At 51.8% G+C, this 70,165-nt stretch overlaps 1 protein-coding gene across 5 annotated transcripts; it reads left to right on the top strand.

Moving 5' to 3' along the window:
- The first annotated feature begins 12,278 nt into the window (after window positions 1–12,278).
- Kcnh2 (potassium voltage-gated channel subfamily H member 2) lies at window positions 12,279–44,346 on the top strand. Of its 5 annotated transcripts, none has more exons than XM_006235867.5 (15): window positions 12,284–12,472; window positions 15,393–15,623; window positions 30,919–31,083; window positions 31,850–32,299; window positions 32,835–33,046; window positions 37,320–37,748; window positions 38,200–38,587; window positions 38,929–39,128; window positions 39,486–39,738; window positions 40,666–40,859; window positions 41,113–41,212; window positions 41,727–42,005; window positions 42,102–42,288; window positions 42,503–42,680; window positions 43,806–44,346. In XM_006235867.5, the coding sequence occupies exons 2-15, from the start codon at window positions 15,494–15,496 to the stop codon at window positions 43,953–43,955; spliced, it is 3,315 nt and encodes a 1,104-aa protein (XP_006235929.3). In that variant the 5' UTR covers window positions 12,284–12,472; window positions 15,393–15,493; the 3' UTR covers window positions 43,956–44,346.
- Window positions 44,347–70,165: the final 25,819 nt, after the last annotated feature.

Raw genomic sequence — 70,165 nt, forward strand, 5'->3', positions numbered from 1 at the left:
ATTCTCATCTCAATTTCCTGAAACCCCCACACCCCATGACTCAAGTGGGGGGATACAAAGGGGCAGGAAGCTGCCATCCAAGGCCTCCACCTCCAATCCTGTCAAATGACGCATGTTTCCCTGGGGCAGCAGGTCAGTGGACCTAGCCACCAGGGCAGAGGCAGATGGCCTACAGGGGAGAGTTTGGGGGTGGGGGAGTGGACACTGAGTGTGGGCTAGGCAAAACTACAATTCCCAGAATGCAGGGAGATACATACCAGCACATTTTGGGCACCTTAGGCAGACATGCATGTTGGAGTTTGTAGTTCTATACTACCTACATCTGATAGAAAGCTAGGAGCTAGGTATTTGGGTGTACAGGAGTGGGAGTTTGAGACCTCAGAGGCCCAAGAAAGAAACTATAAGGAAAAACAAACAAAACAAAACCCCCAGAAACTTAAGAGACAGGGAGAGGCAAGACTGGGAGAGGCAGACAGGCAGACAAACAAACATGTGGATTTGTGTTGGCTGGACTCTTGAGAAGCAGGGGAGGATAAGATTGGGGTGGGCCTGGGTGGGGGGCTGGCAGGAATAGCCGGACAGAATGGGCTGTGCTGATCTTTGGGGTCACTAAGAAGGTGGGGTCCACTAGTTTGAGGCAGGGCAGGTAGAGGTGAAGGGGCCTCACAAATAGGGGGAAGCCGGCCCTTGGATGTGAGTGCTCTGGGCTCCCTGGATGACTGGTGGGGGCTGGGAACAGACAGTCAGCAGGTGACTCCTACACTAGTTTTCTTTCAGGCCTTGAGACCCCTGCCTGTACCTACTGACTTGCACTGTCAGAGAGGCAGGAGACGGGATCTAGCCCCTACTGCTGGATATTTCATCTTCACAGAACCTTGGATAGACTAGCTCTGCCTGGCTATTAAGTCCAGCTAAAACTTGACTCTGACAACCAAGGACTCTTTCTGTGAAGGGAACTGTGACTGGTCTCAGTGTCAAGATTCTCACCAGAATCATACACTGACACCTCTGGGTGCACCCCTGGCCTTAGCCTTGATGTAGGTCTTCCAACCCCCAGGTCTCCCCACCACATCTTTCCTACTGCTGCAAGGTTCTTCTCAAGGTCTCCCTTATACTTTGTCTTCACTTGGAACCTTTAGATAAAGTTTGGGAGGGCCAAGGCCGCTCTAACATGCTGGCCTATCCGTTCTTCCCAGTTTATTGCTCTCAAGACAAATTGGTTTTCTCAAACACTCCCAGGTTTTTGTGCCTCCAGGTCTTGTCCCTCATCGTCGATTTTCCTCTCAGACCAGAGAAAATCTTCCCAACTCTTCCTGGGCCAACCATGGCCTCAGAGATGCCATCCCATGTCTCTTAGAGAGCAGGTACCTCTTGCTGCAGGGAAGGTGGCTGACGTATTGCCTGTGGAATCTGCCTGGTGTTCAGTCCAAGGCTCGGTGTTTCCCCAGAAGCTTTGGACAGAAGCCTGGGAAGGTATGTGGATTTGTTCTGGGTTCCCTGATGGGCAGGCTGAGCTGCTCTGGACTCATGGTATCTGAGACCTTGTCAACTTCCCTGACTTTCCTACATGTTAGGCTTGTATCTTGTTCTAGATCCTTTCTCTGCCTCTGTTGCTTCTTTTCCTGGTCTCTCAGGTATTGCAGTAATTCTCTTAAACTTTTAGCGCCCTGCCATCTGCTTCCTAGAAATCCTGACCATTACACAGCCACGGGGGAGGGAGGGGGGCTTTGCCTTCTGTGGTGTCTCTCATATGCTCCATGGGGTTCTTTGTTAGCCTGACCCAGGCCTTGGGAACACCTCTTTCCTTGGAATTGTAAATTTTGTTTGTTTGCTTATATTTCATGTGTAAGAGTGTCTGCACATATATATTTGTGCACCCCATATGTGCTTACCTAGAGGAAGCTAGAGGAGTGCCTTGAGTCATCTAGATCTGGCTGTGAGCTACTATGTAGGTGCTGAGAACTGATCCTTGGTCCTCTGTAACAAGCACTTTAAACTACCGAGCCACCTCTCCAGCCCTCAGCTTGTGGACTCTAGGAAGCTCGCTCTGTGTGAGAGTCCCTTCTGTTCCTTGGGATCCTGGCTGGATTTGGACCCCCTCTGCAGAATAAGTCCTTCTGATTTCAGTTTTGCTGCAAACGTGTGTAGCCACCAGGCACCCAGGGCTGTGTTTGGAAGCCAAGGGGAGAAGCTCTCAGGATCGGTGGCATGGCAGGGGTAGCATGGCTGGGTGAAGGGGCAGGTTTAAGAGGGAGAGCTTTTCAGCCACAAGAATAGATGTGGTGTAAATAGTTTCTGTTTGGGGCAGACATACCGGGATGGGGAAAAAGAAAAATACATCCCCCAAAAGTCAGAGGCTGGACCCGATTCTCCCATCCCTAGGGTGAGGCTTGTCCCTCTCTCCCTGGCTATTGTCTGCCATTTGCCTGCAGCCCTGTGGTACCTAATGCTGCTTATCTGGGCAACTCTATCGTATTTACTTAGTACACGCACTTTAAGGAGTATTATCTGAAGATTTTCAAGGTTTTAGGGGTGCGTTTCCTTGAAAGGAAACTCCAGATTTAAGCTGTAGGGTCTCAGATTGGATGGGGCGCTCCCGGTGAGCCAGCCCCTCCATCCCTGTTGGTGGCAGTGGTGGGGGGAAGGTTGACTTCCATCATCATTGGTCCTGGAAGACAGGGCGAGGCCTTCATGGATGGGCCCTTCCTGGGAGGGCAAGGTCTCTGGCCTCCTGTAGTTCCTGGCCCCCTCCCCGCCCCAGACTCCAATCTTGCATTTTAGCTTGGATCAGATGTTTGTGCGAGTCTGGGAGGGGAGTGGTTGCTCTGATCTTGGGGTGTCTATGTTGGGAAAAGAAGGCCCCAGGTCTAGGGTGTGTGTGTAGAGGGGCTCTAGGGGGTAAGGAGGATGGTGGGTGGCAGGAGCAGAAGGCTCTGACTACTTCTAGCCCAACCCCAAGTTGTTCAGTGTGAGCTGGAAGTGCCCCACCCTCCCCACTATGAGCAACTTCCTTCCTGCTTGCTGGCAAGGACTGGGTGGGGAGCAGAGGGAAAAGGAGGGAAGGGAGGAGGGTCGGCCAGCCTGAAGGCCTCTCTCATACTCAGGATATAACTCACGCTGTGTGTGGTGGGGGGAAGTCTGCTCTGCTTTGAGATTTCACGGTGGGGCTGGGCGGTCAGGACGACTTTGGGGTAAGAGCCAAGGAGATGCAGGTGCTGATTGCAGGCAAGGAAGGGGTTTTTGCTGGTTTGAAAAGGGCCGCGTTGTTGGCCTTGGGCGCCCTCTAGCTGCCTTTGCGATTCCTGAGATAGCCACATGAGGGAAGCAGAGAGCCAAAGAGAAATAATCTGTGCCTGTAAAATTTGGGGTTGGACTTCAAACAGCCAGTGACAGACCAGACAACTGCCTTGGGTCTCTGATTTAATGGTGTGTCCACAATGGCCTTCTGAAATGACTCACTTGGCCAAAGCTCCTTCTGGTGATTCTTGTCTGTAGCCCATTCTCAGAGGAAAGGAGCAAGGGTTCCTCTGAGGATAAATCTCTCCCTGCCCTCCTTCTTGCACAAACCCTTACAGAGCCTGGTAAGCCAGGAGCACGGGGAGTCATGTATATGCCACAGCTAGGAGCGTGGAGCATCAGACACCATGACTCCTGTAAGGGAAGGCAGTTTCTGCAGCCCAGGGAGCCAGGGAATAGACCCTCAGAACTATCCCTATCCTACTAGTAGGCTCCCTAGGGCAGAGCCCGGTGAGTTTTTTGTTCCCACCCAATGTGCTCTGGAGCCATATCTGTCTGTTGGCTCTCAGCCTCATGGGAAAGTCTTGTGGCACAGAGTCTCTTGGAACCCTCTGTGTCTGTCCTGGCAGTAGCCACTAGCCCGGGGGCTCCTGGGATCTGTTTTCTAGAGTCAATACTTACCTTTAGAAGGGCTCCACCATCACGCCCTAATCATTGCCCAAAGAACCTGCTCTCTTCCTTTCTTTTGGGGGACAGAGTTTACTTTGTAGCTACAGGTTAGCTACAGCACAGGCTAGCCTTGAACTTGAGATCTTTCTGCCTCAGTTTCCAGAGTGCTGTGGTTACAGGCCTGGGCCAGGAGTCCCAGCTAAGATTCCACACTAGGAACCATGATCTCAGAACAAAAATTTGGTGGTGATGAAAGACAAAAGTGTTTGTGTGTGCAAAAGTGTGTGTGTATGTATATATGTGTGTGTGTGTGTGCGTATGTGTGTGTATGTATGTGTGTGGGGGGGGGAGAGAGAGAGAAAGAGAGAGAGGCTATAATATATATGCAAGCACATATGTGTGCCCAAGACCAGTGAGTATATCCTTGGGCTCTCCAAAACTTATTTCGACCAAAATCCATTGCTGAGGATGTGAATGTGTATTTTTACTATCCACAGGGACCTGAATATGCTCTTCATTCCTGGTACCTGGTATGTGAATGAGCGTTTAGGGCCAGGTTGAGATCTCCTGAGTGGCGACAGTCAGGATCTCTATCTCAGGCCTTGGGGACCCCCGCTCTATCACTTGCCCGTGCAAGGCTCCGGGATGTCTCTGAGCAAGACAGATTTCAGAGACCTGTTCAACAGTCTGCATTTTCTCCCTCACTTTCTTTCCCCCAGTCCCTCAGGCTGGCCCAGTTTCCTGGTGTGGTTGCTGTGGTGCTGGGTCCCTTGGGAACCAGGGTTTTAAGCATCAAGTACGCCAAGCATGGAAATTCTGTAGCAACCAGCCCTGGAGATCAGGTGGGGGGTAGGGTGCATCCTGGGCTTTCTGGGTGCCCACAGGAGGGGCCAAATCCTCTCTCCGTACTAAGGAGACAGGAGCATTACTTAGAGGCCCTGCAGGTGTGAAGGCAGGGGCATTGTGACTACAGGCACAAATGAATTCTGGTCATCCTGAAGTTGCTGTCTCTCAGCTTTTAGGGTAAAGGTGTATGTTGGCACATGGTGTTGATAGGGGAGGTGTATGTTGGCACATGGTGTTGATAGGGGAGGTGTATGTTGGCACATGGTGTTGATAGGGGAGGTGTATGTTGGCACATGGTGTTGAAGGTTCCAGTCCATGTTAGTTGGTTGCTGCTTTATGCTGGCGTCCAGACAGCAAATCACAGATGTGGTGGAACAGAGCTGCTCACTTCCTGGGTGGCTGAGAAACAAGGTGCTGTGGGACTTCCATCCTGCCCTCCCAGGTAGACTCCCAGTTATGTGGCCCTGATGTCTTTGCAGCTGATAGGCTTAGGTCTTCCTCGGATCCCCATGTTGAGCATGGGCTTCCCAAACCCAGACTGTTCTGGCCCCTTTTGTAGAGGAATCGGAAGTAAATGGGATTATGCCTCCGGGATTCAGAAGGTGGAGTGCCTTGGGCTCTTTCCTTTTCAGGGTAAGAAAAACTCCACATTGTGGTGTGGACTTTCCATAGCCACTGACCCTGTGCACTGGTGATTTCCTCTTTTCTTTTCCAAAAGGAAATAGAGATGGAGTCCTGATCCCAGTTCCAGTCCCACCAGGTGACCTCTCCTCACAGGGCATTAGTATTTGGCTCCCACAGTATTCTCTCCATGTATGAATATCTTTTCTTCCTAATTGACTGCAACTCTTCGAGGTCAGGGGATGGATTGCAGACCTCATGTTTCAACAGGCGACTTGCCTAATACAGTATACACATGCAAAGTTATGGGTGGGCTGGTGGGACGACTCAGCAGGTAAAGGTGCTTGCTGCCAAGCTTGGTCTGATTCCTGATATAAATACTCTGGGTCTGATTCCTGGGACCCACATGGTAAAGCAAAGGACTTCTACAGGTTGTTTTCTAAGCTCTACATGTGGGCTCTAACATGCAAATCCTCACACTGATAAGTAAATGAATGTAATGTAATTTGGGGGAAGTGATAGGTAATTGTAAGTCAGGAGAGGACAGGGTCAGAGGTTATCAAATTGGATCTTAAATCTCTTCTGTGGCTATTAGCATTTGGTGCTTAGAGACCCATGAGGAAAGCATGGTTCTCTTCAGGACACAGAAGCAGGGGTGGGTTAGTCTTCTTCATTCTCCTCCCACCCCAGACTGGCTCTGAGTTTTGCCCAATTTCAGACACCTCTGAAGTGACCATCTCTGTAGCTCATATTCCTATTCTCACCTCCTCTCTTCTCTCCTCGAATTCCCTAGTTTTTGTAGCTCTTGATGTACGTGGTGTGTAAGCCGCACCCGGCCCTATTGTGGTGGTTGGATCACTTGATTTCTTAGGTCCAGGAGACCCAGCTCCACTTCTAACTTGTATACTCTCCAGGAAGTCTTTGGAATTTTGTGTTCCTGACACCTAGAATAAAAAAGTGTTTACTTCCTGCTCTGATGTGCAGCCCCCAGCCCCCAGTGGAATCCAGAGAATCTCATACATTAAATCTAGGGCAGAGGCACATTGTTCTATGGTGTTGGTTGAGGTGGATGAGAGGTATGAAAGCCTGGGTGCGTGAGACTTGGGTTTTTCAGCGCTCATGGGAAACTAGGTCTTACTGTGTCCTTGGCTGCCTGGTGGAGCCACTGTATAATTCCAGAAGGATTTTCAGTGGCTTGGGAAAGCTGTTGAGTTCACAGCGTCCAGAAGAGGGCCCTCATCTTGATTACCTGGGCTGCCCTTCTGGCTGCCTGCAGAGCCCGGCAGGAAGGGCTTTCAGCACCTTGGACAGAGACAGAGTTCCAGTTGAGCGAGGCTCTGCGCTGCCAAGAGGGCTGTCTACGACTGTTTCCCTGGCAGGGCAGTTCGAGCATGGTGCGTTCCTTATTATTTTTCAGTCCTTTAAGGTCATTTCAACATAAACCCAAAGTCAGTGCCAAAGTAGCAGTTGTATGACAAACAAATTAAAAGCCCTGCTCTTGATGCACACCCATAATGTACACTTGGGAGGCTGAGGCAGGAGGCTAGAGTGGGATACACAGTGAGACCTGACTCAAAGAACGACCAAACCAAACCAAGCACCTAATCTCTCAAACAAATTACCAGACCAAAGCAGACAACAAAAACCAACCTATTTTCTGGAAGGAATACATTCAAATGCAGTCTCCAGGCAAATGTCCAGCCTCTGTTTCATGAGAGCTCCCATCCACCGTTGGCCCAGTCAACCACCTTCACGTGGTCATCCTAGCTTTAGTTCAGGAACCCACTGAGTCCTGGAGCACTCTTGGAGCCCCTTCTGTGTGGGGGAAGCCCCAGTCCCTAATTCAAAGGGACAGATGGCTGACAGGTTCTAAGCCAGAGGAACCACGCTAGCAGCTCCACTTTCTCGTTTGGAACAAGAATACATTGGTGAGAAGACCCACACCTGAGTCCGAATGGCATCTGGCTTTATGAGGCTGTTAACCATCTGCGTGCCTGGGAGGATCCTTACCAACTGGCACAGCCCAGCTTTCACAGGAAGCCCTTTTGTCTGCCCACCCATGCATGCAGAGCACTCTCTGCTTTGAGCTTCTTTTCATGTAGATGTAGCCAGATGTACCAAATTCCTTCATGACATCTATTTTCTTGTTAGATGAGCCATCTGACAAACCCTAGAGGCTTCTCATCTACCTTTTCCCCGTCTATATTTAGTTTTTAAAAAAGATTTGTTTTATTTATATGGGTACATTGTAGCTGTCTTCAGACACACCAGAAGAGGGCATCGGATCCCATTACACACAGTTGTGAGCCACCATGTGGTTGCTGGGAATTGAACTCAGGACCTCTGGAAGAGCAGTCAGTGCGATTAACCACTGAGCCATCTCTCCAACCCTCTATATTTACTTTTGATCTGAAACAACTATGTCAAATGGTTCATGAGGCTGTCTGTGGAGTAGCCACCGGCTTCAGGGTCACACAGGACAAAGAAGCAGAGGTCAAAGGTGCAGTGAGGTGGTTCCCAAGCGAAATGAAGGGTGGTTTGGGAGTGGGGATGGCAGGATGCTTGTAGGTTTAAAGTCATCTAGGACTATACGAATCAAATGAACTACTCACTGCCAGAATTGGAAAGGGCCCCAGAGATCAGCTTGTTTGATCTCATTTTACAGGTAAGGAAAGTGAGATTTAGTGATGCTTCTAAAGTTACACAACAAATGGGCTTCTTGGCCACACTTCTGACCTGTCCTAAGTTTCTCCCTTGGACTATTGTACAGCTTCACTTGGTAGATTATGTTTTCCCAAGGTGGTCATGCTAATATGTCCCATTGCATACGCCTTCCTTCCTACAGGGCAGTGACATTTTCATTGAGAACTGGGGTAAAACTGAGGCCATGGCTCCATGTTGATGGGCCATGCTGATGGCAGGAGTTGTTGGTGTGACTTTCAAAAATTAGTCATTACAGCTCCTTCACTTCTGTCAAGATCCTTTTTTTTTTTTTTTTTTTTTTTTTTTGAGACATCTGTCCTTGTAACCCAGCAGCTATGTTGTGAGGGAGTGGTAGCCATGTGGAAAGGCTTCATGGGATATCTGACCTCAGCCTGACCTGAGGTCCCGATGATATCCAGCTCTACCATCAGACATGGCTTCCTTCTGGTCCTGGTCTGAAGTGTGCATGTGGAAGTCACCTGCTCCTGGCTGAACCTGTAGGTTCATAGCAAAACAAATGCTAACATTGGTTTGAGGATGGTCTCGAGGTAGCAGCAGTTAGGAAAGCTTCCTTGTGGTCTACCTTAGTTTCTTCAAACTGCTCTACATGTTTCATTAATTCAGCAAACCTTTATTGGCTATGCAAGTGCATGCATTTCAGCTGCTACTACAGTTCTTTCGGTGGGTGCAGACTAAAGAGCAACTTTGAACGCTGCAAATGGCTTTACCTCCATACTTCTTAGTTCCTAGGTCTGATCCTCTCTGATCCAGTCTCCATACCTCAGCTCATGTCCCTGCCATGGGCAGCACATCTTCCCTGCCCACTTCAGCTTTCAAGGATCTGCGCCAAAGCCTCCTCCCCTCCTCACTCTCCTCCAGTAGAAATGAACCTGCACCTCGTACTCCCACAGCACTCATTGCAGACTACAGTTCAGTCTGCCCAAGATACCACTAGACTGTGAATCCCTGGAGGAGAGAGACTGGCTCACACTGCTGTTCCCCAACCCCCCAGCATCTGGCACGAGGCAAGGAACATAGGAGGTCCCCAGGAAATAGTCACTGGCATGGCTGGTGGCAGTAGAATCGGCAGCCAGCCTCTGGCACTTTGCCCACCTTCTGTGCCACAGAGTCAGGAGAGTAAGGGTAAGAATCAGGTCCGTAGGAAAAGACCTTGGAATGGGCTGGGACATGACAGAGTCAGGAGCTCTGGCTTCTTGTTAGCTTTAAGTGTCCTTGATTAACCTCCCCCCTTCTCGCTCACTTTTCTTCCTTTCAATGGGTCCTAAGTACCTGTTCCTGGGGAGGGGTGCATATTGCCCCTTGCTTGTCTCCTCCAACTCCCGTTCCTATCCAAGCCCACCACGATTCTGAAAACCCAGCTGTACAGAAAAAGTTCCTTTAAGTCCCCAAATTCGTCTGCTGTTGAAATTGGGGATGGGGTGAGGTGCTGTTGCTGTCCTCCCTCCCCACCCCCGGGGTTTCCAAAGCGTCCATCCTCCATCAGCGTCTCTCAGTTCCTGCTTGCCAGTCTCCCGTCCCACTGACTCTCCCGGGTCTGGTTCTGGCTGTGTCTCTGCCAGCCTGGTCCTTGGGGGACTCCAGCAAGGGTATCTTCCATTTCTTTTATTCTCGTGGAAGTCTTCCTCTCCCACAGGCTGAACAGGAGCAGAGTGGGGTGGGTAGAATGTTTTCTGCAGACTTTTCTCCCTAAACTGTCTTGGGAGCTCGGTAGAGCCTACATGTGTCTCACTCTAAATACAGCCTCTCCCTTCCCTCAGTCACAGGCAGGGTAGGGGAGAGCTCTTCCCAGGAATGACCCTTGAGGCCTGTTGTGGGGGTGGGGCTGCGTGTGGTTGCTCTGGGCTTTAGGTTTGTCTGCATTTGGAAGAGGGAGGTTGAGGCAAGACAGACCAGAAGGCCTTCTCTATAAGGTGGTCTCTTAATGTCTGGTACCAGAACCACAGAAATGCCCTGAGGAGAGCTTGTCTGTAGGCCTACCTTCAGGATCCCCCTGAGCTTCCTGGTAAGTTAGAGTCTGAAGTTGGCTTTGACATACATGCGTTGCTTGGTAGTGGTTGTGTGTATGCAGGGGGGGGGGAGAGAGAGAGAAAAAGAGAGAGAGAGAGAGAGAGCGCACACTTGGCTACACACTTGGCTTCCTTTAGTCTGAGGAAGCAAGCAGCTCTCCTAGGAGAGTTACTCTGTATCTGGTTTCCCCTCTCACTGGCAAGATAAAGGGCCTCGGTGACCTTGTGTTTTCCCTTTGGGATAATAAGACCGAAGGCTTCCTCAGCAAGTGGCTCCCAGTGGTAAGGACTGCTGGCCAGTCAGAGGAGGAGTCCCCTCCTTCTGGGACCTGTCTTTCCTGAAGCCTTGGTCTAGAAGGGTCCATAGAGGCTTCTTCCTTTGGGTTTTCCTTTCCATGCCCACTCTTGCTTTTTCTCACTGTCAGTCCCCAGGCTTGGAAAGGAGGACTTTCCACTCAAACGGGCCAGGTGTGGGGGGTGAGAGCCATGACAGTCATGAACCCAGAGGCGTTGACGCCTCTCAGGCCAAGTTACAAGTTGGGGAAGGCCCTCGGCATCGTGTGTGTGTGTGTGTGTGTGTGTGTGTGTGTGTGTGTGTGTGTGTGTGTGTGTGTAAGACGCTGTTGGTGGAAAGGGTCTGAGGGATGACTGTGCACGCAGGAGTCTCTGGACTTTTTTAGCATCAGCTGGTGGAGCCACCTCCTTCTCTCCCACCGGCTGCCTCCCTGAGTCACTGCCCACCCACTAGCAAATAAAAAAGAGTGTCATCTCCTGGCCAGTGGCCCTGTTTGGCCTTAGTGTTTTCAGGTTTTTGCTCCTGGAGGGAAGGTGAAAATCTGGCTAGGGGGTGGTCTCATGGCGACCTTTCTTGTACCGGCCTCCCTCTTTAAAGCCGGCTTCCTTCTTCATCCTTTGTTCGTCCGTTTCCCCCCCTCCACTCCCCCATCCCATGACGGTTCCTTCTGGTGGCAAGACCCAGCCCCTTGCTGCAAGGACAGAGGCAGCTGCAAGCTCTCAGGAGCCCCCACATGGCCCCATCCATCTAGACAGGCCTCTGATCCGGGTTGCAGGCAGGGGAGGGGATTCAAGGCCGCCTCAACTCCAGCTGCCGGCTCCTCCCCACAGCAGGCCTGCTCAGCTGTCAACACTCGCCTCGCGGCCTTGCCCTGCCCCAGGCGTTGCTTAGCTGCTCAAATCAAGGACACCTCCGCCGGCCGAAGCCCCCTACTCAGGCCCCAACAGGCGGTGGGCAGGCGGCTGGTGGACACCCTGCCTGCCCTGGAGCATCCTCAGACCTCCTTGCCTAAATAAGGGAGCTGCAACTGGAGCGAGCCAGCTGGCAGGGGAGGGGCCTGAGGCTAGGCCAGGGTTTTCTGAGGGGCTGGGCCGCCCAGGCCGCCCTGCCTCAAGGCCCCAAGCCCTCCGATTGGGTCTATGAGTTTGATCCTGCACTATAGAGGGAGGGAAGGCCTCCAGCCCACGGGGATCCCCTGGCTGGGACCTCGCACCCAAGGAAGGACCTTTCTTTGCTCTCACAGCTAAAAGGCCGCAACTCTTGTCAGTGTCGGTCTCTGTACATGTCCTCCAGGAAGAGATTCGAATAACCTCTAAGAGGTTATAACCGCCTGGAGACAGGGGCTATTGGGGAGGGCGTGCCTCTCTTTCGGTTCACCCATCCTTGTCTCACATTTTTACAGTACATTTCCAGTTCTTTACATTTCCTGGCTCTCCCCTGGTCCTGGGGCGGCTCATCTCAGAGCCTAGGCCTCACTCAACCCGGTCACCCACGGCAGATTCTGACAGCAAGCTGTGTGTACTCAGCCTGTCCTAGGCGCAGTAGGGAAGCAAGGGATAAAGGGTTGGTCCTGTCCCATCAAATCGGGGTTCTCAGTCCTGAGTATGGGAGGGGGCGGTATCTCTATGCCCCTCTCCCTGGTCACCTCCATACCGACCGCCGCACCTGTCCTCGCCGTTCCCCCACTTAAAGGTCCCTTCCCCCTCTCGGCGGAGCGCGAGTCCCGGGGGCTCGGGAGCCGAGCGAGGGGCTGGGACCCGGGGAGCGCTCGGCGCGGCTCAGCCAATGAGAAGGGCGGGCGCTCGGGGTGGCGGGGAGAGGGCGGTGCTGTCGGCGCGCGGCGACAGGAGGGGGCCGGGAGGCGGGGGCCGGAGCCGGAGGGGCGCGCGCCGCATTAACCCTTCAGCCGCCGGACCAAGCCGCAGGCACTGCCCGAGCCGCGGGCGCTGGAGCGGCTGTCGGCGCGGCGGCGGGCAGGCGAAAGCCCGGAGCCCGGCGCTCGAGCAGGCGGAGAGCGGCGCAGGGACGAGGTGCAGCGGGGCCCGTGGCACCACCAGCCCGGGTCGACAGACAGGTGTGCCGGCGCCGCAGCTCCAGCAGCTTCAGGCCCGGCCCGGGGTCCGGCGCCGGCAGCCGCTAAGCGGAGCGGGAATCCCGCGCCCTCAGTCCAGTTCCGGCCCCGCCCGCACTCAGCTTGGCCGCGGGGTGCGGAGACCACGGCCCGGCCAGGCCACCCGAAGCCTAGTGCTGGGCCGGGCCGGGCCAGGGTGGGTGGGGGCCCGCCCGGCCCGCCCATGGGCTCAGGATGCCGGTGCGGAGGGGCCACGTCGCGCCGCAGAACACCTTCCTCGACACCATCATCCGCAAGTTTGAGGGCCAGAGTGAGTGGGGGAGGGGGCAAGGCGGGGAGGGGGTTTGGGGGCTGGGTCCAGTCAGGCTGAGTGTGGATGGGGGGCGTGCCCGGGCCGTGTGCAGTGCAAAATGTGAGTCAGTAGGGGCTGGTGGGCCCTGAGACTTACACCAGGAGCCGAGGGGACAAGGCTTGGTGCCAGGGGATCACTGGCATAGGACCAAGGGGCCTAGTGTTGCAGCTAGGGGTCGGAGAGTGTGTGTGACACCTGGAGTATGCAGGGAAGGGAGGTGGGATGAGATACGTAGGTGTTTCCAACTCTAAATGTCCCGAGTTTATGGCATTGTGTGTGCTCCCACAGGACGGTCTATGACCCAAGCTGCTGGTCCCTAAAAGTACACTGCATGATCCAGTCTTGGCTGTGTTGTATGTGACAGACTGAAGCCAAGGGTGTAGGATCAGTGACCAGATCTGCTCTTGAGCCTGTGACAAGTATATGGCCAAATCCCTATGTCACTCATGAATTTTGAGTCTGCACGGACAGTGGAGAGGGTTCTCCAGCAGGTCCCCAGATTGTGGGTCGGGTGCTGAGAGGGCGCTGCATACCTGAAGCTGGCTATGGAGCTCCAGTGTGGTGGGTTTTCCTGCTGCGGATGCTACCCCAAACCCCACTGGGTTTGGGCCATTACAGCTCCCCTTATTCGGACCTGGCACGAGAGACTTCCAGAAATGTGTCCTAGGCTAGGTGAATGTTTGGTGTTGGTGTGCCTGCCTCAAGGATTCGTGTGTGTACCACAGAGGGTGTGACTGCAAAGGGCCCCTGGAGCGGGAGAGTGACATTCCTTGCCAGTGACCCTGTGCACACAGGACAATGTGTGCTCTACTGTGGTTGGAGGGAGGGGTCAGTTGGATGGGCAGCATTGTCCCTAGACAGAGAACAGGGTGATCCTGAGGGGGTGGGGAGGGCTAAGGGCAGGGGGCAGGCCCTCAGGCTTTCTTTTCCTACCTTCGGTAGGCACAGCAGAATCTGAGAAGATCTTGGACTCAGTCCTAGAGGCTTGGCTTCTGGCCCCACCTCTGCCACTGACTGCCAGATGACCTTGAGTGACTCTTCCTACTCTAAGCCTCAGTTTCCACATTTTTGAATCTGGTGATAAACCACAGGGCTTTTGAGGTCTCCTCAGGATCTGTATTCTAGGATTTCAGTCACGGGTGAGGTAGAGTAGGGCTTGACTTCAAAGGAACTTGTCTGCTCTCCTCGTCTGGGAGTGGGGAGAAGGGGTCACTTTTCTCCTGTGGGTGGTTGGTACTCAGCCATCCACCGCTGAGTCGGGTGGGGGGCAGAGTTAGAAGTTCTTTTCATAGGGCAAGCTCTGACCTAGAGTTGATGCTTGCCTGGGAGTTCCAAAAGGCCTTGGGAACTGACCTAAAGATGACCCAACTCTCAAAAGTAACTTCCTGGAGGGCAGGGGAAAGATGGCAGAAGGTGGTAGGCTCCCTGATGCAGCCAGCCGTCTGGGGTTTGCAGGACTACACAGGGCTGCAGCCCGAAGACTGCATAGCGAGGAGGGAAGGAGATGTTCAACTTCAATCACACACCCCAGCATTAAAGGCCCAAATGGACAGAGTTTCTGTTTATAGAAGGCACCTATCCCTCGAACATCTCACTCAGGCACAATGAGATGCCCTGAGGCTGCCCTGACTTGTCTGGCCTTTAGCTCAAGTGTGGGATGGGCGAGCCATGTTTAGCTGAGGTGGGTCTATTGGACTCGCTTTGATGGGGTCACAGAGGAAGGCTCTGTATCCCTAGAGGTGGTAATCTTTCCCAGGTTTGGTTTCCGCAAGTGGGCCAGTGTCTTGGGCTGCCCTCTGGGCTCTGGGGAGTTCCAGGGTGTGAAGCTGCAGGTAGTTTTCCTTGCTCTGTATGACCTTGGACGTGTGCCTGTGACCCTCAGCTGTCCTTCTGCCAGACAATATTCAAAAGCTGGATTCACTATGAATGAACTGCTCAACAGGGCCGTTGAGATGAACTTCTCTTGAACCTCAGTTTCTTCATCCATAAAATGACCACACTAACAGTTACCTTGCTGGGTTGTCCAGGTCTGCAAGTTCACTCCTTCATCCGCTGGTTTACCTACTCCTCAGCTTCTGCCTGCCTGCGGATAAGGTGCAGAAGTCATAGTAGGCCCTGACCAGAGGAATCTAACGGTATTTGAGGGACTAATTTTCTAGGAAGAGTTCCTTATCAAGAGGAAGAAGCCAGAGGAGCTGGTGCAAAGGGGAGGCTGGCCGCCATCTCCTGTCCTTCCCAGGCTCCCTTTCCAGGCTGTGTTTATCCCTCCGCCGCGGCTGCTGACACGCGTTGCTGACACCCGCCCAGGCCAGCCTTGGCCGCTGGCTCTCTGCCCGGGGAAAGCCACGCAGCCAGCCCGCGGGCCAGGGGGTAGGGGGCGTGTCGCGAGGCCAGGCCCGGTGGAGTCACCTGTGTCTGTGCACAGCTGCGTTCAGCCGGGGTTAGGCACCCCTTCCCGGTGCGGGGGGAGAGTCGGACAGCAGTGTGTGACGAGCGAATGTGGGGAAGGGCCGGGAGCCCCCGAAACTAGTGTCCCCGCTCACGTGCGCGTTCATCCCCGCCTCCCCCCAGGCCGCAAGTTCATCATCGCTAACGCTCGTGTAGAGAACTGCGCCGTCATCTACTGCAACGACGGCTTCTGCGAACTGTGCGGCTACTCTCGGGCCGAGGTGATGCAGCGGCCCTGCACCTGCGATTTCCTGCATGGGCCGCGCACGCAGCGCCGTGCCGCCGCGCAGATCGCGCAGGCCCTGCTGGGCGCGGAGGAGCGCAAAGTGGAGATCGCCTTCTACCGGAAAGATGGTAGGCGGGGCCGGGGCGTGGCTGTGGCGAGAGGCCGGGCCTCGAGAGAACGAGCGTGGATACGCGGGCGTGGGAGGGTGGGCAGTGGGTGGGATCTGTAGTTGCTGGAAGCTGGCGAACTTTGCGGGTCCTTTGGGGGCGGGACCCCCAGACGTGGGCGTGGCCCTATGTCTGGGAGCGGGTGTGCCTAGGTCTTAACTCTGGTGGGTGGTCATTCGGGATGGCCTTGGAGGTACTAAGGCTAAAGGGATCTGGCACCTCTCATACCTTACTCCTTGGCAGGTGTCATTATAAGGGGTCCTCCATTTGACTACGCTGGGATGATAGGTGCATGTGTGGATGGTGGTAATAGGCAAGGTAGGGCTAGCTTTGGCTCTTAGCCACAGGATTCTAGCTACCTGAAGGGCAGCCTGTGCCTGGTGACTTTCTGGAAGATATGGAGCGCGGGGCAGAAGGATTGTGTCTGCTGCCATCTTCTGCTTTCCTCTCTCTGCGCTCAATGACACCTCTTCCTACAACCTCAGTTCCCTTTGTCTGGTCTGCAGAACACCCTGCCCCTCCCTTCAACTCCCTCCTAGGCAGGTGTCTCCACTCAGCCACCACCTCCCAAGCCAGCTGCTCTGGGCTTCCGGAGAGCAAAGTGGAGAGCGGATAAACACAGTGGGTGGGTGGAGCTGTTCTCTCACTAGGCCTGTGCAGCTGGGTGGGCTCTGCTCAGGGAGGTCGGTGAAGTGGTGGGGTAGTGGGTCTTGGAGGGCTCAGAAGGGGCTCCAGAAGTCTGTCGTTCACCAATGAGTATTTCATAAGCTTCACTACGTCCCTGGAACCCAGCTCAGAGCTGAACTCTTGAACATAGAGCGCCTACAGGAAAGGCAAAATTCCTGCTCTCAGGGAGCTGGTTACCTAGTCACAATGAGCACACCCGGTCTCTTGCTGTGGCAAATGGGCCCTATGAGCATCAGGCCTCTGATGCGCATGCTCCAGGGTGGCTTCCTTAAGGGGCTTCCTTTGCAGGTGTGTAGCCCGTGATGTCTTTGGTCGACACTCGGAGGGCGAGCACCACTAGTGGCCCTTTGCTGGAGAGTTTGCTCGCACGAAATGCAGCTCTGGCTCACAGGCATGTAGGGGATAAAGTGATGGGAAGATCATTGGCTGTGTGATCTGTGTAATCCTCACAGTATCCCTGATGTTGTTAGGGTCCAAGAGTCCCTGAGGGAAGACCCTGGACTCAAACAGTAGCAAAAGCAAAGAGCACTTATTCTGCAGAATCTACTGGCATGGGGTCAACTGTCACCAAAATAGCAAAGACCTGAGGGGCTCGAAGGCCACCTTTTATACAAGGTTAGGGGAATTTTCTAGAAGGGTTAGGTAACCTCTAATATAATTACTAGGGGCAAATCAGTGACATTAGTACACTTCTGACTGGCTATTACATTAGTTTCTCTATATTTAGTGAGACCTTGAAGAATTTCAGAAACCAGCTTAGTTCTGGCCTTGTTATCTCCTGTAGCCAGGTCCCAGGAGCTGACTCAGCCCCAGACTTACCCTTCCTAAGTCAGGGCTGTCACTGACCAATGATCCATTGTTGGTGGCCGGATTCCTCTGAGGAGGCCATTTGCTTCCTGGGAAATTGAAATTTTATTCCCAGGGTGTTTGGACCTGTCCATGCCACCTTTTAGCTCCTAAGGATGGTGAAACTAAAGCTTAGAGAAACTTAGCATGTCCCCTGAGCCAACCGATCGAAAGCATAGGTGCTTGGAGTGGAGTTCATGTCTGTCTCACCAGAGCCAGGGCATGCTGTTCTGCTGTGTATCATGCATCCACAAGGACACCAGAGAACTAAAGAGGCTGTCTGTGCCTCTCACGAATACAAATGTAAGTTTCCAGACCACGGGCGAATGTGCACGTATGAGCACCTAACTACTGGGGTCGGGTGTCACGTGGGAGTTCCCACCAGCCAAATCAATTGATTTCCACAATTCTTCGTCAGTGCTTGCTTGGGATCTTGGGATGCCGGGGTTCCTTTTTTCTTCTGCTTCAGAAATGGGGATCAAGGCCAGGGATGTAGGTGATTGAAGCAAGTGCTAGCATATGTGTGTTTTGAGGTCAGAGGACAATTTTATGGAGTTGGTTTTCCCTTCAACCTTTACATGAGCTCTAGGGATCAAACTCAGGTTGTCAGGCTTGTATGGGAAACACCTTTATCTGCCGAGCCGTCTTGCCAGTGCATTGTGTGTCCCCCCCACTTCCCTCCCTTCCCTCTCTCATTTGTTTTTCCTGTGTGTGGGGCAGGGTCTTACACTATGTAGATATAGCTGGCTTTGACTCAATGCGATCTGCCAGCCTCCGGGCCCCAAGTGCTGGAATTCAAGGTGTACATCACTGCATCTGGGCCTAAATTAATTTGTTTTGAGACAGTAGCTCACTAAGTTGTCCAGGTTGGCCTTGAACTCACCCCATAACCTAGGTGGGCCTTGAACTTTCTCAGCCTCCACAGTAGCTGGGATGATAACCCTGTGTCACTAGTCTTGGCCTGGGTGCTGAACTTCTGAGAAAATGCTCATATGCAGGGTCTTCCCGAAGTGAGCCACACTCCAGTTCCACAGTGGGTACTGTTTGTGTTGTGGATTTGGCATCAGAGAGCTTGGACTGGTTTTGCCTTTGGCTGTAGCATGGCTGTAGTCTTCTCAAGTAGTGTGGGTCTTTTTGGCCCATGTTGACCCCTTTGGGAGAGTCCTGAAAAGGCACTGTTGTGGAATCTTGGGGAATTTTGAGAACCACCTAGTCTAGCCATTTGGGTAGCAGGTGGAGAGGGGCTGCATGGTGGAGGTCCTGTTACCAGTGTATCCACGAAGGCAGTGGGTCTATCATCCAGGTCCCTGTGCAAGCCTAAACTTTTTGCCTCCTCCAGGTTACTACTCCAGACGGGGCTGTGACCTAGGAAACCCTATGCGAGCTGCTGTCTCCTGCCTCTTCTCACCTAGTTTCCATGGGGTTCAGATAACTCCCAGTGGACAACAGTTTGGCCTAGGACCTCAGCTACCTGGGGCCCCACTAATCTTGGCATTCTAAACTGAGGGCAATGCAGACAGATTCTTCATCCTCTCTGTCCTTTGACTCATGACAAAAGTTCCGCATGTCATCTTTGCTGCCCTGACCTGGGCTCTGTGTGTGTGTGTGTGTGTGTGTGTGTGTGTGTGTGTGTGTATGTGTGCGTGCGTGTGCTAATGCCACCTCCTGTTTTTGTCCAAACCTTTTCTAGGGTGTCTGCCTGGGCCAGCCCTGGGAGAGTAGGTTCTTGGGCTGTGGCCTCAGGGAGGGAGGTTGGCTATGGAGAGGCAGGACCTTTTGCTGGCAGGCACCTCTAGGGACAGCTGTGCTGTGTCGGAGCCTCTAACGCAGCTCTGTGCAGTCTCAGGGTCTGGAGCCAGACAGCCCCATTATTTAGTTGCCGGGGCTGCTGGGAGGTAGGGAAGCTAGACTGGGGGAGTGTGGGTGGAGGAGGAGACATAGTGTGCCCAGTTCACTGGCCGTGTGCTGATGCCCCTTGAGGCAGGCCCAGGATCAGAAGGGAAGTGTGAACAGCAGAACCCTGTAGTGTGGTTCTGGCAGGATGTGACATTTCTGTGGGGGTGCCTCAGACAGCAGGTGCTGGCTGGATACACACCTTGCCCTACACTGCCATGGCGGGGGTGGAGGAGATGTAGCTCTCCCTCTCCCTGGCCCTCCTTTTGTCTCTGCTCTTTGTTCCCACCTCCCTGCTGCCTCCCCTCCTGCCTGCTGTGCCCCCCTCCTCTTGGCAGCTCTTCCTCTCCACACTCAGGACTCTCTGCCTTTGTTTCAGACCTGCCTGCCCGCTTCTGTCCCTTCCATGTCCTCCTCTTTCTCCTTTTGTCTATTTCTCCTGATCCTTCAGCATCCTGGAGCCAAATTTTTTGCTTCTTTCTGTGTCTCCTGTGCGCTGTTTACTCACCCCCATCCCCCATCTTTTGTCTCAAAGGCTTTATCTGTCTTACCATACCTTTGACTGTCCTGGCCCTGTCTCTCTGTCCCCGTGTCCCCAGGAGCCTGTGTGTGGGTGGAGATGGGGTTGTCTCTAGAGAAGAGTCTATTGGCTTCTCCACTCCAGCTGTAGGCCAGTTGCCATGGCAACAAGGTCAGAGGGTCCCCACTGCTACAGCTGATGCTGTGGCAGAGGGGGAGGGTTGGGACCTTCAGTCCTGGCCAGCTCCCCAGTGTGCTGTGTCTCCTCCACATTTGCTGGATGCTGTACCCTGGTCTCCCAGGTGCTCAGACTGGCCCTGGTGGGACCAGCCTTCGACCTTTGGGCATTCCGTCACCCTTTGCGATCCAGCCCCAGCCTTCTCTCTTTTCTTCTTTCCCCTTTTACTTAAGTCAGAGGACTTGCTCTGCCCCTGCTGTGGCTCTCTCCCCTATCAGACACCAACCCAGCCGGACCTCCCAGTCATGTGTCCTCTGAGTTGGTGAAAAGATGCTTTCTCTGAAGTGGGAGGTTTTGAGTGGGAAGGCAGAGGTTGGAGGTCAGTGCTTAGCTGTTTCTGTGCTCTGTCCATGGGAAGCAGCCTGGGACCTTCCTAAGAGAAGCCAAGGCTTTAAACTTAGGGCTTTTCCATGGGCCAAAGCCATTGGGGTGCTTATCCGCCAAGCCACTTTTAACTTTATGTAATCCTAGCTGGGTAGACCAGGCTGGCCTTGCTCAGATTAAAGGTGTGCTCCCTTCTGGGGAGCACAGATATCCATCCCTGTTGTTCTGGTCAGGAATAGTACGGAGCCTGGGTCAAGTGCTAGCTTCTGTCAGGGCCTGCCTCCAGCTGTCTCTCTGTCTCTGCTAAGCACTTTTCTCCTCGCTTCCTTGTGGTGAGCTACCCTGAGCTGCTCAGGGCTTCCTGTCCCTGTCCCAGAGTATAGAGAGGTGTTGTTTCCTCAGAGGCCCTGGGCCTGGACAGTATCGGGAGGGAGCCTCCTGCTCCTGTGTGTGGTGTCTCCAAAGCCCCAGAGGAACTATGTAAATATTTGTGCAGAGCTGTCGGTGGAAGGAGAGTTGACAGTGGCCTTGGGCTCTGGGGAGGGGGACTGGAACAGCAAGAGGGCTCTCTCGGTGGTGCAAGGTGGATGGGTTGGGGTGGCTTCCTGTGCAGTGAGATCTAAGGAAGCCCTTTCCTACTTAGCCTCCCTGAGGGTGCCCACCACCTCTCCTAGAGAACATTCACTGACCAGAGACCGACCTTCTCTAAAACCTGCCTCCCACCTTGTGTGCAGGCCACAGAGCAGTGGCATCTGGCCCCCATGGGTGAAGGGCCATGTGACTCTGTGACATGCAGGGAGGTCTGGGTGACAGTTAAAGAGGAGTTGGAGGGATACTGGACTAAGTGCCAGCTGACACCCCTCATTGTCCTTAAAGACCTCAGGACCGTATTCTGGACTTGGGCATTTGTCAGCTGGCCTAGAATTAATTACCCAGCAGCCTGGGTAACACTCTCCCTTTACCCATACTTGCCTCAGTTTGACCCTCGATGAGTTTACAGTACCCATCATCCCCACTAGGCTGAGCGGCTTGGTTTTGGTGTGTGTGTGTGTGTGTGTGTGTGTGTGTGTGTGTGTGTGTGTGTGTATCTACATGCCTAGTACACTGTATGAGCTAATATCTGCATGTTTTTGCTAAATGAATAGACAAACGGGGCAGTACTGTGTAGCTGAAGCCTTATTCTTGGCATTAGATGACTTGGGGCAGTTTCTAATTTGATTATGGACTGGGTGGCCTTGGGAAAATCATTTCTTATCTCTGGGCCTTAGTGTCCCATCCTATGAAAACCTTGGGGTGATAGAACGCTAGGGTAGAAGAGGGGGTGGAGAGCCAGAGGAGTAGCTGGGTGCCCTCCTGCTCCGTTGAGCGTGGGAGGCATCACAGTTCGGGGGAGTGTTCTGGGCCTCATAGCCTCTGCAGGCAGAGGGAATCAGAGGAGGCCTGAGAGGGGACGAAGCTTTCGCGCAGCCAGCCGGGAGGGGACAGCTCCTGGTGGCACTTAGGTAGACTCAGGTGACTTGACTTTGGGTAAATGCTGATCTTTGTGGCCTCTTATGGGTAAAATTTCTTAGTCATTTTCTGGAAGGGAAACTCTTACTTGTGGAGGCTAAGGGACATGCCTAGCGGTGGAAACCCAAACTGGGCCTCGGGCCCAGTTGTCTCTACTCTACAACCCTGTGTGGACCACCTTGCATAAGCTGCGGTTTCCGGGGTGTGATGAGCTCAGGCCTCAGGAGGCCTGGGTTTGACTCGAATCTGAAGGCCTCGGTGGCCCTTGTTTCTGAAGTGGATTGGATCACTTGTCCCCTGCATGGTGGGTGAAGAACACTCCCTGACAAGTACCAACGCAGCAGTGTGCTGTGCAGGGGACCGTCTAACGGCCACTGGGCAGGCAGCACTACATGGTCTCGGTTAAGACCACGGGGAGTAAGGTTGTCTGCTGTGTGGTCCTCTGCACCTCTGTCTGTCTGTCTTCTTCCTCACCAGGTTCCCGTTGGCTCAGCCACTCAAGTCAGGGAGGCCCCGTATTCACACTGTTGCTTCTCTCTTTCATTTTCTTGCCTGCCTTTTCTTTTTGTCTCACCTCTCAGTTCTGTGCACTCCTTATAGGCAGCCATTCAAATCACTCCCTATGAATATGATTTTCACATATGTTCTTCCAAATGTGTATTTTGACTGGATGGACCCGTATGGATTTAATGTATGCAAATGGTGTTGTGCTGTGTCTTACATCCTGGTATTCACTCTTTCTACCCAGGAGCGTGACTGTATGTGCAGGTGGGCTGGCACCAGTGAGTATCCAGGCTGTGGTTTCCCATCCGGAAGCGCGTATCTACCTGTCTTACTTGCTCCTGTCCCAGGGAAGGACCCCAGATAGTCTCCACCTCTCTGTCACCAGAGAAAATGCCACATTGAATGATATCTGACCCAGGCTTTCCCAGACTCCTGTGAGAGGGTTTGCGGACTGCATGGCTTGGAAGTGAAATTGCTGGGTCACAAGAGGGGTTCTTAGCTAACTGCTGCCCTATTGTGCACCTGTAGTCTGCCTCCTGAGTGGAGACGCTCATGCTCTCACACCAACATCATCTCCTTTTCTAACGTTTGTCAGTCTTGTGGGCTTGCTGCTTTCATTTGAGTTCTTCGACTTTTTGTGAGCCGGAGCACCTCTTTCAGGCTGGACAGCTATGTGATATTTCATTGCTGCCAACTGCACCATTGTATCCTTTGCTTATCTTCCTTGGAGACTGCTCTCTTTTGTTCCCGTGGCTTTCCAGGGGTTGCTTGTGTACTCTAGAAATACAAATGAGCACAGCGTGCATTCTGGAGGTCAATCCCTTGTTCAAATCCTGAATACCTTTCCCTCTCGGCCTCTGTTTGATCATTGCGTTTTAGTTTCGCTCACGCTTTTGAAGTCCCACTGGAGACCTTTTCCTCTGCAGAGGCTGGGACCCACAGGTCTGCCTCTCCCCCTGGCTCCCCGAGCTCACCTTCCTCAGTTGGGTGTTGGATCCACTGAGCCCTCCTTGGATGCAGTGTCAAGTAAGGATCAAGTTTTATTTTTTTTCCACGTAAGGAGCCAACTTTCCCAACACATCTAGTCTGTTTCTTTCCATCGCTTTGTGGGGCACCTTTAGCACAGGTTACTTTGCTGTGTAACCATGGATCTGCCTCTGAACACTGCATTCTGCCCCAAATACCTGTCTGTGTGTCCCTCAGGACTGTAAAACAACGACGGGCACAAAACACAGTGCACTTACCGTGTCTCAGTGGCCAAAAAGGTGAATTCTTTCACTTTTTTTTAATTAAAAAAAAAGGATTTGCTTATTTATTTACTAGATAAGATCTTACATTGTAGCTTGGCACCCACAATGTATACAGCTGCCCAGGCTGGTCTTGGATGTGGTAATGCCCCTGTCCCCGCTTGGAGTAACAGCCAGCTATAATGGGGCTGGGAAAACAGCCATACCTGGCTTTCCCCCTTCTTCCTTTCAGCCTCATGTGTGTGTTTTTGAGTCAGTATTGATGTATCCTAGGCTGGCTTGGAGCTCATTACCCTGCTTCTGCCTTCTGAATGTTCTGCAAGTGTGCACCATGTGCCGGCCTCACCAAAGTCGCCATCAGAGTTAGGCTTGCTCTTAGCTCAGGAGCATGAACAGCTTTGTAAGTTTCAGTAGGATCCTGGGCCATCTCTACAGGCCATTGAGTTTCCATGCGTTTTATTGCTCTGAGGTTTTGTTTCCTTGCCTGAGTGTTCTCGATCACCCCTAGCTACTCCGTAGTCATTGCTACTGAGGAAGAGATTTTGTGGCTGGGGTGAGGGCTCAGGGGAGAAAGTGCTTGATGGGAAAGTGTGAGGATCCGAGTTTGAATCCTCAGAGCCCACATGAAAGCTGGGCACAGTAGCATAGAACTGTAATCATATGCTACCAGATAAAATGGAAAGTGGAGACAGAATCCTGGGAAGCTCATGGGCCAACAGCCAGGTGTGTGCCGAGGCAAAACAGTGCCATATGGAGATCACGGCACATGGTCATTGATACTCACACAGATGCGCGTGCGTGCGCGCTCGCGCACACACACACACACACACACACACACACACACACACAGATAACGAAACAGTCATTTAATTTATGCGATCATGCATGCCATGGTGATTGTTGAGGCTAGAAGACAACTTTGGGGAGTTGGCCCTCTTTCCACTGCTGGTTCTGGGAGGCAAACTTAGCTCCTTATGCTTGCCCAGCACGTGCTTTACTCACGGAGCCATCTTGCTGGCTTTTCCCTGTTTTTCTGAAGCCTCAAACTCACTATGAAGCCAGGGCTGACTTTGAGCGCTAGGGTCTCAAGTCTGGACCACTCTGCTGGTGCCATCTTGTTTTCTGACTCTACTTTCTAATCTGTCGAAGCTGTGTTTTGTGGGCTGATCTGTCTGGCAGAGCTCTTGTCTTAGCTCTTAGTGTTTACATGGTGACGTTGTTGGTTCTCGGAGGAGACGACTTTGTACCCTGCAAATAATATCAGTTTTTGTGTTTGTGTCATGGTCATATGTCTCCATTTTTGCATGTGCCATAGGACTTTTCAGGGGACCTTCACTGACAAACGCACTTGCTATGGGTGTTTCACAGTGTCCTATGGGAGAATAAGCTGTGGGGAATTGTCCTCTTGAGTTAATTACCAGACAGCTGTGCCTGCTCGGAGACCAACGGCAGAGCCGTATTTCACATAGCCTCTCCAGGCCCTTGATGTGTTCGCGTTTGGGAGCCAAGGTGGAGGACAGTTACAGGACCCAGGAAGATGGTGGGGACAAACAGGATTGATTCTCTAGTGAATGGGGATAGCTCTGTGTCCCTGCTGCGCTGTGGCAGCTGCAGATGCATGGATCAGTGTCACAGTGAAGCGGGCAGAAATGGGCAAGGCTCAGGACTTGCACAATAGGCAAGTCCTAGTTCACTTAGATCTAGGCACCATCTTGTTGGATATTAACTCATGACCAAATGTGATATTGTGTTGGAAAGAACACTTGCGTTCCCACTGTGTCTCTGTTTATCCTTACTTAGGATTGGGGGTGGTTCTGTATTGAGTGGTCAGTGCCCTTGGATCTGCAAGGTGAGAGAAGGTGGCCAAAACTGCACGTCCCAACCCTGCAGGCCTTCCAAAGCTAAGCACTCAACGCCTGCTGTGAAACCAGTCTCCCTGGTGCAGGCCGGGATGGGGAACTCACCTCACAAGCCAGCTTGTGGATATAGCCTCTGCCAAGGGTACGGTATTGGACGAGTTCCCAGAGAGAAGCTACCCATGCAGCCTGATTCAGGAGACCCTCTGTAGAGGGGTCTGGGAGGGATGAGGGCGGAGGAAATAGGGAATCAGCAGCAGGAGAGATCTGATGAGGCTGCAGCTAGAGTGGAGGAGCTTCCCCAGGTCAGTGTGACATCATCCTACCTTCTTGTTAGAGGAACCTCTCTCTCTCTCTCTCTCTCTCTCTCTCTCTCTCTCTCTCTCTCTCTCTCTCACACACACACACACACACACACACACACACTTGTGTATAAATGGTATGAGTGTATATGTGTGCTGGTATGAGTGTGTACGTGTGCTGTGGTGTATGTATGTGTCGTGGTATGTTAGTGTACGTCAGAGGACAGCTTTGCAGGGGTCAGGTCTCTCCACCAGGTTGGATATCAAGGATCAAGCTCTGATGGTCAGGCTTGGGGGCACACTACCCATTGAGTTCTCTCATACTCTCGCTCCTAAGCTAAGAGGTAGCATGGCCCCATGACCCCGGAGCTCAGCCAGCCAGCTCGAACTTTCCTGGGTGGAGGTTGTCTTTTGAGGAGTTGTAATGTGAGGTGACCTAAGCATGCTGTAGGCTGTTTGGTTTTAGCAGGAAATTAGATGCTCACAGAGGCCCTGGCCCTACACAGAGATTGTTGGCAGGAGGACTGAGTCTGGAGGTGATGTTTCTTTGAGACTTGAAGTCTGGCTTCCCAAGCCTGCCAGGTGGGGAGTGCCCCCAGGACCCTGTGTAACTCAGTCCCTAGATTCAGGAGCCTACGATTGGTCTCTGTTTCTGACACACATGCATACACATGCTCTCACACAGGTACACAGACTCATTGACTGGCTATCCTCTCAGACTCCCCCCCCCCCCACTTGTCCCTTGAGCCTGCAATGTCCCTGGCTTTCCCTAGCCCCCCTGGCTGTCCATGAGAGTGGTGTTAGCGACACGGTGGCCCTTGGCCAGAAGCAGCTCCCGCTGCATCTTCCTGTCGCCACCACCAGGCTAAATATAACCTGACAGTGCGCAGCCCTGGGCCGCTCCTCCGGAGACAGCCTCTGCCTGGGGGGCGGACAGGGCCAACTGCAGCCTCAGCCTCCCTGCCCTCAGTGTGACTTTGGGCTCATTTTGGCACAGCTCCTCCTGCTTGGAGTGGGGCAAGGGAGGCAACCGGGATGAGGGTGCTGGAGGTCACCTTCCCTGCAGGGACCTGCTACTCTGCCTCATTACAGCTCCAGATGCTTCTATAAGGCCATCTGTCACCTCATCTGGCACCCAGAACAGAAATCTCTTGTCCCTGTGGTATGCACAGAGAATCGAAGCTCAGAGAGGTGGGTGACCTGTCTGCAGCTACACAGCAAATGCAAGGGAGAGAAGGGTCTCCTGACTGTTGGGGGCAGAATACCTCATTTTCCCAGGCACACTCACTGGTTTGTTCTGTCTTGCTCTATCTTGTCCAGATGCCAAATTAGGGTCCGGTTGAACATCTGGCTTAGTCAGAGTAGGCACCTGAGCCACCTTCTTGGTCATGCTGTCCCAGATACTTCACCTGTGGTGCCATGTTCAATGGTACCATGAAGAATGGGGAAGCCATGAAGCCTGCTACTGTACAGGTGGGACCCTGACCTCACCAACTTGCCCAAGGCTGCCCAGGTCATCTGTAGGTCTTCTCTGGACTCTCACCAGCTATAACTTCTGCTAAGGCAGGCCTGGGCCAGTGGTGCCCCGAGGTGGGAGATTAGATTTTGATGTAGTGGAAGCCTGAGTTGGGTGACTGAAGATGCCAGGCAGGGCGACGTTACTCCAGAGTGGACCCCTTAGTGAGACGTAGCATTGAATCCTAGCGAGCCAGGGTTTGTGACAGGACTTTTTCTGCAGTCAGAATGTGTGGAACCTGCCACACCAGGGTCCCTTCGACTGCACACCCCCACCCCAGCGACCTACAGTGAGCAGCATGACCATGAAGGCTGCTAGGAGACTGGTTGGCCCGGGTCATCATGACCAAAGGCTCTACCCGATCCTGTAGCTATGTGGGTGCTGGCATGCCTGATGTTCTCTTTTTATTTCTATCCTGAGAGGTCAAAGACAGGCTTAGTAGGCAGGGAGGCCCCGCCACCCAAATGGTAGCTCTAGAACCTGGCTGGTGCTGTGTGTGTGTGTGTGTGTGTGTGTGTGTGTGTGTGTGTGTGTGTGAATCAGGGTATGTTTTGGTATTAACCACTTAAATCAGATGGTCCCAGGGGCCAATTGAAAAGGTTCATCTTTCTTTCTTCTGAGTGTGCAGAGGTCTCTTCTTGGGCCAGGCTGTCATTTCATCCAGACTTTGGCCCAGTGAGTGGGTGAGATCGATGTTGTATGACAGATGAGCATTCTGTAAGGTGACTCTCCCGTCTATTGTGCCACATTCTCCTTGAGAAAGAGAGTGGGGCTCCCCGCTGTCCCATTCAGTGTCACAGCCCCCACCCCCACCCCTTCGTCCCACCCGTCCATTCTGGAGTGCTCCAAGAGCTGCCTGCCTCTAACGTGGGCAGTGCCTGCCACAGAGTGGTGTTGGGTGGAATTGCAGCCTTGCCCAGCTCTGGCCCCAGGGCCTTCTTGAGGCTGCCTCTTCTTTACATGAGCTGGACCACTGGTGGGATTGAAAGTCGAGTAGGAAGTGGGAAGGAGGGGGTGTTGTTTGGGGAGAGGTCAGGGAGGTAGACAGTGTCCTAGGCTCCCTGGGGACAGCCGCAGTCACTTGTTCACGACCTTTCTTCTTAGCCGGAAGCTGACCATAGGCTACTTTCTCTGTGCTAGCACCTGTGGGCCCCGCCCCCAGCCTGGCTGCCCTTCTCTTACCCCCAGGAGCCCCCTCCATACTTCCAGCCAAAGAGCTGGGGTTGGTGACCTGGTAGGTCACGTAAGACTCCGCCAAGTTGGCAGTGAGACGGCAGCTCTACAGCGAGGGCCTGTTCGGCCTTCAGCTTTGTTCACATGCGTGGAACTGCAGTTTGTTCCCACCAGTGATCCTGTAGGGCGGGCAGGGGGCGAGAAGCCACACCTCAGAACAGCCAGGCCTCTAGGCGACAGGAGACTTGAAAAGAAAAATTCCAGACAAAGGGGGCAGCATCAGCATTCTGTGTCTGTGTGTCTGGAAGTGGGAATTGGGCTTGTCCTGTGAGAGGGGCATAGCTCGAAGTTTCTCTTTGAGAGGATTAAAAACACTTATTTTCAGATGCAGGGACCCAGGGTCACTGTCTGAGCTGCCAAGGTCTGACGTAGCTATCTGAGATGCAGGGCCCTGGGCCATGTGGTTTCTCTTACTGAGGAGCCTAGGCTGAAGGGATAGAGTGCTGAAGAAACCAGGTCAGAATTTCTTGGCCCCTTTTAGGGATAGAGCCCCTAAGTCATCTAGAAGAGCCATCTTGGTTCTAGACTCCAGGCTTCTTTGACACATGTCCTGGTGAGCATAGTGGCTTGGAGCCTGGATCTCTGGGGCTCTTGGTGGTAGGTGCTGGGGTCTCTCAGGCTTTGGTCTCCTGGTCTCCTGCCCCTCTATAGTTCTGAGGAGGCCAGTTCCTGCTCAGGCCGTTGCTGGCCATCACCATATTAGGGCATAAACTCAAGGCTGTCTGTCTGGGTGCCAAACGGCCTCCAGCTGGGCCCAGCCCCCCCACCCGCCTCAACACACACACAGCTTCAACACCACAGCTGTGTGTCAGAGGCCGGAGGTCAGGGGACAAGAGCAGCTGCTAAAGGGACACCCAGGCAAAGCTCCTGAGCTCAGGGCCCTCAGGCAGGGGCAGGAGGGCCCTGGCTATGGTGAGTGCAGGGGTAGTGGGTAGGGCACAGAGCTTCTGACTAGCTCCTCCTGGGTCTTGCCCTCACCTCTGCCAGTCTGCCTGAGTGGGTTTCAGAGGCACTCCTTTGACTGGGGAACCCACAGCTGCTGGAATCTGCTGTGGTCTCAGTCCCCTGCCCAGCATGTCTGCACTATGTCTCTATGCCAGTGTCTCCAAGAGCCCCACCCTTCACGCCTGGCCGTACCTTCAGTGCTCAACCACTCAGGCCTGGCTGACAGGCATCAAGTGAGCTCCAGGTTCCATTTTTCCCCTGACTCCAGTTACCACCTCTCCTGGACAGCTGGGCTAGGGACGAGGGGAAGGGAGAGGGTCAGAGGCAAGGAGACTAACCTAGGGAGCTCCAGGACAGGAAGGTAAGTGGAAGGCTAAGGCTGGTGGATAGGGTGCTCCTGAGACCATGTGACTTTCCACCTCTTTCCACCTCCTCCTTCTTCCTGAGTTCCCTTTTCATGTGCCATTGACAGCATGGCCTGTCACCATCCTCCAAGGTGCATTAGTTAGTCTAGGTGTCGGGCCCTTCAGAAGGAATGTGACCACCGACCAGAAGGCAGGGAAGTCAGATGAGTAATGGGAACCTTGGTTGATGATGATCAACAAGAGATGGCAACCTGCCTGGGTCCCTATGAGAGGATCAGGACGTCACTGTGCCGTTCTGATTCATCAAGGAGAATTTCTTGCAGGCAGGACCCTTGTCTTGGTCTTGGAAGAGTCACTCACCTTGAGTCTACCTCAGTTCAGAAATCAACATGGAGAGCATTGGACTGTGTATTCCTGAGAGCCTGAGGGAGCTGGTGGGATGATTTGGCCTGCTCCAAGGACTCTGGGCGATGGAGAGAAGGAGTCAAGAATAAGGACAAAGAAAGATCTCATAGCAGTGTTTCTTGGTCTCTGGTGAGGGATCAGGGTTCCTGATTCCTGCCAGGTAGTCCAGTACTTTCATGACATAGAGGACTGTGTGCTTAGACACTGGCAGTCCCCAAAATGCTGTAAAGTTTTGAAACTCTTAATTTCAAGTTGCATATTTGTGGATCCACACAGTGCCTGGAGACTAAAGAGGACAGAGACAAGATGGATACAGTATGCAGTTGTCTCTAGTGTCCTTATGCCAGGTGTTGCACATACAAGATGGATACAGTATCCAATTATCTTTAGCGTCCATATGCACATACAAGTGTCGACATAATGAATCCTTGCAACTCTTGGGAGAATGGCTACCATTCCACTCTGTAGGTGAGGAAAAACGAGGCACAGGGATGTTGAACAGCTTTAGAACTGGGGCTGAAGCAGGAGATGCTGGACTAAAGGAGGGAAAAGTACAGGCACATTGAAACAATGGGAACATGGAGGAAGAAATGGTCACAAGCTGGAGAGAGAAGGTGAGAGGAGAAACTGGGAAAGAAGGCTGAGGGATGAGATGGGTGGTGAGGGAGGAAGTGTGGACTGGCTGCAGTCTGGCCTAGCCAGGTGCAGGGGTCAGAGCAGGGCTGGGAATTGTAGATGTGGGCTGTTGGGGTGTGGTAGAAGTTGATGGGCCCTTCTGGGTTCAGAGGTCCTTCCTGGTCACTTTGTGTCCTGCCCACTTGGGGAGAAGGATCTGGTGTCACCATGGCCCATGCCTTTCCCTTGCAGGGAGCTGCTTCCTGTGTTTGGTGGATGTGGTGCCCGTGAAGAATGAGGATGGGGCTGTCATCATGTTTATCCTCAACTTTGAAGTGGTGATGGAGAAGGACATGGTAGGGTCGCCAGCTCATGACACCAATCACAGGGGGCCCTCTACCAGCTGGCTAGCTTCTGGTAAGTGCAGTCAAACTCCTGAGTCAGCTCAGGAATCCATGATATGAGGTCTTGCTTCCCTGAGTCGCATGCATGTGTGAGGGTGCAAGGAATGGTCTGTCCAGGATGGAGAAACACCCACGCAGCAGCTCTTTAGGCAGAGCATGTCTTCTAGGCTTGCCTCCCAGATCCCCACCCAGCACCCTGGAGAATAATAGGTGCTCGCTTAAGCACCACTAGCTACCAGCTCATTAGAAAGCTCTGTCTCTTGGACTCAACTCTTCTGTGGTCTGACCAAGTCCCAAGAGTGGAGGTTAATGGAAGAGAGGATAGGAAGCCTGCTGGCCTTGGCTGCAAACAGCAGCTTCAACATTTGCCCTGATTGGCACAAAGGCTCAGGTCCTCTGCTTTCCTCAGGAGCCATTTTTTTTGGGTTTAATTAAACAGTTCTCTTCAGAGTCGTGACAACAAGGCTCATCTCTTGAGTTTTAGTGAAGCTAGTCCTATGGATGCCGGCTGCTGGGTGGCAGGGTCCCCATTTACTGTGTGACCTTTAGTGAGCTACCCGAGGGATGAATCAGTCTCTAAATGTGTTACCCTCTCAACCAGTGCAGTTGTGGAATCGTGGAGGGTCATGGAAACTGGGGAGCGGATGACTAGTTTTAGATAGAATTGTCTGGGTTTGGGGAATCAAGTACTGTGCATGGGGTGGGGTGAGAGCCTCCCACTCTTAGGTACCCAGGTCTTTTGGTCACCCTGCACTCCATAGGCCTCCCTTTCCCCACAGGCCGGGCCAAGACCTTCCGCCTGAAGCTGCCTGCCTTGTTGGCACTGACTGCCAGGGAATCGCCCATGCGGACAGGAAGCACGGGCAGTCCTGGAGCCCCCGGGGCAGTGGTGGTGGATGTGGACCTGACGCCGGCAGCACCCAGCAGTGAGTCCCTGGCCTTGGATGAGGTTTCTGCCATGGACAACCATGTGGCTGGACTTGGGCCTGCAGAAGAGAGGCGAGCACTGGTGGGCCCAGCGTCTGCTTCACCGGTAGCCAGCATCCGAGGCCCTCACCCGTCCCCTCCAGCTCAGAGCCTTAACCCTGACGCCTCTGGTTCCAGCTGCAGTCTGGCCCGAACACGCTCACGGGAGAGCTGCGCTAGTGTGCGCCGGGCGTCTTCCGCAGATGACATCGAGGCAATGCGGGCTGGGGCGCTGCCCCCTCCGCCCCGACATGCTAGTACAGGTGAGAGTGCAGGCCTGGGATCCCTACTCCAGCCCTGGGCTTCTGTCTGTCTGCCAAGCTTGTATTACCCCAGGCCCATCATTTCCTCTCTCCCTCCTACCTCTTAGGTGCCTGGGAGTCTGGGAGATGGAAATCCCATTAAGTACTTATTTAATCTCATTAAGTGGCCTTTTACTCCATTAACTGTCCGTCCATCCCATTACATTCTTCCACTCACAGAGTCCTTGCTGGCCCAAGGGGCTAGCTGTCCCAGGACACCCGGGGACAGGGATGGCTGTGGAACTGGGAAGAGACAAGAGAGATTTAGGGCTAACTCTATCTGATCTCTTCTATTCCTTTCTCCAGCCTTCTTCTCTTGATGGCATGTTTCCTTAAAACCCAGAGGCTTTTGCTTGTTTTCATGGTCTTCTGAGCTACCTCACTGCTTGTTATCCTACCCCCTCGGTCCTTGTCATTGTAGTATTTCTGTCAATGGCTTGGCTTCCCATCAGCCCCTGGCCTGTCCACCTGACCAAGCTTTGTGTCTCCGTCCCAGGGGCCATGCACCCCCTGCGCAGTGGCCTGCTTAACTCCACCTCAGACTCTGACCTCGTGCGCTACCGAACCATTAGCAAGATACCCCAAATCACCCTCAACTTTGTGGACCTCAAAGGCGACCCTTTCCTGGCTTCACCCACCAGTGACCGGGAAATCATAGCACCCAAGATAAAAGAGCGGACCCACAATGTCACCGAGAAGGTCACCCAGGTAGGTGTCCAAGGTCCTTTCTGCTCACCTTAGGGGAAGCTGGACCTGGGGAGGAGGGACAAGGCTGTGATGAAAGTTGGGGGTTGGAAGTCTACTCAGTGAGGGAAGCTGTGGGGAGAATGCCTGGTGTTGGGTGTTTGAGTTTGAGATAAGAAGGCTTGTAGAGAGCGAGGCTGCAGGAGAGGGAGGGAGGAAGCCTTTAGGATGAGCAGGTGTGGGCAGGATGGGGTATGTGGTACAAGGTGAAGATGAGGCTCTTGAGACAAAGACACTGGGAAGGCCATGGTGGGTGAGAGAGGGCAGCGAGAGGGATGAGAAAGATATATGTGAGGGGGTCGTTGGGGCAATAGGAGCGGCTGCAGTTGGAAAGGACCTCACAAGTCAAGGTCAGGATGGTCTTGATTCTTGTAGGCCAGGGTGGTATACCAGATGGCCTGGGGTGTCTGCCATGCCCACCTAGTGTGGAGAGTAGGATCTCCTTCTTGTGGTGGGTGGGGAGCCCTGTAATGGGTAAAAAGCTATCAAGGGATCAGAGAATAGCAGCTTTTGATTTCTGAGCCCTGTTTTTAGGGCTCCTCTGGCTATGTCCCTCCTAGCAGTGAGGTGGCTCGCAAGACCACTGCCTACTCAACCACAGCAACTTAGCATGTTGGCAGTGGTGAAGTCTTAGCAGTGAGAACTCCTGGAGAAGAGGGGCCTGTTGTTTTAGGCTGCCCCCATGGCGGGTGCCCTGTGAGGGAGCGGCCCAGCTCTGGGCTCCCTTGGCCTGCTTTCTGGCCACACTCCCATGCCTCTAGCTCTCTGGGTTCTGCCTGCCCCTTTGCATTGCCTACAGAACATGTCGCTCGCTTGCCCTGAAGCTTTTATCTGGTTCACTCTTCTCCCTCTCTGGGTCCCACCTGGGTGCCTTAGCATCTGCCCCGTTCCTGGACCCAAAGTGTGTATGCCTTCGGCGTGTGAGTCTCTGCCTGTCTGTTTGTGGACTGCCTGTGGTGCCCCTGCCAGTCACCTGGCGTCTCTCCATCTCTGGGTGTCTCTGCCTGACTCTGGCTGGCTCAGCACTGGACTGGCGGGGCGGGGGTGTTGGGGAGACCATTAATCTGCGGTGACAGGCCAGGCTGCCGGGTGGAGGGGGAGGGGCTAGGGCTGCGGGAGCGGCTGCAGCAGGAGCCTAGAGCGGGTTGCAAGGGAGGGGGCCGCTGGCCGGGCACGGGGCAGAGGGCGGGCACGGGCTGGGCTGGGGGAGGGGGGGCAGAGTGGAGTCGGGGTGGGAACCTGGCAGAAGGAGGGGCTGGCCGGCAGAGGAGCTGCGGTTCCCACCGCGGGTGCTGGGCTGGCGGCAGGCGGGCAGAGCACAGCACCCTAGTAGCGGGGGCCCACACCAAGGGGCCATGTGCAGCAAGAGCCAAGCAGGCAGCTGTCCATACTCACTGCCTAGGTGACCCCAGCCCCAGGGCCCAGCCCCAGCCATTCTGGCTTCATGCCAGAGGCGGTTCTGGCTGCCGCCTGGCCAGCCTTAGGCTGGCAGCCTGGGCTGGGACTGCTGCTGGGGCACAAGTGAGGCCCTGGCCGGGCCTTGGGGCCTTAGGCCAACCAGGCTGGGGGTAGATAAGTCCTCCATGGCGATTCCAGCGGGGAAGGAGAGCAGGACAGGGGCTCTGCAGACCAGGGCCCAGAAAGGCCGGGTGAGGCGGGCAGTGCGCATCTCCAGCCTGGTGGCCCAGGAGGTAGGTGATTCCCTCAGCACCCTATTCTTTTCTTGGGCTGGGACACCCAGGCAGGTGGGAGTGTGGCCCAGAGGGCTCTGGCTGCAGATGGGGAGAGGGCTTCGGAAAAGCAGGACAGGTTGGGAGCTCTGTGTTCTTCCATGTGGCCCACCACTGAGCTCCTCATTGCTCTCCTCCTGGCTGCTGGCTAGGTTCCCGGGGTTTCCCTTGCCTTGGCAACCCTTTTTCTATGGCTTCTATGGCCCACAGTCTTCTGGTTTAGAGTCTAAGGGATGGTTTAGAGATGCTAGGAAGCAGTTAGTTGTTCAGAGACGATGATGGGGAGACGGAGAGAGACAGGAACCATTAGGCAACAGCTAGATCTGACACAGGTGCTGGGGCTCCCTCACTCTGACGTTTGTGGTCAGCAGTGGAGGCTTGGATTACTCTTGTGGGTGTCAGGAGAGAAGGGACTGGAGGCTGCTCAGTGGGCAATGAGAGCAGACTGAGAAGAAGCATTGGCTCACCTCTTCAGGGCATCCTGGGCCATTGTCCCATCAGCTGGTGATTGCCCCTCCTCACTGGCTCTCCTGCATTAGAACCTGGAGTAGCTCTGGGTGATTCTGAGAATCCCCTCCTTCCCAGCATCACTGCTGGCCCCGACTCCCTCTGAGTTCATAAGCTCCTCCCAGTGGGGGGGCGGGCAGACACAGGTGAGAGTTTTCCCTTCCAAGGTAATGACCGACCCAAGGTTGAGTCAGTCTTCTGTAAGACAGCAGATCACAGGGATTATAGATCTAGCCTAGAGCCATGTGGTAAGCCAGCGGTTTCAGAGAGAGGTAGGACTGGCTCTTTTGTAGATCGAATTAGCAGGTTTGGGCCTTGTATCCCAGACCTGATGAGGATTTGAATGCAAATGTGCACTGGGGCAGACCTGGGGGACAGGGTCACTGCTGTCTGAGGTGGTCCAGCATAGCTCCCAGGCCTGTGCTCAGGTGCAGAGAGGGGTCCTATGGAGTGACAGCCACTCTCTTTTGCTCCTTGTCTGTGGGGTCCTAGCCTGTTCTTTTTTGATGGCTTGAAATGTCACTAACCTCGTGTGTATTAACCCTGTGTTTTGATTAACAAGCCCTCACTCAGTCTGAAGTCAGGGCAGACCTAGGATCTTCCTCTGACCTGGTGCTCATTCCCTCCCACCCCGTCTCTTTCTGTGAAGTCTCTGTGTCTATTCCAGGGTGGCCAAACCCTTCCTGAAGATCCATCTTTCTTACTAACTCCATTCCCTAAAATGGTCTCTAAACAGCACCACCTATGCAGACAGGCTTAGGGGATTCCAACTTGAACATGAATAAGACTCTTTAGGACTTCATTGAGCCCAGAGACCCGAGTTTGGGGGGCCCTGGGATTCGAGGCTTCTGGGACAGGGCTAAAACCTCTGGGGTTGGGGAAGGCTTAGGGTCTTGTTGCAGCCATGGCATGGTCCAAGGCTAGAGAGATTGAGGAAGGGAGTCTAGCTGACTCAGAGTCTGCCAGAGGCTTCTAAAGGTGGGTGGGCAGGGGCCTTCTGACACTTGGGAAAGTGAGTTCTCCCTAGATCTGGGAGCAAGATTGCTGGCCGTGCTTGTTGCCCCTTGGCCCTAGTGGGCTGCCTTTGCCTGAATGTTGAGGGACACGTGATTTCCCCCGTGACTGAAAATGGGGTTCTGTTCAGGCCAAGAGTACATCTCGGAGCCATCCTGGGTATGCAGCCCTCTGTGTTCTTGAGGTACCTGGGTATGCAGCCCTCTGTGTTCTCGAGGTACCTGGGTTGGACTCTGTCCCTTGTGTCCCTTTGTAAGAGTGTGGGAGACTCTGTGGGTTGAGATGGAGAAAGGCCTGAGAAAGCATAGCAGCAGGGAGAGGGTTTCTTCTCCCAGGGAGGCCAAGGAGTCTGAGAATGGTGACTGGCATCCCTGGACAAGTGGTCTGAAGTGAGGGAGCTGCGATGACTATTTTATGTGTTGGAACTCTGGCTCCTGGGCTCACTGCCCAGCTGGGAACTGCAGTCCTTAGAACATTTTCTAGACTAAGATGGTGTGTGTGTGAGCATGTGCGAGTGAGTGTGTGTGTGTGTGTGCATTCGTGCAAGTGTGTGTGTGTGAGCATGTGCGAGTGTGCGTGTGTTCGAGTGTGTGTGTGAGCATGTGAGAGTGTGTGTGTGTGCGTGTGTGCCAGTGTGTGTGTGTGTGTCACTTTTGAGGCCGTGGGGCAGAAGAGTATAGTGAGAGTTGCACTGTGTGGTCTGAGGGTCTGGACTGTCTTGTGGTGGACACAATATCAGGCCTTCCTGCATGATGACCCAAGTTCATGTATTTTGGGTATTGTCAGACTCTGGAGTCAGCCAGGATATCCCCCTGCTGCCTAGCATTCTGGGAACTGTAGTGCCCAGGTTTGGGGTAGCCAGTTTCTATGGCTACTTGGTTGAAGATGAACATTCTGATGGAAATATACTCTACTTGGTCACAGTATGGAGGGTACCGACTTTTGCTCTGAAGTTCCATGACCCTTCCTCGTCACCCACACCTTAGGTCCTGTCCTTGGGAGCCGATGTGCTTCCTGAATATAAGCTGCAGGCCCCAAGAATACACCGCTGGACCATCCTACACTACAGCCCCTTCAAGGCAGTGTGGGACTGGCTCATTCTGCTGCTGGTCATCTACACAGCTGTCTTCACACCGTACTCGGCTGCCTTCCTGCTGAAGGAGACTGAAGATGGGTCCCAAGCCCCTGACTGCGGCTATGCCTGCCAGCCTCTGGCTGTAGTGGACCTCCTCGTGGACATCATGTTCATTGTGGACATCCTTATCAATTTCCGCACCACCTACGTTAACGCCAATGAAGAGGTGGTCAGCCATCCTGGCCGCATCGCTGTGCACTACTTCAAGGGCTGGTTCCTCATCGACATGGTGGCTGCCATCCCCTTCGACCTGCTCATCTTTGGCTCTGGCTCTGAGGAGGTGGGCTCAGCAGGAGGCAGCCAGGAAAAAAGAGCCAGGAGGAAGTAGGGTGGAGGGGTAAAAGAGGGGGACACTACACAGGAAAGAAGGGTCCCCAACAAATCTATTCTTGTTCACCCACAGGGTCGTAAGGAGCTGGAAGGGGCTTTTTTTTCCCTCTAAAGTTGGGGGTGGGGATGTCATTTTCTAAAAGCTCCCTCCTACTAAAGCTCCCTCTGACCTAGCACCTTGAGGTGACTGTTGGTCCTTTTGGAGCTTCTCTTTCCTCATCCTCAGCACGGAGACCCTTACTTTGTCTTAACATCGGCACACAGATTAGTGACATCTGTACGGGGAGCAGTGTGGGAGGAGCTTTATGCCAGGTGGTTTCATTATCAGGGAGCGCTTCCAGGAAGAAATCATTTATTGCATCAGCTCAGTGCCCTCACACTGAACATGTCCCCTCCTCTAGCTCATCGGACTGCTGAAAACTGCCAGGCTGCTGCGGCTGGTGCGAGTGGCTCGGAAGCTGGACCGCTACTCGGAGTATGGGGCAGCAGTGCTCTTCCTGCTCATGTGCACCTTCGCGCTCATTGCACACTGGTTGGCCTGCATCTGGTACGCCATCGGCAACATGGAACAGCCTCACATGGACTCACACATTGGCTGGCTGCACAACTTGGGCGACCAGATCGGCAAGCCCTACAACAGCAGCGGCCTGGGAGGCCCCTCCATCAAGGACAAGTACGTCACAGCGCTCTACTTCACCTTCAGCAGCCTCACCAGCGTGGGCTTTGGCAATGTCTCTCCCAACACCAACTCAGAAAAGATCTTCTCCATCTGTGTCATGCTCATTGGCTGTGAGTGCGTCCTGGAGGCGGGTGAGGGGTGGAGCCATGGCTGGATAGAAATGGCAGTGAAAGCCCTAGATTGGAGCAAAGTGGCAGTCATACCTCCCTGCCCCGCCCCCTGCTCTTCCCCTCCCAGAGTCCTGGGCTCACAGTATAGTTTGGAGGCTGGGACACCAGGGCAGGAAATGCTGAAGGTTGGCGTGTGTTTGAGCATGTGTATGTCCACTCTCAGACTGAGTCGTGACCGGACCGCGAGTGTCGTTGACCTGGTGCGGGGCCTGAGCAGAGGGTCCCCGTGGGCGGGCGGGGTCCCTGCGGATGCTGACGGCCCCACTCACCCACGCCCCCAGCCCTCATGTATGCCAGCATCTTCGGCAACGTGTCCGCCATCATCCAGCGGCTGTACTCGGGCACGGCCCGCTACCACACACAGATGCTCCGGGTGCGGGAGTTTATCCGCTTCCATCAGATTCCCAACCCGCTACGCCAGCGCCTCGAGGAGTACTTCCAGCACGCTTGGTCCTACACCAACGGCATCGACATGAATGCGGTGAGGCACTAATAGGTGCGGGGCCACCCTTGCGGTGCATCCAGCATACCTCAGGTGGTTGTAGTTAGTATTAAAGAACCTGAGAATTACACAGGATGCTGACCATGAAACTCCATCTAGAGTTCTCCCACTGGGAGCCGCCAGGTTCTTCACAAGTCCCACATAAGCTAGGCGGTCATGGGAAATCAATTGCCACACTTCCAGATAAGAACTTGGTCAGGGTGGGAACCCGGCTGCAGTACCCAATGCAGCGGACGGAATTGGGAGGAGCAGGTTTTCCCTGAGCGAAGGTGTGACCCAGTGGATTGGTGTTTGGACGAGACTTGAGAGATCACGCTGAACCACCCCCATCTGCAGGTGCTGAAGGGTTTCCCCGAGTGCCTGCAGGCTGACATCTGCCTACATCTAAACCGCTCACTGCTGCAGCACTGCAAACCATTCCGAGGGGCCACTAAAGGCTGCCTGAGGGCCCTGGCCATGAAATTCAAGACCACACATGCGCCACCAGGGGACACGCTGGTGCACGCTGGGGACCTGCTTACTGCCCTCTACTTCATCTCCAGGGGCTCCATCGAGATCCTGCGGGGTGATGTCGTGGTGGCCATCTTGGGTATGGGGTGGGGATGCCCACTGAAACCCAGAGAGACCTGAGCCCTCTGAATACACAGGGGGTGTGGGGTTGCTGGCAGGATTCTTGGGTTCTTTTAACTCACCTGAGGAGGGGCCTTCAAGGTGGGCAATGGAGAGGAACCCCGCAGTACATGGGGTTGTTGGATTGGACACTACGTAGCCTCCCCTGCACTTCAGGATCTACCCATAGAAAGGCACCTAGTGTTTCCTTACGGTTGATCATCTCGTAGTTGAGCAGGATATACTCAGGTGGAGGATGTGCGTGTGTCACTAAGGACACGGTCCCCTGAAGCTTCATGTCCCGCCTGTAGCCATTGTGTGCATGGATGGCACTTGGAAAGCAGAGATTTCCTGCCCTCCCGGTTTTTTTTTTTCCTTTTTTTTTTTCCCAGTCCTACATGCATCAAACTTGGCATTTTAGACTTTTATTTTACAGTTCAGCCCAAACATGTGTACCACTTGAATCAAGTTTCCCTACACACGCGAGTGCGGTGCTAGGCCATGCTCTCCTGTTTTCTTTCAGTAAAACAGTACTGGTTCTGATTGATCACCGAGCTGCCTTTATCGTTTGGAGGCCATTGTTCTTAGGGGACTGTACTTTGCTAGGAGGGTGTTTGAGGATAGAAGTACGGTTGTCCCAAGAAGCCACGCCTGTAGGCCGAGCATCCTGGCTGAGTAGTTGTTGAGAGACTCCAAGTCCCTGGTCCCTTCCTCTGTCACCTCCGGCCACTGGTGTTGCCCCATCTGGAGAGCCCTGGGAACATGAGCTGGCCCATGTTTCCTTGGCCGTATGGCCGGGAGCTGGATGGCTGGAGATGCTGTCCAGGGTGGAGCTGACCCAGGGGGTGCCCGCTACTCTCCCACCGATGCCACAGGCTCAAGCCTCTGTCTCCTCCGTGGCCTCCAGGGAAGAACGACATCTTTGGAGAGCCTCTGAACCTGTATGCACGTCCTGGGAAGTCCAATGGGGATGTGAGGGCCCTCACTTACTGTGACCTGCACAAGATCCATCGAGACGATCTGCTGGAGGTGTTGGACATGTACCCCGAGTTCTCAGACCACTTTTGGTCTAGCCTGGAGATCACCTTCAACCTTCGAGATGTGAGTGGGCCATCCTGAGACAGGATGCCCCTTCTCTGTGACCTTGGATATGCAGCTTCTCTGCCTGTTTTTCTGTCATCATAGTCAGATCAGGCTCTGAAAGTACCAGCCTCAGCGTGTGGGGGGAAGTGACACAGAGCAGGGGTGGTGGCCCTGCAGCCCCCCCCCATGTGCAGTTGCCTGACCCACTCCCACATTCCAGGGCAGCCAGGCAGGATGGACCTAAGGGCCCTGACTCTTCTCTTGTTTGCAGACCAACATGATTCCTGGCTCCCCCAGCAGTGCGGAACTAGAGAGCGGCTTCAACAGGCAGCGAAAGCGCAAACTGTCCTTCCGGAGGCGTACTGACAAGGGTGAGGTGGTCAAAGGGAGGGCCGGAGGACAGTGGGGGCAGAGGGCAGAGGGCAGGGTCAGGCTGTTCAGGCTCCACCCCTTGCCAAAGTCTTCCAGTACGGTCCTCCAGGTCAACCCCACGCCTCCCTTCCTCTGTCCAGAGACTGCCACCTTTTCATGCCCCGTTTGAACCACCTTCTCCTTTGAGAAGACCTCCCCTACGTTCAAGGACAAAGGCTGGGTTTTTGGTCTTCATTATGCCTAAGTGTTGTCTAGCAGGCCTGGACCCCTTAAAGAGAGGAGGGAGGTGGCTGGAAGAAGCACAAGAACAAAGGAACAAAGCACAGAGCCATAGAAAGCCAGTGAGCGAGAATCAGCGATGCCCCTGAGGGCGCTGACCAGCGTGGAGGGAGTGGGAGGAAGATAAAACAACTTTACAGACACTCGACCCTGCTCCTTTCCAGGCTTGCTCAGCTCCCGTTGTCCCTTCCCCATTCTCCCCTCTCTCTGAGGTATGTTCTCTGTTTCCCACAGACACAGAGCAGCCAGGGGAGGTGTCAGCCCTGGGGCAAGGCCCTGCCCGAGTTGGGCCAGGGCCGAGTTGCCGGGGACAGCCGGGAGGGCCATGGGGGGAGAGCCCATCCAGTGGCCCTTCCAGCCCAGAGAGCAGTGAGGATGAGGGCCCAGGTCGCAGCTCCAGCCCCCTCCGCCTGGTGCCCTTCTCCAGCCCCAGGCCTCCCGGAGACTCCCCAGGTGGGGAGCCTTTGACAGAGGATGGAGAGAAAAGCAGTGACACTTGTAATCCCCTGTCAGGTAGGCCTGGGCCTTGAGGGTGGGAGTGGGTGTGGGGGATGGGCAGGGTGGCAGGGGCTGGACTTTCTTCCTGACCCCATTCCTATCTGCCTCCAGGTGCCTTCTCTGGGGTGTCCAATATTTTCAGCTTCTGGGGGGACAGTCGGGGGCGCCAGTACCAGGAGCTGCCTCGATGCCCTGCCCCGGCCCCTAGCCTCCTCAACATCCCCTTGTCTAGCCCTGGCCGGCGTTCCCGGGGTGACGTGGAGAGCAGGCTGGATGCACTCCAGAGACAGCTGAACAGGTGACAAGGGGTGGCCCAGGGAATGGGCCCAGGCTAGGCTGCACTGTGGGAGAACTTGGGGCCTCTTTGGGTTTCTGCTGGTGTTTGGGGGATGCTCTGTCTAGGCCTGTCTGTGCTAGGTGGGTGAACCCTCTCCTTCCTCAGCCGGGTGAGGAGGGAGCCTAGAGTGGACCAGCTATTTCCACTTCTGAGAAATCTTCCTTCCTTGCCCCAGGCTGGAAACCCGGCTAAGTGCAGACATGGCCACTGTCCTACAGCTGCTACAGAGGCAAATGACCCTGGTCCCTCCTGCCTACAGTGCTGTGACCACCCCTGGGCCTGGCCCCACTTCCACGTCCCCTTTGTTGCCTGTCGGCCCCGTCCCCACTCTCACCCTGGACTCGCTTTCTCAGGTACATTCTGGAGCCTACTCCCAGCCCCAGCCACACCCTTTCTGCCCCAACAGCTGCTTTGTTACCTCTCAGTGGGCATGAAATGTGGCCCCTTCACACCCCTATCCTCTTCTCCCTGCTCCTGCTTTCCTCCTGCCACTGCTCAGGAGCAATGCAGAAGAGGACTGGAGCTGGACAGCCTGCCCATAGGGCAGCCTAAGGGCCAGATGTAAACATGGTATCTGGGACTTGGGTCTGGATGCTGCTTGAGGGTATGCTTCAGGATAGTGTCTTGGTCCCTGCTGTGGTTAGACTCCCCTAGCTTTGCCTATTGCCTTGGCTCCTACTCCAAGTGCTACAGAACCATCCTGAAGGCTGCTGGCATTTTCTGGGTGCCTAAGTCAAGGCTCTGAGATAGGACCTCCCTGACCCACATTTCTTCTCTTTGAGTAGCCTCCTGAGGGACAGCTGGGTCTTTTCTGCCAGCTCCAGCTTTGATGGGTGCTTGAGGGGGGCTCCTGTGGCTTCCAGAGGGGGCCTGGGATCTCCTCCGGTCCCCGGCTCCGCTCCCGGTCCCATATGCTGCTTGTTCCTGTTTGCAGACACCAGGGCCCACGTCAGCAAATGTGCCAGTCTCCCTTTACAGCCTCCCCCGCAGGGAATCTCACCAGTAGTCACGGCAGCACCCACAAACCCCTCCTGCCTGCCCTGGTGCTCTCGCTGGCCTCAGAGACCTGGCTGCTGGCCCACTGTTGTTTCCGGGGGGGGGGGGCAGGTTCTTCAGAGAATTGCACGCAGACACCTGGTCTCCCTGTCTTAGTTGCCTTCCCGAGGCAGGGACTTCTTATTCCACATAGGATTTGGCTCCAGCTGCCGGGCCACATTCCCTAGGGAAGGGAAAGGTGAGAGCTTGGACTCCAGCTTCCCTGGGTGTAGAGCAAGGTCCTCTGTCGGGGTGCTTCTGCAGTGGCTCTTTCGTTTGGCTCCTCCCACAAAGTTGCATTTCTTTACTTCCAGTAGTAGCAGCCTCCTTGTCCCCTTCTCTCGACCTCCAGTCCTCCTGGCTTTGTTTTCTCCGCCCCTTTCTCCGCCTCTTTCTCCTCCCCCACAGTTTGTCTGCCTGCTCACGCTCCGTGCTCTTTGCAGGTTTCCCAGTTCGTGGCGTTTGAGGAGCTTCCTGCAGGAGCCCCAGAGCTCCCCCAAGATGGCCCCACTCGACGCCTCTCCCTGCCGGGCCAGCTGGGGGCCCTCACCTCCCAGCCCCTGCACAGACATGGCTCAGATCCAGGCAGTTAGTGACGCTGCCCGGTGTGGACACGTGGCTCACCCTGGGGTCAGGGGATTACCTGACCGCTCTCCTTGGAGACCCTGGTTTGAAGGGGAGAACAGTGCAGGAGCACCTCCTCCCCCGCCCTTGGGACCAGCATCTCCTCCTGCAATACCCTGGGCCCCACTGGGAGGGGCAGGGGCAGAGCTGGGCAGTGGACAGGGGGTCTGTGGTCCCCCCACTGCCCTGGGGGCATTAGCTGGTCTAACTGCCCGGAGGCACCCGGCCCTGGGCCTTAGGCACCTCAAGGACTTTTCTGCTATTTACTGCTCTTATTGTTAAGGATAATAATTAAGGATCATATGAATAATTAATGAAGATGCTGATGACTATGAATAATAAATAATTATCCTGAGGAGACGCCAGGGTGCTGGTTGGCTTCAGCCATCACCTGCTGTATCTCATGTTTCCATTCTAAATGTACTTGAGTGGCAGGGCCAGAGCCTCTGAGCAGGGATCTTGGTCTCTTTATATCCAAGTCTGTAGGGGTGACCAGATATCCTCCCCACTTGTGGGTATGTGTGTGCGTGCGTGTGCGTGCGTGTGTGTGTGTGTGTGTGTGTGTGTGTACCCATGTACATAAAAGATGGAGAGTGGGGGTTGGGGATTTAGCTCAGTGGTAGAGCGCTTGCCCTGGGTTCGGTCCCCAGCTCCGAAAAAAAGAAAAGAGAAAAAAAAAAAAAAAGATGGAGAGTGCTTTCTGGGGCCAGACGATATGGTCCTGGATTTGGGACAACCAATCCATGTGGGCTACTTTGAGTCTGATAGGATACTTGTACCCTGAATTCAACCCTTCACATTCATGCTGGCTTACCTCCTGGACACTGGTCCCCAAGTCAGCCCTACACACTTGTCCGTCTCAAATAGTTCACAAGTCCAGCATCACACTCACCTGGGTTCCCTTCCGTGTGAGTTCCACCTCCCTATGCCTCATTGGCTTTAGGTTGACCCTGTAACAGTTGAGTCTCTTATGGGTCTAGCTTTGGATACACTGGCTTCCCCACTGTGACCAGCGCATGCCTGTGTCTGGCTCCCGGTGGATCTTACCTTGATTACCTTGGTCCCTTGTGACTGTTGACCTCAAGAGGAGCTGCTGAGAAGATGGAGGTTGTAAGGTGGCTGGCTCATTCTGTTGGGAGTGAGTCAAAGCAGATATCCTGAGGACAGTGACGTTTCCCCTCGCTCATGTGTGCGTGTTTGTGTGCACGTGTGTTGTTGGGATTATGAACCCACCCTGCAGAGATGATGCCTGCCCTGTGCCAGCCAAAGGCAGTGGCGAGTTTTGCCTGGTCAGGCTGGCTTATACGTGACAGTGCTGCAGAGGCTACCAAAGCCCAGACTGGTTCTCAAGATTCCTCGCCTCCTCTGTCCCTTTGAGGTGAGCATGCTAACTCTGAAGACAAGCACGGTTGAGCAGCCTTCTCCAGCCCCAGACAGGAAGAGGGAGGGATGTCTCACCTTGACCAGAGCCTGGTAGTACTGGGAAGAGAGAAAAGGAAGAGACTTATGATTTCAAAGTTGAGGCTGAGTGGTGGGCACCAGTCAGGGTGGCTCTGTCACTTGGTCCCTCTCTATCTGACACGTCACACAATTGCTGTGATCTTTCTGTCGATTATATATTGATCCATTAAATACATTGATCTATTAAATACATATGTGTACACACACTCACATCTGGCTACTCACAACCATCTGTAACTCCAGTTTCAGAGGGTCTGATGGCCTCTTCTGACTTCTGAGGGCACCAGGCATGCATGTGGTGCACAGACATACATGCAAGCACTTGACTAGATACATAAAATAAAAACAAAATAAATGTTAAGGAAAAGTAATGTATGACTTCTGAGAAGAGTATTGCCTACCCACGTGTGGTACCTCTTGGGAAAACTCTTCTCTTAAAAATGTACGTATATTTCTACAGTGTATATGTGTGTGTGCACACCATAGTGATGTGCGATCAGAGGAGAACTTGTGGAAGTCAGTTCTCTCCTGCCAGCTGGATCCCAGGGGCTGAACTTAGGTGAGCAGGGTTGGCTGCAAGTGCCGTTTCCTGCTTAACTAAAATAATAGGTTTCCATGATAATTTTTTAATTTCTTTACTTATTATCTCATACATTATATTTCAATCACAGTTTCCCCTGCTCCCACTCCTCCCCATTCCCTCTCCCCTCTCCCCCAGATTCACATCTCCTTTTCTGAAGGGAACTTCAGAAAAGAGCAGGCCTCCCAGGGATATCAGCTGAGCATGGTATAACAGGTTACGATAAGACTCAGATCAAGGCTGGACAAGGCAACCCAGAAAGAGGAAGCGGGTCCAAAGAGCAGGCGAAATAGTAAGAGGCATTTCCTTCTCACTGTTAGGAGTCCTCCAAGAACACTGAGCTGCACCACCATAACATATATGCAGAGTACCAGGCAGACTCAGTGACTGTTTCTGCAGTCTCTGTGAGACCCCATGATCCCTACTTAGAGGACTCCGTGGTCTGTGTCCTCCCTGTGTCTTTGGCCCCTCTGGCTTCTACAAGTCTCCCCGCTTTCTGATTTTTTTATAATTAAAAATTTAAAAGGTTGTGTTTCGTGTGTAGCAGATTCTGCAGATCCCACAGAGCCGTAGTTAAAAGGCATGGCCCGGGTGCTGGGAACCAAGGTGTGGTCCTCTGGAAGGGCAGGAAGCACTCTCTCCTGTTGACCCACCCCACCAACCTTCACCTTGCTTTTCATGCAGTCCTTATTTCAGTTGATGCCCCACTCCTGGCCTTGCCTCCCTCATCGCTCTACTTCATACCACTTGTGTAATTTGTTTTTTGATACTTTGTGAGTTCTTTTTTCCTACCCCCTTCCTACCCTTTAAACCCCTAACACTGGATAGGAGAGAAAAGAATAGAGGGAAATGGGGTGACATTATTGTTAGACTATTTCCTGCTGATTAGGGTCATTGAGGTTCTTGGGGCAAGTTTGATCTTTGTTGTCAGGATATCTAAGTTCTTCTTGTTTCTTCTTTGCATGTGACTACTTAATAAACCATGACCAACAATAACCAACAACCAGCCCTGCCTCTGGGATCCATAGCATTTGCATACTCTCTCAAAAGTCCCCAGAATTCAAATGTCACACACACAGGAGCCATCTGCAGCTGCAGGAAAAAAATCACACCTGGGCCAGAGCACGAGGCAAATCACAGTCAGCTGCTGGGGGACCGTCAGAAGCAGAGTCAGATCCCACACCTGGGATTAAAATGGAAACATTTTTATAGTATCTCTGTGTTTTTTTAAAGAAACCAAAATTCTCACTATATCCCCCCTTCTGTTTTAAGCCATTAAGTTTTCTGTGTGTAGCAGGAAATCATAAACAGAGACATTTTCAAAGAACTAAGCACTTTTTTATATGAGTGACCAAGGTTTTCAGGAGGCCTCTCCTGCTCAATTCTAATCAGTTTTGATGTATCCACAGATTTTTATTTCCCTTGGAAATAAAAACAATTCACATCTCCAATGCAAAACTTTTGCAGACTTCCATCCTGATGTTAATATATCCTCATGTATAAGGATGATTTAATTTCACAGTTTTTTCTATAGCCTGGTCACTCTTAGCTGTTCTCATCTGAAATGACTCACAGTTTTGCTGTGTGAGCTCAAACAAGGCTCCCAAAGTCATTTCCTGGTGGTAATAAACTACCTTGGATCTCTCCAGTGGCAACCCTTGCCACATCCCCGGCACACCCCTGGAGGCCTGGGCCTTATTCTTGTTTGAAATTTAGGAAAACCATGACCTCTGGAGATACCTTTCACCTTTCCTGCACAAAGTACTATGTTTAATGCCCCAGCACTTTGAGATCTGAGACATCTGGCAGCTTGTTTCTTTGCAAATGACCACATTTCCCACAACTGAAGCACTGGGAGTTTTGATAATGGAGACCCCTACATTAGCATGATACACATTAGAACCAATATTGGTCATAACCCTTATCCATTTGTCCATGGGCTCTGCCTGAGCCTTTAATGTTCTAATAACTTTTTACATTTGGTATTTGCATTTTCAAACACCAAGGTCTCTATCAACACCTGCCTTGTGTCAGGGTCTGATATGACTTTGTTCACAGCTGAGACTAATCTTTGTAAAAAAAAAAATAGTAGTGAAGGCTTTGTCAGAAGACTTCTTCTATAGTCTTTGTGAATGAGGTGGACCTTCTCAGGGCTCCTCAACTTTGTCCAAAGCTCTTGCAGCTGCTAAGCGACATGTTCTACAGTAACATCATCAAATTGAATCTGCTTGTGTCTGTCAGAGTACTGCCCTTCACCCAGCAGCTGAGCTGGTATTACACTCATTCTCTCACTCTATCTTGCTGTTTAATATTCAAAGCATCTTTCCTTCACCGTGCTGATTCCAGTATTGGGGAATAGTTCTGTTGTTGTAAAAATATAAATAATAAAACAGTCTTTTACCTGCTCTAGGTCTGGCATTGCGGTGCCCCAAGATATCTGCTAGATATCTTGGCAGAAACACATCCCAACTCCGAGGTGGCGGCCCAGTGTCTCCAGCTGCCGCACACTTTCCTACACTCAAACGGTCACAAAAAAGAACACACAACACAGTAACCTTTGACCCCCTTAATAAGATATAATTCCCCCCTAAACACACAAAGCCTAGTACACATCCATCCCTTAAGAACATTAATAACAACTTGTAAATATACAGAGCGGAATCTTAACGTCAGCCTCCATTTTTTGTCCACCATGACTACTCTCTCTGTCCCTCCTGTCTCTCTTCTTTTTCCATTCCAGTCTCCTCCTCTTCATTCAAACTTTTCTCCTGCCCATCCTTCCTTCTTATCCAATGACAGGCCTCCTTCTATCCTGTATCTGCCGCACCTGTATTTTACAAATTAAATGGGGAGAAGGTTCTGGTGAAGTCACCTGAGTCCTGAGTACGTGACTAGGCAGCTGACCTTGAGGCAACAGAATAAGCATCAAAATACAGATAACTCCAGGGCAAACCACAACATAATTCTATTTTGAGTAGCCCAGTTATTTAGAATTTGCATCACATAAGGCAAGTGCATTCCATATGAAATAATAGCTTCTTTAAGATGTTTTAGATCTATCAATTCTATAGGACAACATCCTATCTCGACACAACCCTGTTCCACACTCCATGGGCAAGCATATACTGTTATGACTACTGGGAAAACTGACAGTGATTTTTTAACCCCAAACCACCCCTTCTCAGTTGGCTGAGATTAACCCTTTCTTTTAAAATGCACTGTTTCATCAGTCTCTCCTTGCAACTTTTCAGGCTTTCTCTGACCTGACTGCCTTCTGGCACAGTTTCTCTTCCTTTTTCCTCATGTGGGAGACTCCCACTTCTTGCTCAGTCACCAGGACTGAGACCCCTTTCTGTTATCTCTTTCCCATGCTCCTTGTCTCCCAAGGAGGTGTCTTCCACCTCCTGTTTTCCTAGTTGCTCAGCCAACTCTGCCACCCTTTCAGAAAACGAGAGAGCAGACTGATCCCCTTTGTTTCCCATTTCAGTCATTCTTTTTCTTTTGTTTCTCAGACCCCTCCATTTCCACCTGCTCAGTCATTCTCCCAACTTTTTTTTGAAACCGAATATAGGAAGTAGAAAAAGAAAAGAAAGCAAACAAAAAAAACTGTGGGATGATGTCACAGGTGAGACAGGCACAAGATAGAAGGAGGCCTGTCATTGGACGAGAAGGAAGGATGGGCGGGAGAAAAGTTTGAAGGAAAAGAAGCCACAGCCAAGAGAGAACATGAGGCTGACGCTAAGATTCCACTCTGTACCTTTACAGGTTGTTATGAATATTCTTAAGGGATGGATGTGTACAGGGCTTTGTATGTTTAGGTGGGCAATTATATCTTATCAATTGGGCCAAAGGTTATTGTGTTGTGTGTTCTTTCATGTGGCAACTTAAGTTTAAGAGAGTATGTGAGACACTGAGCCACCGTGGAATGAGGATGTACATGTCTGCCACGGTGGCAACCTGCCTTGGGAACTAGATGGGCAGAGAGATTGCTGCCAGGCTCAGAGAGAGGCCTTCGGCAGTGTGATATGGGATGGAGCAGAGTGGGTGAGAGGCTTTGCTGACTGAGATGAAGATATCTAGCAGGTATCACGGGGCACTGTGGTGCCGGACCTAGAGCAGGATTTAGACTCTTTTATTTTTTTTTTTATAATTTTACAACAGCAAAAATCTGCCCAGAAAACCCCTTCTAAGAGCAGAGAAGGAGATATCCCCGTGGTAGCAGCTGCAATGAACATCTCGGTGGTGTCTTGAAAAGAGATACCATTCGTTCAGCCTTGCCATTTCCACCCTTTCAGCCCCCTAACTCTATGTAGGTAGGAAAAGGGATAAAGGAAAAAGGGGGCGATGTTATCATTAAACTATTTCCTGTTGATTGTTTAGTTCCAGGACACCTGGGAGTGTGAGCGCACCACCACCACCACCACCACCACCACCACCACCACCACCACCACCAAACCCAACTCCTGGGGCCCTAGCATTTATTTATCCTCTTAAAAGTCCCAAGGATTCCAAATGTCTCACAATCACAGAAACTATCTGCAGCTGGCAAAAGTCACATCTCTGTCTGAGCACGAGACAAATCACAGTCAGCTTCCGTGGACAATCTGAAGCATCCCTACATCCCATGGCTGGGATTAAAACATATTCTCATAATATTTCTATGTTTTTCAAAGAAACCACAGTTCTCAGTACAACAGATGCTCTACGATTTCGTCTGACTTAAGGTCTTTCCTCCATTCCTCCCAGCAGCCCCTTTCCAGCTTCCTGACCTCTATAAACACTCCGAGATAAACACACAAACAAAACATTTGGGATTAGAGTCCACACTTGAGAGAGATATGGAGGGATTCTGTTTGTTTGCTTGTTTTCTTGGAGGGGGGGGGAGGTTTCTGTGTTCCCTCCCTCAGAACAATATTCTTCAGTTCCATTCATTTTCCTGAAAATTTAAAATTTTAATTTTCACTGTAGCCGAACAGTTTCACTGCATATATTGCATTTTCATTATTTATTAGCTGACGTCTCAGTTGATGAGTCCATTTCTTAGGTATGAACACGGCAGCAATGAATATGACTGAGCGAGTGTCTCTGTGCTAGCATATGAAATCCTTTGGGATATGTCTGGGAGGGGTATAGCCAGGTCATGTTGTAGTTTTAGCTTTTTGAGAAACTGTCACGCTAATCTCCATAATGGTTGTACCAGTTTATACTCCCAGGTGCCCTGGAACTGACTACGTGTAGCAGGCTGCCCTCAAACTCACAAAGATCTGCCTGCCTGGGCCTCCTGACCCTGGGATGAAACACATGTGTCTCCATGTCTGTCTCAGAGGCTTTGCTCCTGAGCAGTAAAATCTGGAGTCGCCTGGGAATTGAGCATCCCAGATGGATGGCTTGGTGACTAGTGGGCTGGCGGTCAGACTGCTAGTAGTAGGCAGCCATGTCCGACTCCTGTGTCTTCCCCCAGCCTCTTCTTAAGCCTGCATGGCTGTGCACACAAGCAACTGTCCTCTGGGTTGGATCTGGTCCCTGGTCTTCCTCCCAATTCTGGGAATCGCTGGGAACCTTGAGAAGTGCAGCCCTTTGTGGAAGAGAGAACCAGGGACCAATCTTGGGAGTTCAGAGTTCTCCTAAACCAAAAGAGTCAGAGGATGGGGTAGGAGCTGCAGGACACTGTGATGGCCAAGGAAATTGAGCAACATGGCTGCCAAGGCCTAGAGAAAGCCTGGGGCAGTTTTGTTTAAGAATTGAACATACTGGGGGACAGTTGTCTCTCTGAACAGGATGATGTGGGCTCAGCATCTCAGTGGAGGAACCTTCAGTACAAAGGGCCAAGCTTCTGGCATTAACCGGGCACTTCAAAGCAGGAAGGGCAAAGCCATCATCACTGTGTACACAGTCAGTCAGTATGCATTTGCCACAGCCTATGTCCATGGGGCCTTCTGTGGGGAGAGGGGGCTTCTCACCTCAACTGAAAAGGAAAAACAAAACAAAACCAAAACAAACAACCACAAAATCCTGGATTTACTAGAGGCCGAGTGGTTGCCAAGAGAGAGCCATTTCCCAGTACAGACAGCAGCAAAGGGGAGACCTCTGAGGCCCAGGGAAGCTGGGCAGCAGAGTTGGCCACCCAGATGGTGTCACCTAGGGGGACTTCTTTGTCTTGATTATCCTGCCTGAATCTAAATCGCTCCAGCCCCAACCTATGCACAAAGAAACCAAGTGGACCAAAAAGGAAGATGCTAAAAGGAGACAAATGGGTAGTGTTTTCTGCTGTAAAAGAGATGGGTAACTCCCTGCTATTGTCTGAAAACAGTTGATTGCCAAACTCCACCAGGTCACTCATCTTGGGGCAACTAAAACTACTGAGTTACTCAAGCCCAGATATTATTTCTAGATTTGGTTGCTTCTCTTCTTGGGGGTCCAATAATGGTCTGACCTTCATGGCCAAACTTTCCCTAAATCTGACAAATGTTATTTCAAAGTACGTTGTGCCTAGAGGCCACAAGCTCAGGACAGGTAAACTAAATGTGTCCTTGGGATAGTAAAAAATTGGGCCAACCTCCTATCTTTTTGCCTTCCTAAGGGCCAGATGCACCCATATTGAGAAGTTCCCAAGACAGAAATTACTAACCATTGCCTCCTCAAGTCCTTACAGGAGTTACAATAGATCCAGAGGATGATCAGACGGGCCCAGAGGCTGTGCTCTTCTCCATGTCTGAGCCTGTCTACGAGTTCCAGCCTGGGGATCTTGTGTGGGTAAAGAGGATCCCAACTCAGAGTCTGGAGCCAATATGGAGAGGCCCATACCCTGTAGTCCTTACCACTCGCACAGCAGTGAAGATTACCAACATCACCCCATGGACCCAGCTAGGAGAGGCCACAAAGGATAATGACAGACCGGTTGTCACTAGGTTGTCTGACCCCTTAGAGATAAGACTGACATGGAACCTACTGGTTGTGCTATTTTCTTTTTGTTTCCCTGTGGAGAAGGTCCAAACCTCTGATAAGCCAAGACCTTGGGTATAAAAACTTTAAAAGGACTTTAAATTGGGGAGCTCACAGCCAACATGTCCACTGAGACCCGACCCACCTTGCAGGTAGATTTATGTAAAATATTACATCCATAGGCTCCTCGGAGATGGGGTGCTTGCTCCTGGGGAGGAGTACACCTGGGGCTGTGGGTCTACTGGTGAAGAGAAGGGGTTCTGATCTAACAGTACCATGACTGCCCAGCTGATGGCTTCCTGAGTGCTAGAAGTCAGGGCATTACCAGTGAGCTTGGTGGGCTTGTGGAACTAAGTTCTGGGAGCACACTGGTCCTTTCACAGTCCATGGTTTACACTAGATGAGAATCCACTTCCATGTATCCTCTTGCTTGTTATACGATAGGTGTTCACACATAATGGAGGAGAGGGTGGGGCCGCCCAAATCTAGATTCTGGGATTCACTTTGTGTGGTGAGCCCATTCCTACTCTCATTGCAGAATTCTCCCATTGCAGAAATCTCGGGTTCCCCTGCAGTTGGAACTTCAGCCCTAGGATAACAACTTTAAGGAACCCAACATTCTAGTAGTCACAGACCTGGATTATCTAGAAAATTCTGCTACCCATCCAGAAGCCCAGTTAGATTTCTTAGCTGAGATTCTTCTTCAGAATCCAACGTCCTCTTTATGAGAAAGAGGTTTCTGTATGACAGTGGGAGACACTTGTTGCTTCTATGTCAACCAGTCATGAATAATTAGAGAAAGTTGAGCCACTGTCAAAAATAACCTTCAAGATTTAAAAAAAAAAAAAAAAAAAAAAAAAAAAAGGAGATGTCAAAAATCCTGATCTCGGGGTTGGGGATTTAGCTCAGTGGTAGAGCGCTTGCCTAGGAAGCGCAAGGCCCTGGGTTCGGTCCCCAGCTCCGAAAAAAAGAACCAAAAGAAAAAAAAAAAAAAAAAACCAAAACAAAACAAAAAAAACAAAAAAAAAAACATTGAAAAAAAAAAATCCTGATCTCTGCTCTCCTAGCTCACTTCTCTTCTACAGCCATGGCTGGGCCGTCTGTCCGTTTACTCTTGGTCTTCTCTGTTGGACTCTGTTTGTTCCACTGCCTGCTTAGCTGTGTAAAACAGGGAAGAGATTCTGTTAAACTAATAGTGCTAAGGAGACAATATAATCCCCTGCCCCCAGATGAGTCCATGATTTGGCTCATGCCCATTGAACCAGTGGGGCATGGAACAGGCCCCAGACCTTGGCACAACTGATGTCATAGTGGAGGTGCCATTCAGGCCTTGATGACCAGCACATAGGCAGTACCACCTGCCAAACCGAGAACAAAGACCTAATCCATCAAAGCCCACAGTTCTGGGAAAGCTCCTGAGTGTACTAACCTTGCCTTTTGGCTTCAGTAGTTCTCCGTCTGGCTAACTGTTCTTGCCATCTGAGGTGTGTCAACCCAGGATGTGGTTTTTGTGCTTAAACGCTCACCCCAAGGAAACACTGGAACTGCACCTGGGTCCCGAACACTCAGGTTTTCCCATGGCCACATAAATGGGTCCTTGTGTGTGGACCTCAGACAGTTTATATATCTTTAGTATCTCCCAGAACCAGGAGGCCAAGAGGCTGCTGGGCATGGGGCAGAATTGCACATACAAGTTGGGGGGAGCAGCAGGAATCTCAGCTGAAGGTCTAAGGACTCCCCACCCCCGAGGGAATTTCAACTTGCTCTTGATGGCTCCTGGAAATGAGACACCGTTAAGCTGATGAAGATGGCTGCCATTTGCCTGGAGGACAGCGTTCTATTCTTACTCCCCCATCACCTCATTCTACAGGGAGTACAGCTTCCATTCTTTGATGCTTAAATCTTGGTTTTCAATTTAATCAGATTTAGGATCAACTGTACAGGTCTGAGGGAGCAGTGAGCAGCGCCTTCCAGCAGCCAGGATCAAAAGAGGTCTGAGGGAAAGCTGCTCCTCCCCCCTTCTCTTCTTCCACCTCCTCCTTACCCTCCTCCTCCTTATCCTCCTCTTCTTCTTCCTCCTTACCCTCCTCCTCCTCCTTATCCTCCTCCTCCTTACCCTCCTCCTCCTCTTCCTTTTCCCCCTCCTCCTCCTTACCCTCCTCCTCCTCCTCTTCCTCCTCCTCTCCTCCTCCTCTTCTTTTTCTTCCTCCTCCTTACCCTCCTCCTCCTCTTCCTCTTCCTGCTCCTCCTTATCCTCCTCTTCCTCTTCTTCCTCCTCCCCTCCTCCTCTTCTCCCTCTTCCTCCTCCTCCTCCTCATCATCATCGTTGCTTGCCTGCCTTCTCTCCATGAGGCAAGTCCGTACCTTGCAGTTGCTGCTGCAGCCTTTGGAGTAACATGTTTGTATACTGTGGGAAGATGTTTCTGTCCTTCCTCACTCGTCTAAGGCACCTTCTTATTGGTTTAATAAAGAGCTGAATAGCCAATAGCTAAGCAGAAGAGGGTAGGTGGGACTTCCAGGAAGAGGTAGACACTCTGGGAAAGAAGAGACTGGTGTTTTGCCAGCCGGATGCAGAGGAGGAAGCAGGCACCAGGACTGAGGACAGGTAACGAGTCAATGTTCATAAGAATAAAATGTCTCTGAGTCATTACTTGGGTGACTGGTGGGTCTAAGACAGTCTTTGGAGGCATCCACCAAGCTTCACTGACGTTGAAGCCCAGCTTCCTTTTCTCCTTTCCCGTTTCATCATTCTTGTTATGCATACAAGGTCATGAAGAGTCTCCATGTTTTTCCCATTTATACTGTTCTTTGAGATTTTATGCATCATACAACCCAGCTGCCTTGTCTTTCCATCATGTACTATGGAATAGCAGTTCCCTGGGGTCCTCCAGGCCCTCAGGATTGAAGAAAGAGCCAGCCTTCTGGACTGAGCAGCTACCAGTTCTTAGTCTCCCTAACACTCAGGCAGATAGATGGCCACTGTTGGCCTGCCCAGGGAAAGCCATGTAAGCCAACCTCATAACATCCCTTTGTAATGTATGCTGACCCTATAGATTCTCTTCTACCCTCTTTGCTAACAAATGCAACACAGACAAATTTTAGAAAACTGTACCACATGGGAAGAAGGTTGGTATTTTGAGAATGCCTTGATTAACTCTTTGGAAGAAACTAAAGGAGGATTGGGTCTGTCTAAGCTGCCTGAGAACAAGGTTCTGGGCTCCACCCTGGGATGGGAGAAACCTTCATGGTGGGGGACAGAGAGACTGCAACTGGATCAAGCTCTTTTTGTGTGCTAAGTGGCAGCCTAGTCTGTGTGTGAAGCTCAGATATCCTTTGACAGCCAGCAAGGAAAGCTGTTAATACCTGGGTCTTTGCAGTGCTGGCTTTGGGGCTGTGGGACCCACTTTGCTCTCCAGATGTCAGGCAGTCTGGTGGACAACGTAGCTTTGCCATTGGGTGAGAATTCACACTGGCTTTGAGAAGGGAGTCTTTCCACCCTGGGATCTCCATGTTAAATAACGGCCAGTGAGGACTCAGTGTTGGTCATTCTCCTACTCTAGAGACTGAAGCAGATGCAGAATAATCTGAGGTGATTATTCTGGGACATTTTAGATAATTATCTATCTTAAGCATGAGTGATGTAAAAATTAATGATGATCTAGTTACCTTCTGTCTTAATTACTGTTCTGTTGCTGTGAAGAGACGCTGTGATCGAGCCAACTTATAAAGGGAGGCATTTAATTGTGCACTGCTTACAGTTTCAAAGGGTTCATCTCAAGTGGAAACTTCTAGCTTCTTTGTAAGACAATTATGTAAAGTGATATTTTGCTGGAGCAAGACAGTTATATAAAGTGCTATTTTGCTGGGGCACACAGGTGAAAGGATGTCTTGCTAAAGCAGACACTTGAAAGACTGTTTTCCTGAAGCAGACACAGGTGAAAGGATGTTTTGATATAGCAGACACGTGAAGGGATTCATGATGAAGGAGTGTAAATATGACCACCTAGACAGTCGGGACAAGAGCACTGGTTCGGTTTGCTCCATCTTGCTATTCTTTACTAACGACGCACAACACACGTCTATTGATTCACCTTACATAATATTTTTGAGCTCAACTTGTAATGCCAGCATTGAGAAAAACTCGCCAAAGAACTGCTCCTGACATTCCTGTGTTGTCCTGTCTGTGGCCTCAGCCTGGTTAGTGAGCTTTATGGTTTATTCAGGATTGGGCTATAGCTGCTGGTTTGTGCATGGTGTCTGCCTGCTGAGAGGACCGGACTGCAGCTGCTGATTCATAGTTTCTGACAAAGAAGATTGAGCTCGTCCCCCAAAGCTATTGCTAAACAGGTTCACTTTCCCATGTCCCAATAACTTTTCTCTTCTACTACCTCTGCTGGGTGGTGCACAGGAGGAGAGGTTGAATATTTATTAAAATAGGTTTGGAGAAAAATTATGCCGACATTAGTCCATGATCGTTATGACAAGGAGCATGGCAGTAGGCAGGCAGGCATGGTGCTAGAGCAATAGCTAAGAGGTCACATCATTTACAAGTTATAGGGACACACACACACACACACACACACACAAACATACACACAAACAAGGGGGGAGGGGAAAGAGGGGGAGAGGAGAGAGGAGAGAAAGGAGAGAGGAGAGAGGAGAGAGAGGAGAGAGGGGAGAGGGGAGAGGAGAGAGGAGAGAGGAGAGAGGAGAGAGGAGAGAGGAGAGAGGAGAGAGAGAGGAGAGAGGAGAGAGGAGAGAGGAGAGAGGAGAGAGGAGAGAGGAGAGAGGAGAGGTTTTGAAACCTGAAAGCCAACCTCCAATGACACACTTCCTTCAACAAGGCCACACCTCCTAATCCTTCCCAAACAGTTCTACTAATAGTTTATTCAAATAAATTATCCCATAGGGGTCATTCTCGTTCAAACAACCACTTTCCTTTTAGATTTAATTTTTTTAACATATGTGTCTATGTGTGTCTGAGTGTACTCAGAGAGCAGAAGACCCAGGCGCTGGAGTTACTGGCAGTTGATGTGCTTGGTGTAGGTGCTGGGAAAGAATCTTAAGTCCCCTGTAAGATCAGTTCATGCCTGGTACCCTTAACTTCTGAGCCATCTCTCCAGGTGCTTTAATTATTTTTCTAAAAGTTACACATGTACACATTAAGGAATAAAAACTATCTTGTTTTTTTTAAGTAATATTTGGGGGTAGGGGATTTATGACAGGGTTTCTCTGTGTAACCCTGGCTGTCCTGGCCTTGTTTTATAGACAAAGCTGCTCTCAAACTCAGAGATCCACTTGCTCCTGCCTCCGGAGTGTTGGGATTAAGGCGTGCACCACCACTGCCCGGCAACCTAGATAATACTTGATGGTTCATGTTCTGAAGGTCCAGGTAGAGAGCAAGGTTCTCTGTTAACTTCTATTTTAAAATAAACCGCCAAGAGGGTCTTCCGTGGCATCTGCTTAGATAATTAGCTTTATTATTTTATGTTCACACCTTGCTAGTGAGGTGGAAGCCTGCAAGAGCCATGGCCACGAAACAGGAGCGCTAGCACGACTGTCTCACCAGTCCTTTAAATAAGCAGCAGTGTGAGGCCTGGCTGCAAAAGCCCCAGTGCTAACTGGCAGGGAAGGTTCTCTCTGGGGAGAGAGTTTGGAGAGAGTCCCTGGAGCGCCTGCCATATGTGACACTTCCTTCCCTCCCTCTACCAGGTGACAGCAGGCAAAGAGAGAGCTATGCTGCTCACTGAGCATTCTCCCAAGTGAGGCTGGTCTGCTGGCCTCAGGTGGGCAATGGCCATAGAACACTTTGCCAAGTTGCCCTGGGTGCTTGGACTGTGACTGATTACCGGGAAGCTTTGCTCCACGTAGGTCTCCGAGTGACTGTAAACAGGGGTTACTGTTAGGGCTGAAGCCAGGAGTATGGAGCAGGTCAGCAAGGATCGAGCTTATAAATGACGGGACTTAGCCCCCATTTATCCCACTGTGATCCTCCCTCTGGGTGTTGAAATGGCCCAAGCCCTATCCCAGGTAGAGCAGGGGCTGTCCAGAGCCTCCCCCTGCCCTGGGACTGCTCAGGGAGTGAGTGAGACCTGTCCTCTGGTCTAATCCACCTGGGCTCTGTAGACCCCAGGTCCTGCCTTCACCTCTTCCATGCCACCTTGGCTGCAGTTGGATCTCCCTTCTTCCCTCTTGACCCCAAGATGTCACCAGCTAGAGGCTTGTTGCATGCAGTGGATGATCAATGACTTCTTTGAAGTTATAATGATCTTGAGGATGCCATCTCCCTGGGTAACCAGAAAGCAACCTAAGAGAGGACCTTAGACAGTCCAGCCTCAGACTTTTGGCCCCTTTGCTCTTGGCGACTTTCTGATTGGTTGATTCTTTCCCAGCCCTCACAAGTCCACTGAGACCCTATGCAGGCATCTGATGACACATCTCAGATGAGTTTTACCATGCTGTTTCGAGGGAGAAGGACTACAGTTCTTTTCTTTATTGTTATTGGTGGTTGGTTTCCCAAGAGTAAAAACAATCACCAGCGAATTACAGTGATGAGCCATCTAGAGGAGGTGAGGAAGACACAAAGGATGGAGTGGACCTGAGGTGAGAATTCACCAGAGCCAGGTCTACTGTGGGCCTGAGGAGGAAGCTGGCTCCTGTCTTCTGCGATCCCAGGCCCTCAAACATAGCCAAACATTGCCAAACTGGGGTCTTTGAAAGTATTCCACCTGGGGCTAAGTATCCCTCTCCTGCAGTGGCACAGGCTGTGACTTCAGCTACTTGGTGAAGGCCAGAGGGACTCCGATAGTCATTGCCAATGACAACTCTAGCTGGCAGCTGGGACCTTCCTGGGAAAGCTCCCAGAGCAGCGGGCTAAGTCCAGGCGCCTTGAGGCTTCTGGCTAATGTTGTCAACTGACTTGTGAACATGAATGTTTTGGGTAGCTATCTGCATGATTTGGAGATGAGTCAAGTGCAGAAAAGCTGTGAGGCTCTTGACTAAAATGCTTAGCCTGTCAGAATTAACCCAGGCCTGTTGGACGAAGACACTTCTGTGTGTCTTTTTGCCATTTACGGCATCCCCAACAGATTCATGTGTTTGAACATGTGGTCCCCAGCCGGTAGCACAGCTGTGTAGCCTTTAAGGAGTAGAGCCTGAGATGGAGGGAGGGAACAGAGTGGGAGAGCGGATGGGGAAGGGAATGGAGGGGTGGTTTGGGATCAGCTTTGGGAAGGGACAGGAAGGATACCCACAAGAATGAATGGAAATCTGCAACTGATGAGGATGAGGAGGTAGGGGTGCATCTCCAGTACGAGACAGAGACCTGGGATAGGAGAGGTGCCCAAGAATCAATGGGGGAGACCTTAGCTGTGACTCACAGCATGTGGGGATATGGAACATGAAGAGACCACCTTCTGTAGCCAGGCAGGAACTCAATAGAGCAATAGGGACACCAACCCACCCACAGAACTTTTAACTCAAAATTATCCTGTCCATAAGAAACGCAGGCACAAGGAATGGAGCAGAGACTGAAGGGATGACCGACCAATAACTGGCTCAGTGTGAGACCCTCCCACGGCGAGCACCAATCCCTGACACCATTAATGATACTCTGCTATGCTTGCGGACACTGCAGTCCTCTGCGAGGCTCCACCCAGCAGCTGACTCAGACAAATGCAGACGCCCACAGCCAAACAGTGGATGGAACTTGGGGACTCTTATGGAAGAACAGGAGGAAGGATTGCTGGCCCTGAAGGGGACAGGAACTCCACAGGAAGTCCAATAGAGTCAACTAACTTGTACATTTGGGGCTCTCGGGACTGACCCACCAACCAAAGAACATACACAGGCTGGACCTAGCCTCCCAGCACATATGGAGCAGATGTGCAGCTTCATCTTTATGTGGGTCCTGAACAACTGGAGTAGGGGCTGTCCCAAAAGCTGTTGCTTATATGTAGGATATGTTCTTCTAGCTGGGCTACCTTGTCTGGCCTCAGTTGGAGAGGATGCACCTTGCTTCATAGAGACTTGATGTGCCAGCTGCCCCGCCCCCTGCTCAGAAGAGAAGGGAGGGAGGTAGGGAGTAGGAGGGAAGGATTGTGGGAGGGGGTGAATGGGAGGGGGCAGTGAACAGGATGTAAAGTGAATAAGTAAACAAGAACTAGGGCCTCGCTGGAGGAAAGCTGTAGGAGGTGGTGGGTGCTGGAGGTTGATTGTCCTGACTTCTTTTTTCTTTTCTGTGACAGGAAACCACAGAGAAAAAGAGCTTATCCTGGTTCTGGGATATAGATCATTACTGTGGAAAGGCATGATGCAGGAGTGAGTGGCTTACTACTGTGGCTGCTGGAGCATAAAGGGGGCTTGTTATAGTTGGGAAGTCAGGCGCTCAGGCCAGAGGAAGGTTGGGCCCACCCACAATGACCCATATCTTCCAGGGAGGTTCCACAGTCCTAGAAGTTCCACAGTTTCCTCAAACAATGTTACCAGAGTTAAAGGTTTAGTGATAAAAAGTGTCAAACTGGGGTTGGGGATTTGGCTCAGTGGTAGAGCGCTTGCCTAGCAAGCGGAAGGCCCTGGGTTCGGTCCCCAGCTCCGAAAAAAAAAAAAAAAGAATAGAAAAAAAAAGTGTCAAACCTATGGGGAGCACTTCATATCTAAGCTGAAACAAACACTACACCTGCTTCTGGTGAGCTCTCTCTCTCTCTCTCTCTCTCTCTCTCTCTCTCTCTCTCCATTCTGCCTTTGCCATGGACAGAGTTGTTTCACGTTGCATTTCCTTCATCGATGTCCTAAAATCCCTTAGAAGCTGTGAAGCAAAACCATGCTTTTCTCACAGAGAAAAGTCACCAGCACAACTATCCTCAGTCACCAGCACAACTGTCCTTATTCCTGTGCATCTCCTAGGCTCTTTATCCACTTGGATTACTCTCTGCAGTGGGGACAATGATTTTTGCTTCTGAAACAGGGTGAACTCTGAGCTGAGTGGGTGGCCATCCTGACCCCTTAGGCCCCCCAGGCCTTCTGTGTGACTTTACTGTTGGAATGAAGGACGATGGTATTTGCTTTTTTGTGAGCTCCATTTAGATCCTCAGAGAAAAACCCTTCAGTAACAATCTCTGCCCAAGATTGGAGAGTGAATGAATGGCCACAAGGTAATGTCTCAATCCCATAGCATACTGGGAGCTGAGCCAGATGCAAGGACAGCTTGTGGGAGGATATCAGTAGCTTATAGTATAGTTGGGAAGATATGAGAGAAATAGAAATAACTAAGGCTGGCCCACTTTTTATAAGGCAAGGTCTGTGCCCCAGGCTGGCCTTGAACTCCTTAGTGGCTGAGGATGACCTTGAATTCTTGATCCTCCTCAGTACTGGGATTGCAGATATGCATGCCACACTTGGTTTATGCAGTGCTTGTATGGAGAGAGAGAGAGAGAGAGAGAGAGAGAGAGAGAGAGAGAGAGAGAGAGAGAGTAGTCTATGTGCCACAGTGGGTGTATGCATGCCAGAGGACACAGAGGACAATGTATGGGAGCTAGCTCTCTCCTTCCACTACATAAGTTCCAGGGATTGAGGTCAGCTCATCAGGCTTGGTGGCATGGCAAGGTCGTCTCCCTGCCTTCATCAGATTGACCTGTAAACAAGTGTGCTGGGGTAGTTTTTCGGTTAGTGATTGATGCGGCCCACTGTAGATGTTTCTCCCTTGGGCAGGTGGTCCAGGGTTGCATAAGAAGGTAGGCTGAGGAAGCCATGAGGGACAAGCCACTCTTCCCCAGCCTCTGCTTCAGTTCCTGCCTTGAGTTCCTCATGGACTTCCTTTACTACTTCCTTTCATGAACTGTGATCTGGAAGTCGAGAAGGAACAAACTCCCACCCTCTCCCTCCAGGTTGCTTTTGTTCAGTGTTTTATCACTCGTGATGGCTGTTCTTGGCTGTCAACTTGACTATATCTGGATTAACTAAAACTCATGTGGCTGGGCAACACCCAGGAGGGATTTTCCTTTCCTTTCTTCCTTTTTTAAACTTTTATTGATTGTGAGTTTCACATCATGTACTCCAGCCCCTCTCACCTCATCTTTGTATCTTTCTGCCCCCTGCCCTTACAACCTCCCTCCCAAAATCAAATAAAAACAACAAAAATAAACAAATAAGAGTGCGTAAAAAAAAAAACCACCTTGTGGAAGCTGTAGTATGCCCCACAGTATACCCTTTGTGCACACTTCTTTACTTGAAGTGCTCATTTCATTGCAATGACTGTTGGTCTGGTTGGAGGCCTCTGGCTTCTGCCACACTGTCAATACTGGATTGTCACTGGGACGCCTCTAGAATATCCTGTTGCTGTCCTGTGTCATGAAGAGCCTGCTGCTTTGGATCTGCAGGACCGGCCCCTCCACACACTAGCAGTTCACAGCTGAGATAGATGTTGGGGCCGGCCAACTCAAAGCTGAGGATCTGGGCCTGGGTGGTAGCTGAGTGGGTCAGCCCACCAGCTCTGCTGCACCCACACCATCAGGGGGAACTCTTCAGCACTGCTCAGGGTGGGCCACCCAATGCTGCAGCCATCGGGCAAGGGGCAGCACAGCTCTCCTGCCTTCACGCCTCTGGCATTGTTTAGGACACACAGGCAAGCAATTTTTAAAGATTTATTTATTTATTATATACAAGTACACTGTAGCTGTCTTCAGACACACCAGAAGAGGGTATCGGATCCCATTACAGATGGTTGTGAGCCACCATGTGGTTACTGGGAATTGAACTCAGGACCTCTGGAAGAGCAGTCAGTGCTCTTAACCACTGAGCCATCTCTCCAGCCCGGGAAGCAATTTTTGCAACACAAAGTCTCTCATTGGTCGGAGGCTCCTTGCAGCATCCCTAGTACGGGATTACAGCAAACCTGGCATATTTGCATGAGTAACAGAGGTTGAATTTAAAAGTCCTTGATCTTACAAGAAAAACTTTTTTACTCACTAACCTATCTCCCGAGCCCTCCATACTTAAAATATTTTTATTGCTAAAGCTGCTGTGAACACCTGTGTGTAGGTCTGCTAGGAACATTTTCTCTTCTTTCTAGGAAGCGCTTAGAAGTCAGATGACTGTGGCCAGACTGTGCTCACCACAGCTGAATGAGAAGCTTTTCAACCAACACCCAATAATTGTACAAGGTAAAGGGGGTTCACTGTGATGTCTCCATCAGAATGAGCCCATCAAATTCAACCACTACCTGTCCCTCCACAGCCTCATGCTTACGTTGCATCACTGAGCAAAGCCAAGACCAAGACACAGCTCAATGTGCATCACAGACAATAATTATAGTTTGTAGTTTAAGTTTCATGCAATATTCAGGGCGTTTTTACCCTAGCAAAGCAAAGTACACCCTTGTCCGACAGTACACCCTTGTCCAGACAGCTTCAATTGAAAATGTTCATCATAATGAGTCATTGGTGTGATTCCAGAGGGCTTCTGCTACTCGGTCCATATGCATCCTCACCAGGGCTCCTCTCAGACACCCTGTTGTTGCCCTGTGTCACAGAGATCCTGCAGCTTTGGTTCCAGCAAGACTGGCCCCTTCACAGGCTCCAGCAGATGGGCTGGATGTTGGGATGGACCAATACAAAGTCCTGGATCTAGGCCTGCATGGTTGCTGAATGGTCAGCCCACCAGCTCTGCTGCACCCACACCACCAGGGGGAGCTCTACAGCACTGCCCCAGCTATCTCACCCAATGCCTCAACCAGCGAGGGGCAGGGCCAACTCTCCTGCTCTCATGCCTTCAGGACTGACTTGCTGGCACCCATCCCACTAGGGCCAACTGTGCTGTGCTGCCCAAGTGAGGGGAGGTCCAGAGTGCTGCAGCCAGTGACGGGGCGGGGCCAACTCTCCCACTCCCAGAGCCTGGGACCAGCTGTCCTGTCTGCTTTAAGTGATCAGGGGCGAAGGGTTTGGCATCTCCTCCATGACAGCAGACAAGCTCTCCCATGCTCTCACCCTCAGGCCAGCTCACCAGCACCCCAGACACCATACTGTGTAGCCCAGGTGAGGTCCAGGGCCAGCTATCCACAGTGCCACGGGCAGTGATGGGTGGGGTCAGCTGTGTATGGCCCTTGGACATCAATGCAGACCCAGGCAGCCTCCCAGACAAGGGTCATTGTACGGAGTTTGATGGTAATATGAGCCACAGACATTGACACAGACTCTTGTTGCTGCATGCCCACAGACCCAGACGTGACCTTCAGTAGGGTGGGCTGATTCTGCACCATGGTCTCAAGTGGCAGGGCGGGCTACTCACGAAGGCTACCCTCACATCTCCAGCTTCATCTCTCTCCATAAAGCTCAAACCGCTCCCCTTCTCTGCCCCTCCCATCGTCCACCACATGCTTGCTCATTGCAGTGGTTCTTGGGGCAGGCAGGTGACACAGCAGGCAGGCAGGCCTCTTGGTGTCCTTCACCTCAGTGCTAATCTACTGTGGACCTACAAAAGTAGGCGGGGTTTTCGCAATCAAGTCGCTTAAAGTGAGGAGACCCTGCCCAAATCTAGAACTTTCCAGGTAGTAGTAAGCACTGTAAGTCTGGGCCTTATGGTGGCAGAGTAAACAAAGGACACAGAAGAAAGCAGCACTCTCTCCTGCTTACCCTCACTCCTGCTGGCAGGCTCATTTCTGTACTGGCATTAGAACCGACTTCCTCAGGATTCTGGTGCTTACAGAAGACCAGCTGAGACACCCAGCCTTCTGGATTGAACACCTAGTAGATTCTGGGACTTTCAGTTGATGAACAGCCATTGTTGGACTATTTGGGCTATAGCCTGTAAGCTGTGTACAGATATGTATATGTATATGTTTATGTCTATCTAATCTATCTGTCTGTCTGTCTGTCTATCTATCTATCTATCTATCCATCCATCCATCTATCTATCTATCTTCATTCTATTGGTTTTATTCCTCTGGAGAACCCTAACTAATACACCACAGCAACTGAAAAATAAACTAAAGCTGGGCATGGTTGCTCATAATACTAATTCCACCTGGGAATTACAGGCAGAGGCAGAGGCAGAGGCAGAGGCAGAGGCAGAGGCAGAGGCAGAGGCAGAGGCAGAGGCAGAGGCAGAGGCAGAGGCAGAGGCAGAGGCAGAGAGGCAGAGGCAGAGAGGCAGAGGCAGAGGCAGAGGCAGAGGCAGAGGCAGAGGCAGAGGCAGAGGCAGAGAGGCAGAGGCAGAGAGGCAGAGGCAGAGGCAGAGGCAGAGGCAGAGGCAGAGGCAGAGGCAGAGGCAGAGGCAGAGGCAGGTATATCTCTGTGACTTTGAGGCCAACCTGGTCTACATAGCTAGTTCTAGTCCAGCCAGAGCTACATAGTTAGACCATGTCTCAAAACAAAAAGAAATAAAAAGAAGAATAAATAAAAGAAAACCTTGACACAAGCTAGAATCATCTGGGGAGAGTCTTAGTGAGCAATCTTGTTGATCCTCTTTTTTGAGGTAGGATCTTATACGGCCCAAGCTGGCTTCAAACTTACTATGTACCCAAGGGTGACTTTGAACTGTTCCTCCTGCTTCTACCTCCTAAGTTCTGGGATAACAGATGTGCAACAGATGTGTCTTAGTTAGGGTTTCTATTGCTGTGAACAGACACTATGACCAAGACAACCCTTACAAAGGACAACATTTAATTGGGGCTGGCTTACAGTTCAGAGGTTCAGTCTGTTATTAGGGTAGGAAGCATGGTGACACGCAGGCAGACACGGTGCTGAATAGGTAATCAGCTACATCTGGATCTGAAGGCAGCAGGAAGAGACAGTCACACTTGGACTGACTTGAGCATTTTAAACCTTAAAGCCCCTCTCCCCTTTTACCCCCAGTGACACACATCCTCCAACAAGGCCACACCTACTCCAACAAGGCCACTCCTAATAGTGCCACTCTCTATGGACCTATGGGGGCCATTTTTATTCAAACCACACAACCACTATGTCTGATTATGTGACTCCTTGCCCAGATAGGCCCACTTCTGTAGCACTCAGCAGAGCCGTTTTATGCTTCTTTTTTCCGACAACTATTTTCCGGGGAGCCTTGTCAGTCCAGAGTGATTCCCGGTGCGTCAGAGCACACTGTCTGTGACAAATCTTAGTTCAAGGGCTTTATTGTCAAGCATAGCTAGGCATGGGGGATACAGTTAATACCACACAAGAAACATGCTTTGATAATGGCGTTGTCTAGTCCTTTAAAAGTTCTCATCTAGGGTTGGGGATTTAGCTCAGTGGTAGAGCTCTTGCCTAGTAAGCGCAAGGCCCTGGGTTCAGTCCCCAGCTCCAGAAAAAAAAAACAAAAACAAAAACCAAAAAACTAAAAACAAACAAACAAAAAGTTCTCATCTAAACAAGTCTGTGTCCTCAGCCCTCCTTTCACCCATGGGTCCCACTGATCAGAGCACAGCAAGGAGTTGAGAGTGACCTTGTCTTTCAGCTAGTTCTACCTATCTCCATCTTGTCCAGTTTTGTCCCCGGTTGTGGGGTGCCACCAGTTCTGGGGAGGGGCTTCTGTGCCGGCTTCCTGCACCCACCCTTGTGTTGGTCAAGTAGAGCTTAGGATTGGGGGATGAAGGCTTATTGCTTCTTCACTTGCAGAGGACACCCACCGCCTACCTACCATGTTGCAATAATCACTTCCCACAAAGTCCTGGAAGTGTTCCTTTGTACAACCAGGGTCCTGTGTGACTTGCAGCCTGGGACTTAGGTAAACTTCAAGTAGAAGCAATATGGAGACTCACGCGGAGTCTATATGCAGATGGAGGGCAGGCCCAAGATAAGGACACACTCCCTCCCTTCCCATCTCCCTTTCTCCTTTTACTCTGCCCCTTCGGGAGGCAGGGATGTTCAACATCAAGACTTCAGCAGAAAAAAAAAATCTGCAACTATTCCTCTGGAGTGGCATGGGTCCCCTGGTCCTCAGGGGCCAGTCTGTTGAAAATGTAAATGAAGTCACGTGCTGATACACAGCACCAGCCATCGCATGACACTGGCACCTTAGGTGTGGCTCTGTAGGGTTGGACAGGGCACAAAGATCTTATACCAGCTTGCAAGTATGAGAGCTAGCAGGAACCATAAGGGGAGGTTTTGGGGTCAGGACAGACATGAGGTAGCCCAACCAGCATGGTTGTGGGTGAAACAGGAAAGAGATGGGGACCACAGGCCTGCAGTAAAATCATAGGTTCCTCTCTTTTGTTTCTTTTAGGTAGAATTTTAAAGCACAGGTTAAACATTGCAAAACAGACCCGATGGGAACTAAGTTATTTGGGGAGAAGTTTGGCGAAGGCTGTTGTCAGGAGGTGGCAGAATAAAGTAGGAATGGTGTGAGTCTCATCTCCCTCACACAGCTATAAATTCCTTGAGGTCTGAGACCGCAGTTGGAACAAAGGGGTGAGGGCATTAGCGGATTTCTCACCAAAGGAGGGCACGCAGACCAGCCACAGGATGGCGCTTCTCTGATGTGTCTCAATTGGCACCCTTGCTTCTGAGTCTGGAAAACAGAAGCCTGAGGTGTTAATTTTGTTCATTGTTGTCACTTGTCCCTAGCTCAGTGAAGGTGGCTCTTTGAAATTTTCACCAAGAATGAATTTTCACCAAGAATTTGACAAGTGACAGAGAACTGAGGGCTATGTGGTTCTGTTGGGATCAAGTCTAGTCAGAGTCAAGGCCCAGTCTGTTCATTTTAGAGACAGGGATGGAGATCCAGTGTGTGTGTGTGGGTGTCAGATAGACCAGTAAGAGTAGGGCCAGGTCTAGCATGCAGGTCTTATGACCCTTCTAGTCCTTGTAGTATGCCTTGGTCACACCTTGGTAAGACTTGATCAGCTCTCTCACAAAATGGGCTGGCCTGGGGCTTTCTTCTGGGTAACAGTGGGTTTGCCCTGAGCCATTTGGCCTGTGCCTACACATCTCCCTATGTGCTGCCCCAGTTTTAACTGTCAACTCGTTACAGCCTAGAATCATCTGGGAAGAGGATCTTAATGAAGAAGTATCTAGATGAAGCTGGCTTGTGGGCGTGTCTACAGGGAATGGTCTCGCTCGCTTGGTAATTGGTGTAGGAGAACCTAGGCCATTGTTGGCAGCACCGTTCCTTAGGCAAGAGATCTTGAATAAAGTAAAGGAAGAGCAATCAATCAAGCATGCATGTGTGCATCTTCTCGCTGCTCTTGACTGTGGATGTGATGGGACTAGATGCTTGAGTTCTTCCCTTGATTCAATATGGCGTACAACTTGGAATTTGTGGTGGTTGGAATAAGAGTGGCCCCCATAGGCTCATAGATTTGAACGCTTGGTTATTAGGGAGTGGCACTAGTTGAGAGGAGTTAGGAGGTGTGGCCTTGTTGGAAGAAGTGTGTCACTGGGGGTGAGCTTTGGGGTTTTAGATCCCAGACCAGGCCCAGTCTCTCTCCCTGCCACTTGTGAATCTGGATGTAGAGCTCTCAGCTGCTGTCCAGCACCAGGTCTGCCCGGCTGATGCCTGCTCGCTGCCACGATGACAACGGACTAAACCTCTGAGACTGTAAGCCTGCCCCAATTAAATGTCCCTCCCCGTTGTTTTTCTTTAAAGAGTTGCCATGGTCATAGTGTCTCTTCACAGAAACAGAGCACTGACTAAGGCAGAATTATAAGCCAATAAACCCTCTCCTCAGTTCTTGCCGGATTCTTCTTCTTTTGGTCAGGGTGTTTTATTGCAATGACAGAAATGTAGCTAGCATGCTCCAGACGGTGCCATTCCTCCTGGGAGAAGGGGCATGGGATCTGTTTCTGTCACCATCCATTTGGATGACAGCACGTCATCTTAGCTTTTGTCCCGTCCCACCCTTTCCTCCTTTAACTCCCCATTTTGGGCTCCTGCCAGCAGAGCCTCAAACGACCCGAGAGAACTCGCTCATATCAGAAGGGACTGAGCTAGGTTGACTCGTTCTGCTCCTTGGTCCAGACAGGCAGCTCTTCCTGTAGCCGTGGTTCTCAGTGGGCGGTGATCCAGCCCCTCCCCCTGTCGATATGAAAATGTTTTGATAGAGTTTGGTTTTTATAGCTGGAGCTGGAGGTGGACCCAGGGGATAGGGCTGGCACGTTGCTAAACACTCTGTGACACTAGACAGCCCCCCCCATACATCCACTTGTCCTAAACTGTGAGCAAGCCTGTGGCTAAGCACCCCTACTCTACCTGCCTTTGGGG

Source organism: Rattus norvegicus, chromosome 4, assembly GCF_036323735.1.
Source record: "Rattus norvegicus strain BN/NHsdMcwi chromosome 4, GRCr8, whole genome shotgun sequence".
NCBI classification, from domain to species: Eukaryota; Metazoa; Chordata; class Mammalia; order Rodentia; family Muridae; genus Rattus; species Rattus norvegicus.

Excerpts from the sequence above, each read along its gene's own strand:
- Kcnh2 (XM_006235867.5), top strand. The coding sequence starts at position 15,494 with ATGCAGCGGCCCTGCACCTGCGATTTCCTGCATGGGCCGCGCACGCAG. Across the intron at positions 15,624-30,918 it reads CGCCTTCTACCGGAAAGATG|GGAGCTGCTTCCTGTGTTTG; the intron begins GTAGGCGGGGCC and ends TTTCCCTTGCAG. Across the intron at positions 42,006-42,101 it reads CACTTGTAATCCCCTGTCAG|GTGCCTTCTCTGGGGTGTCC; the intron begins GTAGGCCTGGGC and ends ATCTGCCTCCAG.